Source organism: Rissa tridactyla, chromosome 1 (assembly GCF_028500815.1).
Source record: "Rissa tridactyla isolate bRisTri1 chromosome 1, bRisTri1.patW.cur.20221130, whole genome shotgun sequence".
Classification (NCBI taxonomy): Eukaryota; Metazoa; Chordata; class Aves; order Charadriiformes; family Laridae; genus Rissa; species Rissa tridactyla.
Window position 1 is genome coordinate 56,574,834 of NC_071466.1, and position 72,089 is coordinate 56,646,922.

Consider the following 72,089-nt stretch of genomic DNA (forward strand, 5'->3'; position numbering starts at 1 on the left):
AGTGAAGTGATAACAATGAGCCAAGTATTGTCTGCTGCAATTGTTTCTAATGAAACCAAAATTCATCTGAATCTCACAGCAATTCAAGCACTGCCTATGGTTAAAGCCAGTTATGTTTGCTATGTGCCTCCAATTTGACCTTTAAGCCTTACAAGGACCATACTTGTCCAAGCATTCCCAGATATGCCATTTTAAAGATGAAAAGTACTTGTCTCCCTTTGAGAAGCTTACCATGACTCTACTTTAGACACATGGGTTGTCCTGAGCACTGGTGGCCTTGGATTCAGCAATATGGGAGTAGCAGCCAATTTTTCCGTAATAGAGTGGTGACTTGAACTGACTCCAGACCTTTGTCTGTTCATCTGAATTCATAAATCTTCCATTTCCGGTTCCATGGTAACCCCCCTTCAATAACTGACATAAAAGGTGCTGCAAGTTGACTCATTAAATCTGGAGTTCAGAAGATTTTAAGGCATGGGTGGTAACATGAGTAAAATATGAGTAAAAGCCTTCTCAACAGAATTAGAGAAGGGTAGAAAGCAATATTGTTTTTTGTGCCAAAGATTTAATTTGCATATAGGAAAACATATATGAAAAAACTTGTATTTATATTTACTGATATATGAACTAATAATGATTTATTTATATGGAACTGAAATAAGACTACACAAAATGTTTTGTGGAACTATTGAGAGAAAGTTGACGTATAATCTTTGATGACACTTTTTCTGTCATATTATAGAATGACAAAGAGCTTTAAATATCATCCAAGAAAAACCTAACTATAGCGGATACTGCTGTTCTTGTAAAATCACACTTGCACACATAAAACCATACCTGAAAATGAAATGGAATTGTCTAAGCCAGTTAACAGTCCTTTGATATTACATAGCTTTTGACCTGTAATTATGTACTATTTCAGTTATTCAGTTTCCTGAAGTCCCTGACAGTAATGGCAAATTATGTTATTTCTCTAGATATTTTATCTTTCCTTTGGAATATAGGGGAGGACAAGTTTCTGTCAGAAAATTCTACAGGTCCCTAAGTAAATTATAGAAGAGGTATTATTTATTAAGTTCTAAAATGCCTCATCTTTTTAATTTTATACCTATTTTAAAATATAATTTTCACCCTTATACAACTTACTTGGACTTACCTTTTAGTTGGTTTACATTTTGTTGTTTAGAATTGGTATGTATATACTATATATTTAGTCTGATTACTTAAGAAAACCCAGACTGTGAAAATCTTGAAATACTGAGTGATGTTATTTGCCAGACAAAATGACAGAAACTACATAATCATTATAGTTACTACTTGTCATTTGTACTAAAGACATGCAAACTTCTCCATTGAGATTAATCTCTTCTAACCAGCTATGGTGGTTTGACTCCAGCCAGAAGCCAAGCTCCCACACAGCTGCTTCCTCACCCCACCTCAGCAGGATATTGTAGAAAATAGGAGGAGCAAAAGCTGAAAGCTTATCAGTTGAGATAAAGCAAGCATAATACATGAAGCAAAGTTGTTTGTGCAAGGAAAGCAAAAAGAGGAATTCATTCACTACTTCCCATCAGCAAGCAGATGTTTAGTTACTTACTGGAAAACAGTATCTCAGCACATACAATGGTTACTGGGAAGACAAATGCCATAACCACAAACATCTCCCTTCCTCCTTCTTTCTCTGAGCTTTTATTGCTGAGGATGACGTCATATGGTGTGGAATATCCCTTTGGTCAGTGTGGGTCAGCTGTCCTGGGTGTGTCCCCTCCCAGCTTCTCGTGTACCCCCAGCCTACTCACTGGGAAAAGGCATGTGGGAAAAAAGAGAAAACTTCCATGCTGTGCAGGCACTGTTCAGCAGTAGCAAAAACACTGGTTTGTTATCAACAGTGTTTTGGTCACAAATCCAACTAGTTTAGTCCAACATTTACATTAATACAGACATACTGTATTTGGATAACTTGTAATTCAAACCATGTTTATGGTTGATTGAGAAAATGCAAAGTGACCAAAATATGCCACAAAGCTTTTTTTTTTTTTAAAGTCAAATACCTTCCAGGAATTGAAAGGAACATTCTGATTTGCAAGACAATTTAATGAATTATGAAAATGAAGGATATGACTCTTTATTTTCTTCATGAACACACCACTTACTCTATTTTCCACAGACCTTAATCTGTTCATGAACTTTGCTGGTAACATTCATGCCTTGATAGTCACAGGTACCCTATGTGATACAGGAATCACAGCAAAAGCTACTGGTTGAGAAACAGGTCTCATAGTTTAGACAAAGCTGTTAGTGGTCAAGTTGTTGATCTGTTAAGGAATAGTGTCTATTGCAAAGCTGTTATTGTGCCAACACTAATCAGCTTAAACAAAAGGCGCGTGTCCAATATGTAATTTGAAATTATCTAAGAAATAGAAAATAAACAGTATAGAGTAGAAAATAAGAGCAATTAATAGCACAGCAGTTCATACATTAATGACTGGTTATTTGCAAGGCTGAAATGGGAAATTACTTTTAAAGAAACAAAACTCCTGATAGGGCTATAAACTGTATTTTTATGTATAATAGCATCAAGTTAAGAGAGGAATATGAGTTGTGATGAAAGACATTCAGGACTTAGGAAACTCCCCAAACATTGTTTTTTCAACCCTAGACTCTAGTGTCTAATAGAACATTGCAAAGTTGAAAGTAAAAGGTATTGAAAGACTAGGAATGATTCCTACAGCTAAGCCTATGTTAGGACTGCATTTATAATTATTTCACTTGTAATCTTTTGTTTCACATTGTTAGATAATTGTTGACCTTCCCTCTGGTTAAATTACCCTTTTTACTTTCTCATTAAGGCTGTCTGCATTGAACAAGCTGCATCTAGATGAAACTAACATAGAAAAGCATTGACTCCCAGCTATGATCAAAATCAAGTCCTGTTTTTGAGGAATATTAAAGGATGTGTCTCAGGATGAATTTAGATAATCCCAGATCTGGAATTTATTTCTTGCCAGGGTGAAAAGATGGTGACTATGCATCTCCTTTTTGTAAGGAATTTCCTTCATTTCCTTAGTTTGTCCCATAAATAAAGGGTAAAGTGAACCAATTTATGAGTCCTTTATGCAGTAACATAATTTAATTAATAAATTATGGTGTAGCATAAGTTGATTACATCGTTTTTGAGTAAAGAATTCAGGTTAATGAAACCTATTTTCTAATAAAAGCTAACTATAATTCCCCCAAAGAAAAGTCAAACAAACAAAGTTTGTGGGGTTTTATTTATTTTTTTTCCCCTTATGTGATCCAAAACAGCAAAATGTCATTAAAAAAGGGTTTTAAAATATTATACTAGGTAGACAAATATGTTGGATGTTCAGAGCTCAGGATGTGATACTCAAAACTATTTGCAATATTAGAACTTCAAAGTTTTCATGAAAACTCCTCACAATAACTTGCTTAGTTTTACACAGGAGGCAAGAATAGAAAAAAGAAATTTAGCCCAGTCTACTCATCCTCAGTACCTAAGCATCAAGCTACCCTTCAGTATCCCATCAATATGTACATGTAAATCAATGTTAGTTAGTTGCACCATTAGCAGATATTTTGAATTTGGTTCACTGAGTTGGGTTACTGAAGCATGGAGCTAGAAATATTTCATCAGCTTTACTCCCATATGCCACTGACTTCTTCAAAGTCTATAACCACGGCACACACCTTCTGGGTATGCCGATTTATCGATCTTTGCTAAAATTTTATCCATGTGTCTAGCGGCACTGCATACAAAAGTAAAAATGCTTCTTCTAGAAATGCCCATCCTAGCTTACTGTACCACAAAAACATATTGAATAATTACAACTGCAGCATTCCGTGAGTGTTATGACAATTAATTAATTAAAGTTTGTAGACTACTGTTCTTTCTTCAAAGTGGTTATTATTCTTATCTACTCTCAGTTAAGGACTCCCTAAGAAAAAGGCAATCTTTTCAGTTAAAACTAAAGGTAAGATCTTACTTGAAATTATAATAATATGTGAGCTTTAATTAGTAAATACCAATACAATTTGTACCGCATAGAACATTTAGGAAAGCAACCAAACTCCAAATGAAACTCAGAGTTTGGTCTCCACTAATATTCTTGTATTAGTATGCTAAGACTTCAAAAATATTATATCCATGTTTTACATGAATTTAACAATATAAACTATTTACACGAGGGAATGAATAAACATTTACTTATCTATGGTTCAGACAAGATAAAGGAGCAGAGCAATTAATGAACTGCTTTATCTTATTAGTTAATAATACACAGCATTTTGCAGAGGAAAAGGAATCCCATTGTCATAATAAAAGCCCTGTATTATGTGTGAAGATATAAACCAGATAAATAAAATTAAGATTGAAAGAAGAAAACAGTTTCTAGCAATTTCTGCAGTGAGATTCTAGAATAACCTTTAAATCAGGTAGTAACCAGTACTGTACTTCAGTAAACCTATGGAGATTGTTAAAATGATACAGCAGAGGACTGGGATTCTCTCTGAGTCCTGTGCTTGTATGGGTAATGCTCCTGTCTCAAATATATTTCCTGAAGTACCTGTGGGAATTGTCTAACCATCACACGTCTCAGGTTTTTTATAATAAAGGACAACTCTCCCTGTTCTAGTGGAGAAATGAATATTTGCTTGTTAGTTTTAGAGCTAGTGCAAAGCTGAGAAACAGACAAATCACTGTAATGTTTGAACCTCTCAGTGTTTCAATTACAATTTAAAAAAAAAGTTGGAAGTTTTTTGGTTTTTGGTTTATTGTTTTTTTTTTCTGGGAATAGGATTAGCTCTTTACTTTCCCCTTCAGAATAACCTGTCTAGCAAACTGAGGAGAGAAGAGGGAAAGACTCATAGTTTAGGTTTGTTCTTCCAGATGTACCTTTTCCAAGGGAAAAGAATTGATGTTTCAGGTTCAGTTCCTTTGACTAGGTATGCATATTTTTGGGACATAAATAAATAAATAAATATAAAGGGCCTTATGTCTTCTTTGTCAACTTGCTCTAATCCATTGAATCAAATCCCTGAACAGCTGCCATCCATTCCCATTATGATCTTTCTAGCTTTGTTTATTCAAAGAGTAGCAAAACAAGTGTCCTCTTGTAGTTACCCGTGGTCAATTGACTGGAGCACCTCTGCTATGAGGACAAGCTGAGAGAGTTGGTGTTGTTCAGCCTGGAGAAGAGATGGCTCTGAGGAGACCTTATAGCGACCTTCCAGTACCTAAAGGGGGCCTACAGGAGAGATGGGGAGGGACTCTTTATCAGGGTGTGTTATGATAGGACATGGGGTAATGCCCTCAGACAGAAAGAGGGTAGATTTAGATTGGATACCAGGAAGAAATTCTTTACGGTAAGGGTGGCGAGACACTGGAACAGGTTGCCCAGAGAAGCTGTGGATGCCCCATCCCTGGAAGTGTTCAAGGCCAGGCTGGATGAGGTTTTGAGCAGCCTGGTCTAGTGGGAGGTGTCCCTGCCCAGGGCAGGGGGGTTGGAACTAGATGAGCTTTAAGGTCCCTTCCAAACCGAACCGTTCTGTGATTCTGTGTGATTCTGTGAATTTCGGTTTGGCTGGATAGAGTCCAGAAAACTTTCATTAGAAATCTACGCAGATGCGAATAGCTGCTGTCACCTTTGAAGTTCTTTGCATTTGTCTGTTTGTCCATGATAATCTAATTCCTATTAAAGCTTTGAGTGAGAGAAAAGCTATCACCTCCATAACAGTTCCTGAGCATATATTAGAAAGTAGCTACTGGGACCATAGGTAAAGTGATGTTCTACTTGCCATGTATTCATTGTAGTAGTAGTAAAACTTTGATTATGTTTTGGTGAGAAAGAGATGAAACAATATTTCCCCAGTTATGTACATGTGCTGTTCTGTCAAATTGTAGTTGCTTAAAATGCTGGGAACACTTGTTTCAATATAAACCACAATCCCCACCTTTAACAGGGAGGAGTCCAGTACTGCTTCTTAAATGCTCAATATTAAGGCATTATTTAAAACATTCTTGGTAATATGATATGGTTTTACACTCAGTTGTGTTTGAAGGTAAGCAATTGACAGAACTTTAACTTGGAATATTAAGGAAATATTTTCTTGACAACCTTTACTGGAATTTCAGATCTACAAATATGGGTCACTTGACGTCAAATCTTTGGTTGTAATATGTTTCTCTCTTTTTGTCTGTCAAACCAAAACATAATTTTTGTGCTTTTGTTCATTTATGAAAGCAAGGAAAAAAAAAAAGAAAACAAACAGAAAAAGGAAAGTAAATGAACAGATTTCTAGCAGTCATATGGTTTCGGTTTAATTTTTCTTCTGATTTCAACACACAGAAAAACTGCTGTCACCAAGTGCCAAGCTGCCTGATCATGGGGCTGACTAGCTGTTACATTTTTTGTCTGTCATGGTAGGCATCTTCTTGCATCAACATCAGATGTCAGCAACAATGAGAGCCCTTGCTTTTTCTGGAATGATAAAGTTGGAAATGACCATCTGCTCAGCCTTCTGTTATCTGAATTCTTCCCTAGAAATAGTTTTCAGAATATATTAAGAACTGCAAAGAAAGAGATAATGCGTAAAATGTTGGTAATATAATTTTAACCCTTTCCTTCCACTTAATGAGGCATATTTTTGTTCGAGACACTGAAACAATGAAAACCAAAAGGAGATCTGTGTAGTTCACAATAATTTCATTAATAGCATTGTGTTAAACACTGCAATTCTTTACCTTATAATTAAATGTTTTCTGTATAATTTTAATGTTATTAGGATGGTATTTCCAATATTTAAGATTATTTTAATGTTCTGTTCACATAAAAAGTTTGGAAAGTGTGTATTCATCAGTAATTTGTGCCAGAATAAAGGATCTAGTACTAGAACAACTCCAAAATAGCAACAGAGCAAATATAGTCTATGTGGAGTTTAATTTGGAACAAAGAATAAGTATGTTGGGTTTTTTCATAAAAATTATTGTGGATAAAGTGTTTTCTTTTCTTTCCTAAAAAAAAAAAAAGGTCCACTCTACAGCTGCTCAATGCTGAGCTCATATACAGAGTTTTTTACTCACACTTTGTGATCTGTATGCCCAGTTACCTGATTCAGCAGCGACAACATAACACTGAAGTTATCTACAAGTATAGGTGCCACTGGGTCCAAACTGTGAGTGATGCCAAATATGAAGTTAACTTTGAAAGCCAGCAAATCCCTTCCTATTTTACTATAATTGCAATAAGTAAAATGGCAACTTTATTTGAATGTTCAGTATCTATACAGATAGAAATCTGATAGATATCTTATTTAAAGGGGTTCTCATCCAAGAAAAATGAAGTCTGTGGGAACAGTCTCATTGTCTTGAATGAATTGTGGATCAGGATTTCCCATTATTAGCCCCCTCACTGCTTGATAAGCATGGAATACCATAGGCCTTAGAGCTACTGCATTTTTCAATGTGGTCTTAGTGGAATGGTTCTAACACTGACAATTTTTTTGCCAGTTTTCTTATGAAAGCTTTTCTTACTTGGAAAAGGGGAAAAAAAAAAAAGTGTAATTACATTTTCCAGAGAACAGAATTAATTTGAAATGCAGTGTCACAACTTAACAATTCATCTTGTAACATTATGTTCGTGTGATGGAAGCTTTTAAAAAAGCATACAACAGCTCAATGTTATTTGAAGCATCTATTGTTCTCCTTTGTTTTTCAAACTGGAACAAGAAAACTGGAAAGGTTTCCATAGTTTTTTTCATTAACAAGACAGATGTGACTGGTAGTGTGCCAGCACAGTTTTATTCTCAGTTGATGACAGAGTATTAAAAGTGATAATCAAGAAAAAAAATTACTCAGTATTCAGTGTTTGGCTTTTTTATATTATTTTAATACAACTTTGCAAAGCAGACCATTTAAAGTTTACTAAAAAAATTACACAACAGGTGATATTGTTGATATTGTAAATTGTTGAAAGTAACAAGTACTTCCTTTCCTGACTAAAGTAATAAATTAGTTCAGTAACTTGAAAAATTAAGATTTTTGAGTAATTTTAATTCTATCATTAACATTTTTCTGAAAAACCCCACCCATAGAGTCTTCAATTATTTTCAATATCTGAAGCAGCATGAAACTTGAGCAGTGAAGTTCAGAAGGCTTTATTTCAGAAAAGAGCAGACTTCAGTTAAAAAAATGCATTATATTAATAATTATCTAAATAGCATAGAAGAAGTATAATTATAAATTAATTATTGATTTTATTTTTTTTTTACAGCTGTCTTCCTTCTTCCTAATTCTCTAGTACCAGATTCAACAAATGCCACCCAAACAAAAATTTCCCAGAATATTTTAAACCTAAACTCTTGGACACTCTTGCAAGTGTTTCCCTCCAGTAAAGCAAAGTAAGCATGGTATTCAGATTAGTAACTACTTACCCTAATCATTGGGCTACTCAGGGGGAGGAATAACCTTTTAACTTTTATTGGGGTTTTTTAAACCTTTATGAGAGGTCAAGCCCACTGTGACCTGATTGGAAGCAAAAACTCTATGTGGACCTTGAAGTTTAAATATATACTCTGGCACTTTATTGCGTGCTTGGGAGTCTGCAGTCTTACTGACAGTCATTGGAGAAAACATCTGTCTCTGCTGACCTCTGTGGACCATTACTCCACTGATCCCACAGTGATGCAACATAGATTATAGTAAGGTTAATCAAAAAATGACTTATTTTCCTTATGCAACTGCATAATTTTTTCTGCTTCTCTTTGGCTGGAATTCTCAGCTTTATAGTCAATAACCTCTCCAAAGTTTAGCTTATTTAATCCTTCCTGTGCTGCCATCCCCCTAGTTCTTTCTTCTCAAGTTGTAAAAAAAAAATTAAAATTAGATCTTCTCTATGAGTGTAACAGTTGTATTCCCATTGCTGTGTAGAGGTCTAAGTTGTTACGCTGGGAAGCAGCTGTAGTATTTACCTTGTTGGTATCTGAATAAATATGTTTTGCTTCAAGGAACTATGAAATTCTCCTTCCCCTTTGTGGTGGTTATTGGGTATTCTTCAGTGAGAAATGCATCATTTGCTGAACCTTACTTTTTACTTCAGGCTGCACATTAAAATATGCAAAAATATTAAACAGATGTTACATGTACAGCGTTTGTTTTCGGGTTTTTTTTGTTTGTTTGTTTGTTTGTTTTTTCTGGCTTTAGAGAGACCAGACATAACAGCAATAAAACACTCCTGAGTGTGATAGGTATAAGGTGACATATTCTCAACCTGTTTCTCTCAGATAAACTCAAGGGATGTTCATAGCATATGTAACTTGTTTTGTATTCAGTTATTGCCCACTTTGAGTTATTTAAAGAATAGTCAACTAAAATGTATAATCAAGATAAGTGCAATATGCTGTGAATTTTGGATCACCAGAATGCATTTTCTAGGATAAATCGTATTAACTTTTTTATCTGTTCTTTATATCATAACATTTAAAATGACTAGTTTTTGTCATTAACAAGTTCAAATACCCATAAATATTAGGTAAGTTACCATGGTTAAAGCCATGGATCAGCAAACCTAGTGGTATAGGAAAGCATGCATCTGTTCCTGAAAGAGCAGTACGATCAAGACAGGTCCATTGTTTGTTTCAGGAGGCATCGAGTACATCTAATTTAGAGATGCAAATGTCTCAATTTGTTATCAAAGCAGAGTGATTTCAGATAGCATACTTCTGGCTACCATGTTTCTTTTCTGTGGCTGGTTAAATGTGTAGCAATCAAATCAAACCATTCTTCCTTACCGTATCATCACCTTTAGCCATTTGATAAATATATCACTCTCAGATCCTCATAACCTACAGTTTTCTGATGATAAATTACATGCTAACGAAAGATTTCAAAACCAGCTGACACATACTGTGGAGAAAAGTAACACATAATTTCAGTATGTGAAGGAGAAAATAATCTGTCTTGTAGGAGCTAACTATCTGTACACATTTAGTACACTTTTAATTAAAGAGTAAGAATTTTTATCTCCTCAAATAAAACAATGACTGTGGTGGCATGTAACCATCATTTTATCGGCTTTAATTATCTCAGTGCCTCACGCATCATGACATATCATTCTTGAGCTGTGCATATCAACAGAAATACTATGGTTTTTTATACTGTTCTGTTACTCTCAACCACAACACCTGTTTCTGTTTTCTCAGTGATATGTATCTTTATATTCCTAAATGAATGAAACATTTATGAAGTTTCTTTCTGGCCACTGAGTTACTTGAAATTAATAGCTCCTACTTAATTTTCAGTGAAAGGCATTATCCTGGTGTCATGAATTGTATTAAAATCATGGAGGTGCCAACAAGCAAATGATCTATGCATTTTTGAAAATAATAGATTAATTTTCCATGCTATTTTAATGCCCTTCTTGTAAAAGGAAGTAAGGAGTTTGTATGCTTTTCAGGTTATTGTTGATCTGCACTGTCCTCTAAAGGGTGCAATTGTGATTCTCTGTGTATCCATTTAAATACTGATAGATGTCAAAACCAACTTTTTTGGTGTCTTCATTATTTTTCTTTCAATTCAAATTCCAAACTAGCTATCCCCAAATGCTGTAAAACGTATTGCTTTAAGTTGGTCCTAGATTTTACTTTGACTGAAATGAGATGGTCCATTTTATTTTTAGATTGCATAGCAATCATTTTACTTTGAAATATACTAATAAAAATGTTGTAGCATAATTCCCTTTAAAATGAAAAGGGGAAAATGTTAATTGGAAAAATAATGATAATGCTTAATATTCCTGTGATTTTCCTTTTTCTTTTTTTTTTTCCTTTTTTTTTCTTTTAAATACATTGGTAAAGAATTTTCTGTTTTGGTGGAATAATTTCAATTTCCAAAGTAAATATTTTGAGTCATGAAAACTCCCTCTATACAATTGTGGGCACATAAATTAAGCTAAACTAAATAAAACTCTAGCAATTTGAAGACTGCCCTGTCTGGCCTCCATATCCAGAGACCTTCAGTTTTCTTTTTGTCTTTGGGGACATCATATTTGATTGAATGGGCCCATAAAAGGAATTTAATTATCAATGATGATCATAGAGTATCAAAAATTGACCACATTTATATTTTTATAAGAACGTAGTTTGCTATCTCCAAAATGTGTTATAGTGAGTGTAAGAAATTGTCTTATTTGTGGGTCTATAGTTGCAGAATACAATGTTCTGCTCAGAAATAGTTGGACTGTGTTGGCGGTTAGCCCAGGATGTAGTGGCTAATTTACCCAGGGAACACTGGAAGGCCAGCTGGGGAGTGTTAAGATTAGCAGCCAATGAAAAATGTAGAACATCAGCTCTTTATAGTGCAGAAGGGAAACTCAATATGAACAGAAGAGAGGGAAGAAGAGAACCATTCTAGGCAAAAACTGCATGCTTCTCCAATCCTTACTCCTATTTTGTTGGTTTAGGTTGGCAAATGAAAAAAGAAAATATAAACCCTAATTTCTTTCTGGAAAAACATAAATTATACAAGCCCACCTGTCAAGTAAACCAATATGATGTAATACTTTGAATGTCAAGTCTCAGATCAGTAAATTTCAAAGGTAAGAGGGAATAGAAATGTATAGAATGTTGGACAGTAAAAATGACATCACCAGTATGTTTTCTGTACTCTGAATCCAAACTTGCCATATGCAAGCTTTTTAATGCAGGATTCTACAATGTCAAATGAGCTAAAGTTCAGTTCTGAAGAATACAGCTTTTTCTTGATGGTTACTGTGATATTTTTCTTAATAGATAATCCTTTAGGGTCCTTTAATTTAACAGTGTCAGGAAGGTGACTTACTTCTTTGTTTTCCGTTACTGATATTATGTCAGATGTATCACTGAGTCAGTGATCTTAGTGATACCTCATGCAGAAACGTCAGAATGAATTACATAATCAATACCACTCCAGGTAAGCATTCACCCACAGACAAGAATATTAGGTGTTTACTTTGTATGCAGACTTAAGTTGTTTAATGACTTGCTTTAAGGTTTAGTGGGAGGTCAGCGACTTAGGGGATAATTAATTAAAAAATAGCTGTGAGGGCACAGTTTTCCTATGCCTGTGGGAAGATTGAGGAAAAAAAAGGTGAGTATATGCAAGATTTTAATTATTTTTAAGTAGGTATATACCAGCATGATACATGTTTTGAGAAAAGTGATGTGTAGATTCTTACATTTATGAAACAAATCCAATTACTATTACATATTAAAACCAAGTTCAGACAATTTCACTACGGAATCACGGAATCACAGAATCACGGAATCTTCAGAGTTGGAAGGGACCTCTAGAGATCATCTAGTCCAACTCCCCTGCTAGAGCAGGATTGCCTAAAGCACATCCCTCAGGGCTGCATCCAGGCAGGTCTTGAAAATCTCCAGAGAAGGGGACTCCACAACCTCCCTGGGCAGCCTGTTCCAGTGCTCTGTCACCCTTACCATAAAGAAGTTTTTCCGTGTATTTGAATGGAACTTCCTATGTTCTAGCTTGTGCCCATTGCCCCTTGTCCTGTCACTGGGAACCATTGAAAAGAGTCTGGCTCCGTCCTCCTTCAACCCACCCTTTAGATACTTGTAAACATTAATCAGGTCCCCCCTCAACCTTCTCTTCTCCAGGCTAAAGAGTCCCAGCTCTTTCAGCCTTTCCTCATAAGGGATATGCTCCAGTCCCATAATCATCTTGGTTGCCCTTCGCTGGACTCGCTCCAGTAGTTCCCCGTCCCTCTTGAACTGGGGAGCCCAAAACTGGACACAGTACTCCAGTTGTGGCCTCACCATTGCAGAGTAGAGGGGGAGAATGACCTCCCTTGACCTACTGGCCACAGTCTTCCCTATGCAGCCCAGGATGCCATTGGCCTTCTTGGCGACAAGGGCACACTGCTGGCTCATGGATAATTTGCTGTCTACCAAAACCCCCAGGTCCTTCTCCTCAGAGCTGCTTCCCAGCATGTCTGCCCCTAACCTATACTGGTGCTTAGCATTCTTCCTTCCAGGTGCAGGACCTTGCACTTGCTTTTGTTGAACCTCATTTGGTTCTCTTCTCTGCCCAGCTCTCCAGCCTGTCCAGGTCACACTGGATGGCAGCACGGCCCTCTGGAGTGTCGGCCACCCCTCCCAGCTTGGTATCATCAGCGAACTTGCTGAGCGTACACTCTGTCCCCTCATCTAGGTCGTTAATGAATATATTGAACAAAATTGGACCGAGTATTGACCCCTGAGGGACACCACTCGTTACAGGCCTCCAACTGGACTCTGTGCCGCTGATCACAACCCTCTGAGTTCTGTCACTCAGCCAGCTCTCGATCCACCTCACTGTCACCTCGTCTAGCCCATACTTCCTCAGCTTCCTAATGAGGATGTTATGGGAGACAGTGTCAAAAGCCTTGCTAAAGTCAAGGTAGATGACATCTACGGCTCTCCCCTCATCCAGCCAACCCATTATAACATCATAGAAAGCTATCAGATTGGTCAGGCATGATTTGCCCTTGGTAAATCCATGCTGACCACTTCCAATAACTTCCTGTTCCTCTATGTGTTTGGAGACGACATCCAGAATGAGTCGCTCCATTACCTTCCCAGGGACAGAGGTGAGAGTAACTGGCCTGTAGTTCCCTGGGTCCTCCTTCTTGCCTTTTTTGAAGATTGGAGTGATGCCACCCTTCCTCCAGTCCTCAGGCACCTCTCCTGTTCCCCATGACCTTGCAAAGACAATGGAGAGTGGTCTAGCGATAACATCTGCCAGCTCTCTCAGCACTCGCGGGTGCATCCCGTCAGGGCCCGTGGATTTATGAATGTCCAGCTTGGCCAAGTGGTCTCTGACCCGGTCCTCCTCAACTAAGGGAAAATCTTCCTCTCTCCAGACCTTCCCCCTTGCCTCCAGGGTATGGGATTCGTGAGGGACGGCTTTATCAGTGAAGACCGAAGAAAAGAAGGCATTCAGTAACTCTGCCTTCTCTGTGTCTTCCACCACTAGGGCACCCGTCTCATTCATCAGTGGACCTATATTTTCCCTAGTCTTCCTTTTTCTGTTGATATACTGGAAAAATCTCTTCTTGTTGTCTTTAACTGCAGTGGCCAAGCTGAGTTCTGATTGAGCTTTGGCCCTTCTAATCTTTCCCCTGCATAGCTTTGTTATATCTTGATAATCCTCATAAGTTGCTAAGCCCCTTTTCCAGAGAATGTAAGCCTTCCTTTTTTTCCTGAGGTCCAGCCAAAGCTCTCTATTTAGCCAGGCTGGCCTTCTTCCCTGTTGGCTCGTTTTTCGAGACATGGGGATGGCCTTCTCCTGTGCTTCTAAGAGCACCTGCTTGAAGTATGATATTAATCTGATATTAATAATAACATGGCTTTGAATAAGCACAGAATGGTTGAGATTAGAAACAGTTTGAGAAGTCCTTAGCAAGCTTGAAATCTAACATAAGCCCAGAAGGTTACATGGTAGTTATCATATCTGTTTCATGACTGGATTAAGAAAATGTATTTATTATAGAATAAGAAGGTAGGCAGAGGTAAAGTTACAGGCAAAAAATTGATGCTTTTAAATTGTATGTCACTGTTTTGAATAGTATGCTACACAGTTTAAGAAACTGTATTCCTCAATCTTGCTCTTTCTGAAGAGTAACATGTAATAAGAACAGTGGAAAAGCATTCAGGAGGTGAGCACTCTTTGTTTTTTCATTTTGAGGTCTTTAGGATAATGTCAGAATATAGTCACAATTCATTATCTCTTTTGTCATTCCTTGGAAATTTAGGAAAATATAGTAAGAGAAGGTCAGCAACTACTTGAAGTGGTAATTCAAATGTCTTTTTTTTTAATCACATCTGTGTCTGTAGACTCTCTTTAGATACTACAACCTTTACAAAGTGACAATTTAGAAATGGTAATTTCATAATTATAGACATCAGTGTCCCACATGACAGTATAGTCACATTTTTCTAGTTTAAATTCAGAGCACCATACAAAATGACATGTTATTTTCCAAGAAAAAATAACTTTAGGTACATCATAGGACATTTTTATAGAACTATAGGTATATTCTACCATATTAGATGTCTTCCTTCTCTCCTTCAGCCTTCATTGAAATAACCTTACATACTATTTCCCTCCTGAGTACCATCTTACGGTTACAACTTGCACAGCTCAGAGACTGATAAGTTTTGTGAGTGTGGGAACAGTTTTGGATATTCATTATCCAGTCATCTAGTGAATGTTTCCATTTGCTTTTACATCAATTGTTTAAAATAAAGTTCTTTCTTCAGTAATCATCACTTTCGGAAACATTCTTCCTGAAATCCTTATGTTTGTGCTCCCCTACTCTATGTACTTTCAGTAGGTCATCAACAACCTCTAGCATGGCTGGCAGAATGGTTGGAAAATTAAGAAGATATGTACTATATTCTTCATCAGATTTAGCAATTTGTAACTAGTCTTTCAAGAAAAAACTTCATCATTTGCTTGGCTTTTTTAAATTTAAGATATCAACAGGTCTATTATTAGTCAATTTTATTATTTCCTAGAATTATTTCTTAGAACTATTTCTTAGAATTAGTCAATTGTATTATTTCTCTCAAATTCCAAAGGAAAACATTTCGCTGCTCAGCAGTAAGATAATACATCTCACAGAGTTGAAGCTTGAGACTGAATACTGTTCTGCCTGCTGAAGTATGAGATTTTTCTGCTGTCTCCTCAATTTACTGATATACTGGGATTTCTTTCTTAAAAAATTATAAAAGGCTGAGATATCTCCATATTTCCTCCATTAAAAATTGTATTGATAGCTAGATAATGAATTATTTGTATACTGTTTTTCACAGTTCACTTGGCCATATCCAAAAATCAATGGATTCATGGAATAAACAGAATTCTCATGTAACATTATATTTCCTTTAATGTCCATAATAATAACATCAATGCTTTCAGCGTGTATACTGATACAAATAAAATACCAGCTGTCAACCGTTTCAGAGATTAAAATGAAAAAATATGAAAAACTGCATTAAAAGGACATAAAAATTCATCACAGTCACTGACCATACATCTAGGTAAATATTTTGAGTTAGCCAACATTAACAGAAAATTCACCTTTTCTAAATAAAAGCAGTAGGACAGATGCAAAGAAAAATACTCTGTGAAGTCCAATTTTTATTTTAGTTTTCACCATAAGAAGTTCATCTTGAGAAAGGCTGCTCATGCAGAAGCATTATAATACAAAAAAGGATGCTGTTAAACCCTGTAAACAAACCTACCATTTTTCTATGCTGTAAGACATTATCAGTTTTGTTTCATTTGGCTTGCAGATTGAATGGGTCGGATCAGTTCAAAACAATGGAATTGATCCTGCATTTCTCCTTGTTGTTCCAATCAGAGATGTTGAAGATGTGATACCATATTTATGTGGGAGAAGAGATGGCATTTAAATACAAGTACCCCTTGCAAGAGCTGGGACAGCAGCACATGTATTTTGACAGAAGGCAAAATCCATTATTTCCATAACATAAGCAAGAACATGACATACAACACTTGACATCCCAGCTGCCTGCATCTTTCTCCTTTTCATTTTCCAGTAACCAAGTGGTCAGCAAGAGCAAAGTAAGGCCAGTATTCCTTCAGGGTAAAAAATAATTCTCTGCTCAGTTACTCAAAAGCAACACAGCTCTCTGTTTTCACTGGTCTTTCCCCCATTTCTGTTTCATATTTTAAATTCTCTGACAACTCAAGGTCTCTCCTTTACCTGATTATCTTCTTCTTTTATGTGTGCTTACTTTCTTCTTTTTTTTTCGTTATGAAGGAAAAGTACCAAATCTTAACTTTAACTTTTTTTTTTTTTTTTTACTGTTAGAACACAATTCACAAGAACACAAGTTTGACATAGAACTATTAGGTTCATTTTTGTAGGACTGCCTTTCTTCTCTTTTTTTTCATCTTCTTTCCTACTCCCATTTGTCTTCCTTTATTTCCCAGCTATTTCACCTTTTTCTCTGCCATTTATTCTAATATTTATATGTAAAACTGGCAGCTTAAAATGTTACGGATGGTCCATGATGGCATTGTGTTCTACTTGTTCACAGTATGTCTTTGGCCTTTCCCTTTTGGTGGCTGTAGCCTTTTAGAGCACAATAGAACCATAAATTTTAAAGAAATATAGAATAGATGTCATAATCTGATTTTAGCACTTGGTGTGGAGTCCATTCTGCTTCACATAAGTGGTACAGAGGACAGTGGAACTCCAGCTGGACAGCAGCACCAATCATGGCACACTAAATGATTAAATTGCAAATTATCAGCTGTTAAGACTTGTACTTTTTTATGCACTCAGATGATGAGGACACTGTTGTATAACCAGCTAAGATGACCATGCATCTTTTTTTAAAAGATTTGTCCCTGGGAGTAATTGTACATCTTGCGTTTTACGGGCACAAATCTTATTTAATTCATTTGTCACAGTAAGGGGAAACTTCAATCAATCAAACCTTCACACAGCAACACTAAGATTGTAATTGATTAAATCTTGCTTTTTTATAGCATTCAATCAAAAAGAGGGTTTTCTAATAAAAAACACATGGTAAAATTCTTCTTTTTTGGTGTCTTGGACAAGGCCTGATAGCACATCTTAAATAAAAAAAAAAAATAGAGTTTTAAGTTTAATATTGTGCCAGTTAAAATGTGATATGCTTCTATGCTTTACTGGAAATGCTGAGTGAGTACAGAAGGCAGAATACATCTTTGCTGTGCATTGTCAAGTAGATTCCTTTGTCATGGGCTAGAATTCTTTTATGAAGGCTACTCCATGGCTCTCAGGAAAGTGCCAGTCTCAGTAATTTATAAATAGAGGAGGACTCTAGTTCTTACAGAGATTAGCTGCTTGTGGCGTGTTCCCAGGTACTGAAGAGATTAAGGTGAGCTTCAGAGATGTGCGGGGAACAAAAAAAGAAAAGGGGGGTTCTTTTGAGCTTGGGCACAGGCCAGCATGACTTTCAGAAGAGCACTGAAGAAGACGACTCCTACAAAAAAAAACCTGTGCTGGTATTTCTTTCAGAACTGTTACAAGATGATGTTTTGATGGGTGAAGAACCTGAGACAGAGGTAAAAACCTGGAAATGACTGAGAGAATAATGTGAGTACTCACTCCTCTGGCACTTCTTCAAAACTGAATGTGAGCTGTCATTGCTGAAAGCTGCCTTGTTTTCCCAAGCCACCAGTTGTTTAAGATCTGATACTATGCTCTCAAGCAGTAGTAGTATGCATTTCTTTAGAACTTTTAATACTGGAAGATGTTAAAACTCTTTTAAAATCTTGGTAAAAATAGACTTTAGAAAGAAGGAAAGTAGAGACCAAGAAGGAGAGCTGAATTCTAAGAGAACTGCAGATAGAATCAACCTGTATGTTCATGCTTTTCACATCTAAAGCTTAACATTAAAATGAAAAAAAAATCATAAATTCTCACAATAGCTATCTGTCACAGTGTAGTTTGTACCACATGTAGTAGGCTGAATTAATATTAAGTTGCTCAAGTTATAGCCATAACTACCAGGAGCATAATAATTATAATGATATCATCAAATTGCATAAAATAATATATTACATTCTCCAAGAAGAACAAATATACTTCATGAAAAAAGTGGAGAAGGCATTCTCTGTCAATCAACAAAGATATCAATAGCTACAGTTACACCTGGTGTATTTTATGTGCATGAAGTTTCTCAGTTACGGATGTTATATTGTCACATAGAAGACAGCAAGAAAAAGGAGACTATTCTAAAAGTGTTTATAGCAGTATTTCTAAGAATGAAGCAAAACTTGTTATTTTTGTATTAGGAAATGTGAAGAAACAAAAAAAAGTGGCTTCTACAGAACAAAAAAAGACGTGTCTCATAGTAACATCTATAATCTTTTTAAATAGATAGTATATTTACAGCTAGTAAGTATTTAATTCTAATTTTTGTCTGTCGTTGAACTTATGCCTCCTGGTAGGCTTTTTTTTTTTTTTTCCCAGTTGCCAGACATTTTTAACTCTTTTCCTGAGGGGAGACGGAAGGAGGGCAAGAAGATTATTTGAAATTTATTTCTGTATGGTCGTTTATGCTTCAAATTGTGGAAATATAGCAATGTGTCTGATGTTTTCCACCTCCCTAATAAGCAGAAAATAAAAGTAGCATTTGCTATCAGCTCATTGTATAGCTCTAATATGGCATAATGTAAACTAAAAATGTAATTGTCTTGTCAACATTTAATCTTAAAACTGCGTAAAAAAAAAAAAAGTTTTCAACCACTTTCCTTCAAAAAAAGCCTTAGAATTATAGCAGCAATGTAATTCTGTAAACCTTTGATAGCTGAAAATTACATGATAAGATATAATCCTACTGAAGAGTAAATAAGTGGTGGCTACTTTTACATACCCAGTTAAATTTGTTAATTTTTTATTTTTGTGTTTTTTAAAGATAAAAAGGCATTACCATTAACACTAGCTTCCTCTGGAAGGTTTTATAAGTTACATTTACTATACTGGTACTAACTCCCTCATGTTAAAGAAACTACATCAAAGAAACCTTGGGTAAAAATTAAGCACTCTGATTAAGTGGCTTCGATCCCACCAAAGACTCCTTGTAGAGGTACCAAACTGAAGTGCATAAATTTATGTTGAATAAGTACCCCTAAAAGTGGCAATTCTTATCACCTAAGCTCCTTTTTAACAAGTGCTTTGAAATAAAAATCACATGTGCCTACAAAACCAAAGGAGAACAGAGGGAAGAAAAAAGCTATTAAGATACTGTGAACCCTAACAAACCATAACAGAATCATTTGGATATGTTAATTGGGTTGTAGCTACTTCATAAAAAATACCACCTGATAACAATTGGTAGTTTGTTATTATCACATAACTTTTTCCAGAAAAGTGAGAGGGCAAATTATGTATTTTATGTTTATATGATTATCACAACAATCTTTGTTGAGTAATTAAAATGTCATTGTAATCAAAACATATAATTTTTATTTGCATATACCAAAACTAGGTGTGAATTTTAACAAATGCAAATCCTGGAACCCAGTAAATTTCTTGATCTTCATGCTTTCATATTGTGAAATTTCTTGATGTATAACCTTATGGCTAAAAGAATCTTTATATTTGAAATGAAAGCAGACCTGACTATAGAGATTAAAACCACTCCATTTGCTGTTACAACAATGAGTTCAGCAAACAAAGTGTCTTAGTCTGTTTTAAGTCTTCTCTGTGACTAAAGGGAGATTCTTTATTTGTATAAAGATGAAAAGGATTTGGACCATGAAATTACAGAGTTACTATTAAATTCTCACCATGTATTTCAAGGTTTTAGTGTTAAAAGGTTTGTTGGACTTAGAATGTGCAAATGAGGGAGAAAACTGAGTAATGTATTCAGTTACAGAATCACAGAATTTAGGTTGGAATGGATCTTCAGAGGTCATCAAGTCCAAACTCCGGCTCAGAAATGGTTGAACTAGATCATGTTGCTCAGGGGCCTTTCTGGTTGAGTCTGGAACACCTCCGAGGATGAGTATTCCACAACTTCCCTAGAAAAACTGTGCTAGTGTTTAACCAACCTCACAGTGAATTCCCCCTTCCCTCCCCACCCCACCCCCTACCCCCATCATTATTTTGCATGTTTAGACTTGTGTCCATTGTCTTTTATCCTATCACTATGCCCTCTCAGGAAGAAGAGCCTGGCTCCGTTTCTCTATATACTCCCACTCGGAAACTGAAGAAAGCCATGAAGTGTTCCTTTGACTTTCTTATCTTAAGGCTCAACAAACTTGGGTCTCTCAGCCTCTTCTCATGTCATGTTCTTTAGCTTCATGACCCTCTTGGTGGTCCTCCACTGGTCTCACTTATGTCAGTGTTATTATATTAATGTCCTTCTTAAAGTGGGGAGCCCAAAAATGCATAGTCCTCCAGATGTGGTCTCACATATGCCAAAGAGAGAGGAAGAACCATTTAGCTGCACATGTTGGCTACACTAGTGCTAAAGCAAACAAACATGCCTGTGACCCTCTTTGCTGCAAGGGCACACTGTCAATTCTTGTTGAATTCTTGTCCATTAGAATCCCAAGGTTCTTTTCTGCAAAGCTGATTTCTAGTAAATTGGACCATTGCCAGTGCTGCTGCATAGGAATATTTAATTCCATACACAGAACTTTTTATGCACCTTTTTGGAAATTAATGGGTTTCCTCTTAGGCCATTTCTCTACCCTTTTGAAGACCCTTTGAATGGGTCTTCCAGTTTCTTGATGATTCCTTACAATTCAGTATTGTCCATCAGTTTTCTGACAGTCCACCCTATCGCATCCGCCAGGTCACTAAAAAAAAAATAGAAATTTAACTCTATTTCCCCAGTCTTAATAAGTCTTAATAGTCTCCAAAACATCCTGGATCTGAGACCTAGCAAGCAACAAGTCTGGTCAGTAGATGAATGATACCATCCTCCACAGGAGGGAGTCTTCAGTGTTTGTGACACAACTTTTCCTCTTACAGGGACAATTGCTTCTGGCTTAACTGGCTCTGATGCCCTTACTGAGTGTCTTGTTCCTTTTTACCTCTTCCCAGACGTACTTTACCTGTTCTGTAATTGCAGATTAGCAAACCAAATTTACAGTTTCCCCCATCTTGGGATGGAGAGATCCAGCCCTCTTCTAAGTGCAGTCTGTTTCTGTCCTTTGTTCCTTGCATCATGGGTCTCGGATTCTTCCCGCTGCAATGTCTGTGTGAAAAACCTTATCAGTCTCTTTTTCAGACCCCTTGTGGTATGCAGTCTGCTTAGCACTACTCATATATCCTTCACTTGGTAGCTCAGTGCCCACACCACAGTTCACATCCCACCAGTCATTCATCAGCCTCAGAGGTAGGGACCTTCCCTCCCTGCTGCCCAAGGCCTGGGTAGCGATGTCCCTCCGTATGGAGGCACTTGATATGTCAGGAGTTGCTTCAGCTTCTGTTGGAGATCGTGTGGCACATCAATACCATCATTGCACAGTTTCAAATACTTCTGTGCTGCTTTGAGCCTCTTTGTGCTCCACTGAGATAGCTGTTTTGACAATTGCTGCATCTCTGGTAGGTGTCTCTTTTTGCTGTACTCATTATCTTTAATATTACTAGTCACTGAATCCAAGCAGTTGGTGAAAAGAGTTCCAGTAACTTAAGAAGTCTTTTTCATTAATGGAAGGATAGATGGGGAGTGTAGGATGACAGGGGTAAACACACTAAGAGGTTCCAGGAGTCATGAGTTGGGGTAAAGACAGTAAGATGGCAGGAAGGAAATGCAATAGCAATCTTGTAAATCAAAGTCTGCCAAGACATGTAAACATTTTATTCTCTTGAACTTTAAGATTAGTTTGCAGTAACTGGAAATGAATTTTGCTTGCCACTTCATGTTCTTTTTCTTGTCCTTTCCCTTGGTCTCTTTCCATCTTTGGGTTTTTATTTTTTATTTTTTATTTTTTTTTCACAATAGAGGTCAGTGCAATTACGGCAGTTCTTTTTACTGATCAAAGCCAATATGCATTATTCACAGACTTACAAACCAGGCTTAATTTGCGAATCTAAGCAGACTTTTCTTCAGAAATACGCTGAGTCTGAACTTTGTAAGGAGTCAGAAGATTCTTTGAAGGTTTTGTTTCGTCTTGTTTTTTATTTTATTATTTTTCTGTTTTATGAGGAAGTTAATGATGTTAGGGACCAAATTTAAATTCAAATGCATTTATAATCATAAAAGATATACCTTTTTTTGTTTTCCTTGCTTGATTGCTCTCAGTTTGTCATATCTAGCATTAACTCTTCACCTTGCCTGTGTTGCTTTATACTGTGCAAAAAAATAACAAGCTTTCACTGTGTATATTTTGAACCGTAACAGTCGCTTTTGCTTTAGCAATAAGTGATAACTTTCAGCAATATATACATGCAATGTTTTTATACATATTTTCTCTTCTGTGAGAAGGGAAGATCGATTAAAAAATGGAAAGAGGAAAAAAGATGGATTTACCTAAAATTTAACGAATAGCATTGGTTTGGTTCCCATTATCAGGGTAGGCTCAGCCTGTCCAACTTCATGAATAGTCTGAGACCAGAATATTTTTACAAGACTCTCAATCACAGATTTAACCTGCATTTGAAAGAAAGGGTATGTATTAGATTGCAGGCCCTCTGCATTTTTTTTCACAGGCAGAAGGAAACAAAATCCAGGCTATGTGAATAATTATGAAGAGAAGGGGCAGCTTTATAACAGTGTTTCATTTTACCTCAGTCCCACATATAATCTTCCACATTGGTTTCTTCCACTCCTGTCCTGAAGGAGGAAAGACTATACTCAAAAATCTCATCTGCCTGACAATGTGAAAGGCTTTCTGAACAAACAAACATAGGAAAAACACAAAAGGAAGGAAGAATCATTGGGTGGCAACAGCCTGACAGAATAACAAGTAACACATTGTCTGAGGAATTAAGTTAAATTGGAAGTGATGCGGGGACAAAAATCCTTGTTTAGTGGTAAAGAAGGACTGATTTACCTGCAAACATGCTTTACTTCTGCATTGCTCTACCCACATTTCCTCTCACGCTCTTGACAAAGTGTCCTTCTGATGGAACTTTATAGATTGAACCAGGTGGAGCTCCCATTTCCCTGTAAGAGTTTCCTTGTGTAGAAATGTGGAATTAGAGACCCTAGAGGTTATCAGAGTGGTTCTTAGAAAAATATTAGTTTTTCAACTTGAATCATATATGTCAAAACTTGCTAATAATCAGAGCACAAGCTAAATGGAAACATGTGGGTAGGACTTATCTGATCAAATGTAGAGGTTCTTTAGTTTGATTCTCAATAATAAGGCAATACTATTGAACAAGTCACCTCATCCTAAATTATATTTCTAAAATAAAGCAAATGAATCACACTAAGTGCTAACTTTGTGGTATTGATCCTAAAAAGAATCTAGACAACTTATCTACAAACCTATATTCTGTACAAGTGCTAAGTAATATGACATGGATCCATACTGTGATGATTTTAAAGTGTTTTCAAAACACAAATCGAACTTTGAAGTAATATATCATCAACTCCTTGTTTTGCACCATCATCTTTCCACAGAATGGATATCATAAAAAAAAATGTAAAAAATACAGAAGTTAATATTGCGTTGATTATCCCGAGTGAATGCTTTCAGGTGGCTCAGAGTTTAGATGTTATATGTACTAATATGTACTGCAAACAATTTTTTCTGACTAATTCCTTTCTACCATTCTGGGGAAATAATTTTTAAATGAAATACATTTTTCCTGCCAATTCAGAAGGTTAGCCAGCAACATAGTTATCTGATTAATTATTGTTTTCTTTGTGAAAGAAGTCACCTTTGAGGATGAATTTGCTAAAAGATGAAAAGCTGTATATTTGACATACACTCTTGTTGCCTGCTGGTGGAGTGCCAAGGAATCTATTTTGGTCTTGTCTCACCAGCCCACTTTAATCACTATAAAAATCATTCAAAGGATCAGACAATGTGTAGCTGACATAGGGCAAGTGCCTTGAAACAGATATAGACAGTTCCAGCTAAAACTACAAATAATTTGGTTTTATCTTTCATGTGTTGCTGATAAATGACAAAGTAGTATTTATGATTATCAGGCATTCAAGTAAATCAGAAAAAAAACTTTTTTTTTTTTTAATGTCAAACCACTAAATATAAAACACTTGATAGCTCTTATAGGAAACAATACCTCTTGAAGTACTTACCATAAAGTGTTTCCTTACAGTCACAGGAGGTAGATCTTAATTAACCTTTACAGTAACCTTGCCTTGTAGTTAATTAAACCTGTACAAACCACACTAGCTTAATTCCGAATTCTAAACTTACACTGATAAAAATGGTGAAGATAAACTCCTTTTAGAGCTTTCAGCTGACCTTGTAATTTAACACTGTATAGCTTTTATTAAGAATACAAACTTTTAAAGAAAAATGCCTTCATACAACAGATTTTTCTAAGTGTATTATTTCTAGAGCAATTTGATGGCAGTTACCTCTTCCCTACTGTGACAGGTACCCTGAAAACAATTAGGTATCATACAGATATGTGTACAGTCATATATGCACACATATACATGTCTGGGGTACAGATATAGGAATAATCTTTAGATAGTTTCATAGATGGGAATACAAATTATAATGTCCGCCTATACCATTATGATTAGAGGTGAAATGCAACACTTAAATCTTTATACTAAAAAAGCAAAGCATGCAAAAAAAATGTGTTTGAGACTATGTGAACAGGAGCATGTATTTACCTAGAAGCAGTGAGATCTCAGGACCACGCCAGCAGATCCACCTGCAATTCAGAAGCTAAAGTATGCTGAGTTACAATTGACTGCTAAGTGTTTGCATTTTCTTTCCCATCATGATCTAACTGCGGCACCCTCAGGGAATATGGAACTCATTTAGCCTTCCTATGTCCATAAATGCTTATGTTCCTCTACTTGTTCTCCCTCTGCTCCATTCATCAAAAATCTCAAAAATCTAATTTGTTGTAAGCAAATGTAGCATTTTTAGGAGGAGATTTGTGGAGGTGAGAATGATGTTCAGTCTTGAATAGCTCTTCATCACTACCAGGAAAAAGTCAGCAAGTCATATGAAAGGACAGTAACAAGAGCACTGTAACAGCTAAATTCTAATTTATTTTATTTAAATTAAACATTTAAAATGTACACTACCATTTATTTGTAATTCAACAACAAAAATGCAGGTTAATTTATTTATTTTAATGTTATCATGGCTATCTTCCTACTCCAAAGTTTAAAGCAGAATATCTTACAAGAGATATTCATTGTTTCACGACATAAATCCTCAGCAGTTTCTACGTCCTCAGATAAGGCTGATCTGGCTTGGTCTCCTAAATAGAAATATTCAGACCTCAGTGAGAATTTAAGTAAAAACTGAATGACAAAGTAAGTATAAAACCTATATTTCATTCAATAAGGAGATAATAAAAAAAAATGACCAGTTACACTTACAGAAGAGGAATTTTAGTCATACAGAATTAAACTTGGATACAGTTAGGATATGATTATGTTAGGCTTTGTTTCCATGGAAAATGGGTCACTTTATCTTTGGGTGAAAGTGCTTTCAATGAAAGTATTAACATGATCAAAGAAAACTGGTAAAATACATAAATCAATATTTTTTCATTTAAATTTAATTTTAGTCAGTTTCAATTTATTTTTATATTGTCTTAATTTATATTTTATATTTGCATTTATATTTATATTTATTTATAGTCTTAATTTACATTTTCTTAATCATAGATCTGTTAGATGCCTATACTAATTTTTCCCATTTTGATCCGGGTGTTTTATATCATTGCATGGTATTAGGTAATCTTATTTTTTTTGCTGTTGATCAAATACACCACCACTCACCCCCCCAAAAAAAAGAAAGAACTTTTCCCTATCTAATGTGTCATGAGTCTTTGAACAGTAGTCACACAAGAACTCACATGTTGTGAATTTTTGCATATATTACTGATACTCTGAGCTAAAGTCAGCACCAGTGACAAATTGCTTCCCTGACAATATTCTGCAGGTTGCTCATAATGGTAATTGTATAAAGAAACAAAACATCCTGTACTAGTGGTAGCTAAATAAAAGCCTCAGTGTATTTTATAAACATGTATCATCCACAAGAAAAGCTTGGACTGCCACAGATTAGTCATTACTAGTCTAGTCTAGTGTGGAATGGATTATTTACAATCCACAATATAAAAGCAAGCTCTTCTAAAATACTTTTTCAGCCTTACCGGTGAGGACTCAGTTTCATGAGTTCTCATAGGAAAATTCATGTCTTTCCCTTGCACAGTGTAAAAGGTTCAGCTAAAGTTTGCCTCAAATCAATCAATCAATATTAGGATTATTCAATTCTCAATCAATATTAGGAAATAGTAGGTGTTTACTATATAATGATATTTTTATTCAGACTTTAATAGAAAAATGCACTAAAAAATTATCATCAAGTCTGAAAATTTTTCTTTATCTCCTGTAACATCTGCATGGGAGTATACGGTAGGAAAAAAACAAAGAGGCGTATCATCAGATTCTGATCTAGTAGAATGGGATTCTACATGCATAAATATCAGTCATATAGACTACAGTTGCATGCAGCTGTCTTGCATTTCTCTACTACTGTGCTGTAAAATAATTGTGTAGTCTCCCAGGCTGTATTTACATCTACCTGCTGGACACACGGCAGTGAACTGGAGGGATCGGATCCTCAGGTAGCCCACGTTGGTCACCTGGAAATACACAGAGTTTCCAATCATGGAAGGCAGGACAAAGAACAAGGAACGGGAGAAGGGAACCTTCATCTTGAAAAAAAGCACTTGGTGTTATTAAAGGCTCATGCTAAGGTCACAGCTTGAAATTGCTATGCCAAGACCTCTCAGTAACTTTGGTATCAAGATGATTTAGTGCTATGCTGACAAAATAAAGAACAACTATAAACAAACTACATCAAGAAAGGAAGGTAGACAAGTGGAATGGGGAGAAAAGGTTTCCATCTGAAAACATTCTGAAACTGCGTGACCACAGGGCTTAATCTGAGCTGTTCACAAAGATGTAGAGTAGGAAATGACTCATTCCTCCCCAAACTTCTCAATGAGAAAGACAGTATTACTCGATCTTTCTTTCCTGCTTTGAACAGAAGGAGTATGCATCTGCCTCTTTCCATCTCCAGCTCATAACAAGAGGAAGGATGGTATAGACAGCTTCTATATTTGTTATGCATTAATTTGCTTCAATAGAACAAGATGAATTTTTAGAGTAATCTGAATAATGTTATAAAGAAAATTAATTTGGCTGTTCAAGAATGGTCTGTAACACACACATTATTTTAAAATATAATATTTTTAAATATTTTAAAATATTAATGAAAAAGAAGTGCTCATAGAGATCCTGCTTTCAAAATATATTTTTAGCTAGTTTAAAAGTGGGGCTTTTTTTGGAGGCTAGATTGTTTCATTTACAGATAGGAAATATTATGTATTAACAGAAATATTCCAATGTGATCAATGAAATCTTTACAGGGAAAAAAAAAACTGTTTAATAGTGTTTAGGGAAAAAAAAAAACAGAAAATGAGAAATTATATCTTGAAAATCTAGTAAAAGGACATATTTTCTCATCCTAAAGTGGAATGGATATAATGTTGCACTAAGATCCACCATAGGAATTCCACGTTTTCCATCTGTCAATACTGAATATCATTACATGCAAGAAAATACAAAGCATAAGCTACTGACATTTTTTCTGTGTGATAATTCTTAAATCTTTACTGTGTGGTAGCATGGGAAATTTTGATGTAGCATGAAAGATAAAGTAATAGTTGCCAAAAGTTTAAACTGTAGAAGTCAGCAGCACCTCAAACATCTTTGATAATTGACCCAGTAAATATAGTCTTGCCTTGAGGTCTAAACATATGTCAGGTTTTGCCGCATGTTGTCCAGAAAGAATGTTTTATTGACCAGTTAGAGTTAGGAAAGCCACCAATGAGATCACAAGGGAGGTATGAAGCATTGTGTGGACAATAGTAAGTATAATGTCCAATTCTGCTAAGCTGCTGAACAGTAGTGAAAAAAAAAAAAAAGGCAAAAATAAATAAATAAAAGATAAACAGAAAAGAAAATAAATCAGGGCAAGAGAATAAATCAGGGCAAGAGGAAATAGCGTTGCTCCAACAATCAGCCATCACAACAAAGCAAGACAAGCCTCTTGGAAACAAATCAAAGCTGATGTGGAAAAATGAACCACAAACACATAGAATAAAACATTCATAAGTTTGTTTGAACACACTAAGGAGCCTTCTGAGGTTTATAATTCACTGTAGAATTAAAACTAGGGACAAGCTTTTAGATGTACTAAGACATTTCATTTGCTAACTGCCAGAATTTAAGCACCATACTAATATTCAATTTATCTGCCCTCTTTTCCTGCCTGAGTTGCCTTTAGCAAATTAGAGGCAGCACCTCTCCCGCTTTAGACACCTGACATCAGTAGATGATTATCAGAGCAGTTAACAGAAATATTGCCTAGGTTTCTCTTGCAGTCTTTTCCTAAAAAAGAAAGGAAACTGTCAAGCATTTAAAGAGTAATCAAGACATAGTAATAGGACGTCCTGGACACTGAAACCATACACCTGACTAAGGGCCACACATTGGGCATCTCCACCCTAAAGATCTTTCTCAAAAGGAGGGAACACAGCACAGCAAAGCTGAGTCTTTTCAAAATTATTACTTTTTATCTTTTGGAATAACAGCTACAACAGCTACAGATTGCAGGTCCACATAGTTCCCATCTTTCAGCCGGTATCCTGGCTGTGGAAAAGGAACAGCCCACTCTTGGTTTTGGTGCCTCTATGCCACAGTGCAGGTAGCAAAACAAAATGAATAGGCCCAGATGGCTTATATAAATCACAAATGCTGTTTTATAGCTTAGTGATTAGGATTTATATTGAGCGTGTTCCACTCCTGCAGCTCCTACAGTGGAGTTGCAGGCACCCAAGCGCTGGCAGCAGGGAGGGCTGCAGGGGCAGCCTCTCTGAGGAGAGGCCGGGGCTGCCCTGAGCCAGATACAGCCGGTTCCAGCCGGCTCCAACCGACCCACCCCAGGACATGGCTGAGCCCCACAGCCAAGATGGTGGCACTTCGGGGAAAACATGTTTAAGAAAGAGCATTGGAGAGAGAGAAAGGAGGAGCAGGAAAAAGTGAGAAACAGCAGAGGGAACACCAAGGTCAGAAAAGGAAGAGGAGGAGGTCCCCCATGTAGCTGAAGCAGATACCCCTGCAGCCCGTGGTGGATGACATGATGGAGCAGTGGGAAGGTGTAAGAGGAAAGGAGAGGCAGAGAGAAAACACTATGTACGGACCGCTGCCCACCCCACCGCCCCCTTTTGTGTCACTCGTTGCCTCACTGAAGAGACTGAGGGTGACCTGCTGTGATAGCAAGGGTGGGGGGAGAGGAGCCAGAAGTGAAGGAGTGAAGCCGCATCTGGGAAAGGGGGAGGAAAGGTGTTGGTTTAGTGCTTGTCTTTCAATTCCCATTGATGTTTAATGGGCAATAAATTAAGTTAGTTTTGCCCAAGTTGAGTTTGTTTTGCCCAAGATGATAACTAGAAAGCAATCTCCTTGTCTTTATCTCAACCCATGTACTTTGCCATTCCAATTCTTCCTATTTTCTACCCCATCCTGCTGAGGGATGGGAGTGAGCAGGCAGCTGAGTGGGAGCTAAGCTTTTCATCAAGGCTAACCCACCACAAGCTGGTAAACGCAAAACACCATTGTTGACTTTTCAGGGTGTTTTGTGCAGGATTTATGCTTTAAGTCTACTAGTGAGCGCTACTTTTCTTTTCAAAGGTAGCAATAATGGAAAGACTTCCCAGGGGGACAATAACACAGGTGACATGGTATTTAAACACTGTGGTTCCAATTCCAAAGTACCATATTCCTTTCTCCACTGACATTGGAGCATTCAGAAAAACATGAAATGTAACAAAAAGAGATTTTTCTTATAGTATATATTAAACATTAAGCTAATTAGTAACTTGTTAATATAGAACACAATTCTTAGATATAATTCCACCAGAGCCCTGTGTTGGAAGACCATGACTGGAGGGGAAGATAAACTCCGAGCCGACCCTGAACTTTTTTGAGACCTGCTGCTCCAGCTGGATGCACACAAATCTATGAGGCCTGATGGGATTTATCCCACAGTCAGTGCTGAAAGAGCTGGCCGATATCATCGTGGGACTTGTCTCCGTTATTTTTCAATGGTCTTGGGAGCCTGGAGAGGTCCCAGTGGACTGGAGGCTGGCAAAAGTTGTCCCAATTTTCAAGAAGTGTAAGAAGGAAGACCCTGATAAGTACAAGCCTGTCAGTCTCACTTCATTGCCTCGTAAAAATATGGAGGAGTTTATTCTGGGAGTTACTGAAAAACACTTGAGAGACAATGCAGTCATTGGTCATAGCCAGCACTAACTTAACTGCGGTCAGGCTCAAAGAGTTATAGTAAACGGGGTTACATCAGGCTGGCAGCCAGTCACCACTGGGGTTCCCCCAGGGCACAATTTTAGGGCCAGTGATCTTTAATGTTTTTATAAATAATCAGGACACAGGAATTGAATGTATATTAAGTTTGCCAACAATACTAAATTAGGAGGCGCTGTGGACTCCCTCAAGGGTAGAGAGACCTTACAGAGACATCTGGATAGACTAGAGAGCCGGGGAATCACCACCTGTATGAAACTTAACAAGAGCAAGTGCTGGATTCTTCACCTGGGATGGCATAATATTGTTTATATATACAAATTGGGGGCCAAGACTGTAGAGCAACTCCATGGAAAGAGATCTAGGGGTTTGGGTAGATGTCAGCCGTGTGCCCTGGCAGCCAAAAAGGCCAACTGTGTCCTGGGGTGCATCAAGCGCAGCATAGCTAGCCAATAGAGGGAGGTGATTGTCCTTCCAGTACTGTGTGCAGTTTTGGGTACCTCAATATAAGGACATCAAACTATTAGAGTGTGCCCAGAGAAACACGAAAAAGATGGTGAAAAGTCTAGCAAGCAAGACTTAGGAGGAGTGTCTGAGGTCACCTGGTTTGTTCAGCTTGGAGAAGAGAAAGCTGAGGAGTGACCTCATTGCAGTCGGCAACTTCTTCAAGGGGGGGCAGCAAAGGGGGAGGTGCTGATATCATCTCTCTGGTGACCAGCAAAAGGACACAAGGAAATGGAAAGAAGCTGCATCAGGGGAAGATCAGATTGGATATTAGGTAAAGGTTCTTCACTGAGGGGGTGTTTGGTCACTGGGACAGGCTCCCCAGGGAAGTGGTCATTGCACCAAGCCTGTCAGAGTTCAAGGAGCATCTGGATGATGCTCTTAGTCATATAGTGTGGTTCTAGGTAGTCCTGTGAGGAGCAGGGAGTTGGACTCAATGATCCTTATGGGTCCCTTCAGACTTCAGGTATTCTATGATGCTATAACTGTTTTAATCTGTAATGCCTAAAATTTCAAGGCCTGCAGCCACTACACAGGTATTGTTCAGGTATTGTTCCTGCTCATTTAGAAAGGAGTTTGGCCTATGTCTGGGTGAGGACATGGAGAAGTTCACTAACAGTATCTGATATGTATGCTTTTTTGCAAGGCAGAAAAAAATAAATACATGCTCGAATATATATATATATATTAATATTATCCTCTGCCTTACTAACAGATATTGTCTCTTAGTTTATCCAGCTCTTTAAACGGACTGTGGCAAAGAGATGTCAGCTTTAACTTTGTTACTTTTCCTCACTTTCAAATTACTTTCTTCAATTTAACACTTACCATTTTTAATATATTTAGTTGAAAATAAATATTTACAAAACAAATTAGGTGATTTCAGACATGGACAAACCATTTGTTTCTTTATGGAGCTAATGCTGGTGTGCAGTGACAGCAAATACATTATTCTTCCCCCTATGCAAAAAAATTAGTAAACATCTCATTTTTATTCACCATCTATAAGCCTGTCAGTCAATTTTTTTTTTTAATATTTAAGAATTCATCAAAACAGATTTGTTTCACATTTGGAATTTAGTAACTAATAGGAATGTCATGTATTGATTAATATCCTATACGCAAAAATAAATCAGTGATTATTTTGAGCAACGTAGTCCTTTATAGCAGTGTGCTGTCAGAGCAAAAAACTTACCGTTACTTGTTTAAGGGGCATATTGTTGTAAATTATATTAATCTTAGCTATTTTATTTCATACTTGGAGCAAAAGTATGAAAAGCTAGTGACTACAATAAACATTTGTGGCATGCATTAATAGATGAGTCTCTCAATAAGTATAAAATGTAAATTTAAGAGGAATTGCTAAAACATGCCAGAGGTTTCTAAAGTAGATACTGTCTCCTGGGGGGGAAATATTCTAAATGTCCTTGCATATATCATATTCTAATGAATATTCAGTATATCTCAGTGGCATAAAGAGTGAATAAAGTGTCTCAGTTATGTTGTAAAGAGAAAATGGAATAATCCAGGCAGATTTGCTTCCTAAGACTTGATTTTATATTGACTTTTTATTTAGCCACCAAAGCTAAATTTCAAAAAGGATATCTTATATTAAAGATATCTTATATGTAAACACATGTATCTATATATATTATGGTTTTAGAAAAGCTATCTAATTATGCAAGCAAAATGTAACATTTAGCATTCCCAAGAGGAATTATGAAAAAACCAGACAAAAATTAAACCGTGAAAGGCATAAAAGTTTCATTTGCATACAGATTACAATACATGGCATCTTCAGGAAAAGAATGGAAAAGAAGCCAGGTAAGCTATCATGGAATCATAGAATCATGGAATGGTAGGGGTTGGAAGGGACCTCTGGAGATCATCTAGTCCAATCCCACTGCCAAAGCAGGTTCACCTAGAGCAGGTTGGACAGGAATGCATCCAGGTGGGTTTTGAATATCTCCAGAGAAGGAGACTCCACCACCTCTCTGGGCAGCCTGTTCCAGTGCTCTGTCTCCCTTATCATAGGGCTCATTAAAGTAAAGAAGTTTTTCCACATGTTCAGATGGAATTGCCCGGTTTTGTCCATTGCCCCTAGTCCTGTCTCCTGGCACCACTGAAAAGACTCTGGTTCCACCTTCTTGACACACACCCTTTAAATGTTTGTTAGCATTGACAAGATCCCCCTCAATCTTCTCTTCTCCAGGCTAAACAGACCTACGTCTCTCAGCCTTCGCTCATAAGAGAGGTGCTCCAGCCCCTTGATTATCTTAGTAGCCCGCCACTGGACCCTTTCCAGCCTTCCTTGAACTGAGGAGCCCAGAACTGGACACAGTACTCCAGATATGGCATCACCAGGGCAGAGTAGAGGGGGAAAATGACCTCCCTTGACCTGCTGGTCACACTTTTTAATGCACCCCAGGATGTCATTTGCCTTCATGGCCACAAAGCCATACTGCTAGTTTATGGTCAACTTATTGGCCACCAAGACTCCCAGGTCCCTCTCTGCAGAGTTGGAGCTACTCACTACACTAGTGTAGAGCTTTGCCTAAGATCATATTAAGATAAATCTAAGGTGACTTTACAGCTCTTGGGTTCAAGTTTGCTCTCAGTTGTCCAGATAAAAATACTGGTACAGAATCTTGATATCTTCTGAATTTTCATGTCAGCATATCTGACGTGATATATCTAGGACCCTGTAAATAACTTCATGACAAGAAAATTGTTCACTTCTCCATTTGCAGACATTATGTCTCCTAAAACAGAAACAGTCTTTCCAAAGGTAATCATAGAATCATAGAATTGTTAGGGTTGGAAGGGACCTTAAAGATCATCTAGTTCCAACCTCCCTGCCATGGGCAGGGACACCTCCCACTAGATCTGGTTGCTCAGAGCCCCAGCCAGCCTGGCCTTAAAAAATTCCAGGGATGGGGCTTCCACCACCTCTCTGGGCAACCTGTTCCAGTGTCTCACCACCCTCATGGTGAAGAACTTCTTCCTAACATCCAGTCTGAATCATCCCATCTCTAGTTTTAATCCATTCCCTCTGGTCCTACCATTACCCGACATCCTAAAAAGTCCCTCACCAGCTTTCTTGTAGGCCCCCTTAAGATTCTGGTAGGCCACTAGAAGGTCTCCTCGGAGCCTTCTTTTCTCCAGGATGAACAACCCCAACTCTCTCAGTCTGTCCTCATAGGAGAGGTGCTCCAGCCATCTGATCATCCTCGTTGCCCTTCTCTGGGCACGTTCCAGCATGTCCATATCTTTCTTGTAGTAGGGGCTCCAGAACTGGACGCAGTACTCCAGGTGGGGTCTCACTAGAGCAGAGTAGAGGGAGAGAATCTCCTCCCTCCACCTGCTGGCCATGCTTCTCCTGATGCAGCCCAGGACACGATTGGCTTTCTGGGCTGCTAGTGCACACTGACGGCTCACGTTGAGCCTCTCATCTACCGGCACCCCCAAGTCCTTTTCTTCAGGGCTGCTCTCAAGCCAGTCACTGCCCAGCCTATATCGGTGCTTGGGATTGCCCCGACCCAGATGGAGGACCTTGCACTTGGTCTTGTTGAACTTCATGAGGTTGGCATGGGCCCACCTCTCCAGCCTGTCAAGGTCCCTCTGGATGGCATCCCTTCCCTCCGGCATGTCAGCCACCCCACAAAACTTGGGGTCGTCAGCAAACTTGCTGATGGTGCACTCTATGCCACTGTCCATGTCACTGACGAAGATGTTAAACAAGAGCGGTCCCGGTACTGATCCTTGAGGGACTCCACTTGTCACTGGCCTCCACTTGGACATGGACCCATTGACAGGCACTCTTTGGGTGCGGCCGTCAAGCCAGTTCTTTATCCGCTGAATTGTCAGTCCATCAAAGCCATATTTTATCAGCTTGGAGACCAGGATGTCATGCGGGACAGTGTCAAAGGCTTTGCTCAGGTCCAGGTAAATGACGCCAGTTGCTCTCCCCTTGTCTATTGATGTTGTGACCTTCTCATAGAAGGCCACCAGGTTTTTCAGGCACGATTTGCCCTTGGTGAAGCCACGTTGATTGTACCCAATCACGTTTTCATTATTCTTTTGCCTCAGTAGTGCCTCCAGGAAAATCTGCTCCATAATCTTACCAGGCACGGAGGTGAGACTGACTGGTCTATAGTTCCTGGGTTCCTCCTTCTTTCCCTTGTTGAAAATGGGGTTTATGTTTCCCCTTTTCCAGTCAGTGGGGACCTCACCAGACTGCCATGACTTTTGGAATATAAGAGAGAGTGGTTTAGCAACCTCATCCGCCAGTTCCTTCAGTACCCATGGGTGTATCTCATTGGGTCCCATGGACTTGTTCACTTTCGGGTTCATCAGATGGTCACGAACCTGATCTTTGCTTACAATGGGCAGTTCTGTCCAACCCCTGCCATTGTCTTCTGTGACTCCGGGAGTGTGGCTGGAGCACTTGCCAGTGAAGACTGAGGAAAAGAAGTCATTGAGAACCTCAGCCTTCTCTGTATCACTTGTCACCAACTCCCCCATTTCCTTTCTGAGGGGGCCCACAACTTCCCGAGTCGTCTTCTTTCCATTAATATACCTATGGAATTTTTTTCTATTTCCCTTGATCTCCTTGGCTAGATTTAACTCTGTACTGAGCTTTAGCTTTTCTAACCATGTCTCTTGCTGCTCGGACAGCTTCCTTATATGCTCCCCATTCTAGTTGTCCTTTCTTCCACTCCTTGTAAGGTTTCATTTTGTGTGACAGTGTGTCCAGGAGCTCCTTATTCATTCAGGCAGGTCTCCTATCATTCTTTCCTTCCTTCCTCTTTGTCAGTATAGTTTGCTCCTGGACACAGAGAAGGTGATCCTTGAATGCTGACCAGCTGTCCTGGGCCCCCCTTCCCTCTAGAGCTTTGTCCCACGGCACTTTGGCCAGCAGATCCCTGAAGCAATCAGTCTGTGTGCCTAAAGTCCAGCGTCGTAAGCTTGGAATACAGCCTCCTAGTTGCCCTGAGGATCTTAAATTCTATCGCTTCGCAGTCACTGCAGCCAAGGTTATCCCTGAGCCTCACGTTGGTCACCAGCCCTTCCCTGTTGGTGAGAATGAGGTCCAGCATAGCACCTTTTCTTGTTGGTTCCTCTACCGTTTGGAGGAGGAAGTTGTCATCAGTGCATTCCAGGAACATCCTGGATTGCTGGTGCCTTGCTGTGTTGTCCCTCCAGCAGATGTCAGGGTGCAGACATCCCCGATGAGGACCAGGGCCTGTGAACATGAAGCCACTTCTATCTGCCTATGGAGGGCCTCATCTGCTTGGCTCTGCTGGTCAGGTGGCCTGTAGCAGACCCCTACTGTAATATCACCTTCCCCTGTCTTCCCTTTAATCTTAACCCATGCACTCTCAACCAGCTCATTGTCCTTCCCCATATGGAGGTCTATCGATTCTAGCTGGTCACTGATGTAGAGGGAAACACCTCCTCCCCACCTACCTTGCCTGTCCTTCCTAAAGAGCTTGTATCCATCTATCCCTACATTCCAGTCATGGGAATCATCCCACCAAGTTTCAGTAATGGCCACTATGTCATGGCTTTCCAGCAGCACAGTGGCCCTTAACTCATCTTGTTTATTGCCCAAGCTGCATGCATTCACGTAGAGTCACTTCAGCTGGGCTGGCTGTGTCACCCTCTTGTGCAAATCCCCCTTGATTCCCTTGGGGTCTCCCAGTGCATTGTCCCCGGCTTGCCTCAGGGCAACAAGTTGAGACCCCTTACTAGGACTCCATCCCTCTGCCCCTGATGTGCTGCCCCACTGTTTGTCACAGGCAAGCATGAAATTATTGACCCCTTCCCCCTTCAAATCTAGTTTAAAGCCCTATCAATGAGCCCTTCCAACTCCTACCCCAGAATCCTTTTCCCCTTCTGGGATAAGTGCATCCTATTAGCTGCTCACAGCTCTGGTGCCTCATATACCAAGCCATGCACGTAAAACCCAAAGCCCTGTCTACGACACCAGTCCCGGAGCCATGAATTGACCTGTTGACTCCTCCTATATATTCCCTCGTCCATCGCTGATGTCAGAGGGATGGAGGAGAACACAACTTGAGCTCCTGATCCCTTTACCAGTTGCCCTAAGGCCCTGAAATCTCTTTTAAATGATTATGAGCGTCTCATTTCTATCTCATCAGTTCCCACCTGAAAGACCAGAAGCGGGTAATAACCTGAAGGACTCACAAGGCTGGGTAGTTTACCTACAATCTGCTTTACCCGGGCGCCAGGGAGACAGCAGACCTCCCTATGGAGCGGGTTCGGTCTGCATATCGGGCCCTCTGCTCCCCTCAGCAGGGAGTCACCTACAACAACGACCCTTCGGTTTTTCTTTTCAGGGTCAGTTTTGATGGCTGGCCTGAGGCAAGTTGGCCTTGGTGGCTCTTCTGGCCTTTGAGAGCCCTCGTCCTTGCTCACAACCAGTTCCTCCTGCAGAGCCCCATACCTGTTCTGCAAAGGCACTATAGGTGGTGTGCTTCTTAAAGTAACACACCACCTATAGTGCGGTGCCAATGAACAAGTGGAACAGTAGGGACTCCTAGGTCCTGTTTTTCCTACTTCTGTATTTAAGTTGAACTTTCCAAAGAAAGCTGTCTCTGTCCACAAGATCTACCATAACGTATGTGTACAGTCCAGACAAGATGTGAAAGTTCCTTGAAAGTCTTTTGCTTTCTTAAGCATGTTAGGGCAAAACACAGCCTTTTAGATGACTTGTCTTAAGTGTAGTATATTCTTTCTTCATTTATGATGTTTTTAACCTTGAAAGGGACAGAAATTATACAATATGACTCTGGCGACTAACCAAAAAAGCAAACCCAAACATGCATTTAACAAAATCAACGCTAACAGTCCTCAGCAATTAAAAATGGGCTTACACTGAATGGTTAACTTCATTCTCAGAGACTAATTTGGCCAGTTGTAACATAGATAACCTTTGTAATACTGCCACTAGGCTCATTTTCGAAAACTATATGCAAGGAAAATATATGAAACCGAAGTGAGTGAGTACTGCATTCCTAATCTTATCAGGCTCTCAAATTATTTCTTCTTCTCTTTCACACTATCTTTTCTTTACACATCTGTTTTGTTCTGTGAACTTTGCTTCACCATTTTCCTTGATCAAATGTAGCAATGAGAAACTGCTTTCTTCTGCCATTAAAAAAGGAGTAATACATGGATACTGATAGGAAGAAAGTTCTAATGAATTGCTGCTGAGTGTTCCTGTCCTTGTCTTTGCAGAGGGTTACAAAATTGTCATGTCAGCCTGCCAGAAGCTCTTCACAGATACTTCTTCAGTGTCCATTATGATTGTATATCACTATCTTTAAGGTTATTATTTTCTCAGTAGAAAGGAAATAACACAGTTTCCCTTGCAGACATTAGGAAATTAAGACATGGTGGCTTGCAGGGAGAAGTTTAGAGTTGGAATTAATCTCTCCTCGAGGGCAAATTAACACTAATTCTGGTAATTCTTGCAACTAAAAAAATAGAATTATAGTATTTAATTTTAAAATCTGAATACTTTTTGTAGAAATACAGTCTGGGTAGATCTCCCAGCAGTGCTGTGTGATGGCACTGAACATCGTCTGCTCCATAACCTTCCCTGTCACTGACAGGGAGACTGACAGGCATGTAATTCCCCAGATCCTCTTTCTGTCCCTTCTTGTAGACGGGCATCACATTTGCTAACCTCCAGTTAACTGGGACCTCCCTGGTCAGCCAGGATTTCTGATAAATGATGGAAAGTGGCTTGGTGAGTGCTTCCGCCAGCTCCCTCAGTACCCTTGGGTGAAACCCATCTGGTGCCACCAACTTGTGTATGTCTAAGTGGTGTAGCAGGTTGCTCACCATTTCTCCCTGGATTACAGGTGCTTTGTTCTGCTCCCTGACCCTGTCTTCCAGCTCAGGGGGCTGGGTACCCCAGGAACAGCTGCTCTTGCTATTGAAGACTGAGGCAAAGAAGGCATTAAGTACCTCAGCCTTTTCCTCATTCTTTGTGACTATGTTTCCCCCCACATCCAATAAAGGTTGGAGATTCTCCTTAGCCCTCTTTTCATCATTCACGTATTTATAGAAACATTTTTTATTGTCTTTTACAGCAGTAGCCAAATTATGTTCTAGTTGAGCTTTGACCCTTCTAATTTTTCACTGCATAACCTCATGACCTCCTTGTAGTCCTCCTGCCCATTCTTCCAAAGGTCATATACTCTCCTTTTTTTCTTGAGTTCTGGCCAAAGCTCTCTGTTCAGCCCCACTGGCTCATCTTTCAGCATATGGGTACATCCTGCTCCTGCACCTTAAAGATTTTATTCTTGAAGAATGTCCGTCCTTCCTGGACTCCTTTGACATTCAGGGCTGCCTCTCAAGGGACTCTGTCAACAAGGCCCTGAAATGGATAAGAAATTAAATGGGAAAAGAAAATAAAAGGGAGCATAAAAGAGGGGAAGAAAAAAAGGGAACAGGAAAGGGAGAAGGAAAGTAAATGGAGAAGAAAAGAAGGAAAGTAAATGGAGAAGAAAGGAAGGAAAGAGAAGAGGACATCTGTAATGGGGCTCTGGCTTCTGTTACAGCACAGGGGATGGGTCACAATGGGGCTGTCACCAGGGGCACCAGCAAGCAGTGGTGCTACAGTGCAGCCTGGGCAAATGATGAGTGCAGGTGCACTTGCAGCAGGGAGGCTGAGCTGGACAAGGGCCAGGGCAGAAACGCCAGCTCCTGGAGGGGTTCTCACCCTGGAGTGAGGCTCCAGCTGATCAGGGGAGCATCTTGGACAGGGCACAGTGCCATCTATTTCCCTTGCCCCCTCTCTTACCTGCCGCCAGGTTCCTGCGGCTCTCACCCCCACTTACCCTGTGGCCAGCTCCCTCCTGCCCAGCCCCACTGAGACACCTTCTCTTCTGTCTCCTGCAGATCACCGCTGTCATTATCTTCCTCATCCTAACTGTGCTGGGCATTGTCCAAAACTCACTGCAGTTGGGTGATGAGCTAGTTGTGGCCACACATGCTCATGCAGCATTGCACAGAGCAGCTGAGCTGGAAGGTGACTCAGCTGCTGCAGGATATATAGCAGGCCCAGGAGCATAATGGGGTGGCTGGGAAAGTCCTGCTCCTTGCTGCCTTCCATCAGTAGTGATTCTGGGCCTCTCCTCTTGGGACAGGAGCCCTGGTCCTGCTCCTGTGGCTCTTCTGGAGGACCAGAAAAAGGAGTCGTAAGCCAGAAAGCAGCTGCAAGCAGGGCAGACATCGAAGTCAAGAGAAGGAGAAGGAAGAGGTAGAAGAAGATGATGACTCTGGTGACACATGTGATCTGGGTATATTTTGGCCGATTGCATCCAGTGGCCAGTGCTGTACATGGCTGACACATACAAGTTGGTGGAGGGTCTGGTAGACGAGCTTTTAGTGCCTGCCAAAGATTTTCTGGGAGTAACTTACAGCCATAGCTGCAGCTAGCCATTGGGACGAGCTGTGTCTATGAAGGTTAGAGTGCCCAGGAGGACAACATCCTTTACCTCCTGCTCGTTCTGCAGCCTCCCCCTGTGCATGCCTTCTGCTTGGAGCTGGGCATTGCAGAGGAGATGCTGAACAACTCCTGCCTCCATGTACAACTACAGTTCATGTGCATGAGGGAGCAGCTGGTGAAGGACATACTATGCTTCCTCCACCACCACAAGGATGAGCTGAAAAGTCAAGACCCCAGCCTCCTCAGCATCCTTTACACCAACTCTTACTTAAACATCCAGTAAACTGCCTGCTGTTTCCAGATGTTGCTGAAGGACACCTGGAAGGTTATGCCTCAGTCACATCGCTGCCAGCTGACAGGGCTGCCTACTACATGCTCTTCCGAGCTCAGGCTAACAAACACCTCCCAGGAAACCCTGTTCATTGAGATGATTTTTGTGGTGCAGCTGGATGACTCAGACTGCTTCCTGAGCCTTGAGTAGGCAGAGGCCAGCTTTACCACCAGCACGGCATGGCAGGAGAGCTGTGATGTGTCTGAAATGCTCTTCACCAGGCGTGCACAGCACAACATCTTCAACCCCAGAAGTGAGAACTTCCTACAACAGAAAAGGATATATGAATACCTAAAAAGCAAATCTTGTGCATAGTAGCTGAAATAAAAAAAAAAAAAAATCCTGATTTTTTAAAAAAAAGAACAACTATCTGCAGTCATTCAGTTTTGAAAAAGAAACTTACTCTGTACTTCCACTGCAATACATTAACTGAATCTAAAAATTAGTTAAATATTTTTAATTAATTTTCCTACTAATAGATACTTTGAGTAAGTCTGTATGCCATTTTCCTGTAAATATCCAGTTTCCTGTTAATATTCTAAGTCTCTCTGGAATTTCTTTAGAATATGTTGACTCTAATATGAATGCTGACAGAATCTCATCTTTAGACATTCATATCTTATGTGAGGCGAAGGTATCACTGAAGAAAAAACTTCTAATTATCCATTAAGTTTTTATAATATTAGGTAGTAGAAACTTTCTTAGTTAAGCTGCCTTTCTTAACACACTGGCTTTAGTAATTTACACAGCAACTAACTGAAAAATTATCATATTTAAAGGTCAGCTTCTTTTAAGAAAACAATTTCACTCTTAAATTTTCTAAACTTCAGAGATAACACTTAGTTTAAATAGTTTTTCAAGACCTGTATGTTTTTGGTTTTATTATTGTTGTAGAGGAACGGAAGTGCCTATTATATGGTAAACCGTGAAAAAAAACCTTTAAAATATCCTGGATTTTCAATGGCATAGTCTAGAACTGCAGAAAAAATATTAAGGTATATGTCAGTCATACTTGTGACTAGACAACCACGGGATTCTCTTAAATCTCCACAGGGACGGGCACAGCATCTTGCTTATGAATTATGCATTTTTACCTATTCACTTTTATTTGAAACATTAAAATGTATACTGACAATGTCATATATGTCAAATCCATATGCAAAAACATATTTATACTTTCTAATTATAATTCAGAAAAAAAACCCACAACTTTTTGGTACTTATTAAGGGAACAAAAACTTTTTTTTTTCTACTGAGACTGTTCTCTTGAGTTGATGGTTTAATTCCCATTGGATGTGTTCTGATTCTTCAGATAACTGGTGAAAGGCTCTCACTCTCCCTATCTTTCTGCTGTGATGTTATTTCACTGAAACACTTTGTAAAGCTGAATTGAATTTAGATGACTCTTCACTTAGGTCCTGATCCAAAACCCATCAAAGTCAATGACTTTCTTTGGGAATCAAGTTCCAAAGATAGTTTTTAAATACTTTTGAGGTAATGATAACCTGAATATATATCTCAAAGAATTTCTATGTTCTGGGACTGTTTCTGAGTTCAAACTTAACGTAGTATGAAGGCTGAGAAATCTCCAGGTTTCAGCAAGGTTCACAGGCTATGCTTACTTAGAAGTTGGGAACCACAGGCTATAGGAAGCTTTGGGAGTAAAATAGCTAGAGGTTCTTACAGCGATTCATATTCTCGTGTTTCAAGTTGTTTTATGATTATTCTTTACAACGACTTATGCATTTCATGATAATGAGGGAGAGACACTGCACAACATGAGACAAGACCCTGGGGGACTGTTAAAAGACCTGAAGGGTTAGGGAGGATTGCCTATATTTCTTTGTGGATCTCATGTGTAGTATCTTACTTAAACCAACTGTATAAGGACTGAGTCCCATTTAATTCTGAGATGGGATTGATTATCTTCAGTGAAGGTAAGAAGCAATTTACTGATCCTGGACTTCAGGCAAGTGGACTTCAGCTTATTCAAAGAACTGGGATCCCGGGGGAGGAAGCTCTGAAGGCACTAGTGGTCTATCCTGGGAACTGCTCTTTTCAACATCTTTATCAATGAGTCAGAGGAGCGAATAGAGGGCTTGTGCATAAAGTTTGCAGATGACACTTAATAGGGGGACCAGATGATGTGCTGGAGCAGCACTGGTGCCTACAGGGAGGTCACCAAGAAGATAGAGCCAGGATCTTCACAGTGGCACATGGTGGCAAGGCTAGTGATAATGAGCATAAATTGAAACAAGAGTTTACACCAGTTATAAAGAGAAACGCTTATGCCATGAGGACAGTCAAGCAAGGAAACAGGTTGCCCTGAGATATTGTGCAGACTCCATCCTTGGAGGTTTTCAAGACCTGACTGTATCAAGCTCCAGCCAACCTTATCTGCTTGGAGCAGGAGGATGGACAAAAACCTCCCCAGGTCTTTTCCAGCATGAATCATCTTGTGATTTTATGATTATTTCCTTTCTCTTTTAAGTTACTAGAATCAAATTTTAGTTTTGACATGATGAACTTCCGGAAATTATTCAGGAGCAATTTTCTCTGGAATACTTAGGAACTTAGACCTCAATTCAGATAGTCTATGTCAGGAACTGAGACTGTAGTATGATTCAATGCTCCCTTCAGAAGTATCCAGGGAATATCTAAGGAGCAAAAAAAAAACAAACACTAGTAAGTGTTTTAAAATTATGACATACGGTGGGTTTGCCTTCTACTTTTATTTCAGCTTTCATGTTTTATGATGGAAAAAAGAGGAAGCAACTTCTTTTACATATAGAAATTGCATCTCTGAATCATTTGCCTTAGAAGTTCAAGACAAGACCTGAGGCTCAGCTTACAGGTTTGATCCTTCACTTCTCACATCCTAGAGGAGTGCTTTAACTAGAAGGGTGGAGACAAAATGATGATTCTATTGTTTTCCACTCCTTCAATTTCCTAGCTTCTGGGCGAGGTATGCATTTTCTCTGTAGGGGTCACTGGCATCTACAAATGAATAAAGAATACTGGAGTGAGAAACTAAGATTCAGGATTCCCTTTACATGAGTTCCTTTTATCACGTTGTAGTCAGATGATACCCTGCTGTTTATCTTCTTTGTCTCTTTATGTCCTAATATCTAAGTGTTACATGAATTATTGGAGATGTGGCTGAAATCCCATTCATGAGGAGGGGTTTTCTACTTCCTAGGCTTTTGTATCAAACTGTCATGTTTTAAGATCAGTTTGACACTGGGGAGACAATATGGACTTGGATACCAAATCATTTCAATCACAGAGTACTGGTACTCATATACGCTGGTACTCACAATCTGCCTATCCATGAGGTTCTTGGGAATTCATGATTTTTGCAGTGACTGACACGTTTGCAGCTATCACAATGATTGGCACATTATTTATGCTAACTTACTGCTAACTATGCTTACTACTGTAAGGGAAACCGGTTTGTTACAACTGGTTGCTCCTTGAGACCATGCCTCAGGGATAATTCTACCCCTGCAGCTCTTCCCTCCCAGCATTTCAGCAACCACATGATCACTCCTTCCCCTCTTCACAGTTTGTGCACCCTCCCAGGTTGAGCAGTGCCAGCAGGGTGCAGGAGCAAGGGCTGAGGTATTATTGCAGCCACTCAGGCTCCACAAATGCAGATAGGCTCCCTCATCCCACTCCTTCTTACCAAGAAAATCAATGCCAGACTTAAAAGAACAGGAACAAGGTACAAGAAAATGAAAACAAAATGATAAATATAGAACAAAAAACCTCCTCTGAATATGATCAGATTTGATGAACTGTCAGATTATTACTATAAATATATTTCAATAATAAATATTTAATTAACATTGGTTATATTATATTGAGCAATATATATATTCTGTACTTACAGAAATACTCAAGAGAGTCTTTCCTTTAAACTAGAAAATTTATTATTTTCAATCACTGAAAAAAGAAAGGACTATTTCCTCAGTTATTGAGCTGCAATCATCTTAAGGGAGAAATCAATTAAGAATGTCTATTACAATTATAATGCCACCGTTAACATTAATCATCAACTAAGTGTGGTTGTAACTTATTTCTAAAAGTACTAATCAACTGTCCAGAAAAGGTCATATAAAAAGTTATCTGTCCTGATCAAGTAATGAGATCATGTAAAATTAATTCCATGCAATAAATATGTAGAAAATGTCATTAATTGAGTATATCCTAGCAACACAAAGGTTTAAAAATCCTTTACACCTTACAGTCCCAATGGTATTTTTTTTATTTCACTCCTGGAAGTATATCTTTTATTTACTTTTCACTAGCTTATTTTCAGAATAATGCTTAACCTACTTAATAAAAGCCATATAGTGACATGGGTAACACATTCCTTCAAAATAATCTGCTTCAAATTAATTAGATTAGTAATGAAGTACAGTAAACCTGGATCAGATGTCTGACTGCCAAAGACCCTAAAGAAGTAATTTTATTTTTCTAAACCTCAATTGCCTATTTCAAATATGTTACTAATGATTTTAGTCATATATGAAAACCAAACTAAATGCTATCAATAAATAAAAATATGCATAATTTAGTGTATATAGGACTGAGATATTACTATCATAATCCAGAATAAAATTAACAAATCAGACAACTTCCTTCCTTAGTCAGAAACTAGGCTAATTGCTTTGTTGGTGAAAAATGATGTTGCATGTATTAGCAAATTAAATGTGCTCTCTGGTATTCCTTATTCTTTGATTGTGTTTCACTTGCAGAGCTGTTCTGAAATTTAATCATGATAATACTTTAGCTGCTGGTAAACTTTTGGGTGACAGCAGGTCACCTAGAATGAACCGGAAATTTCCAATTCAGTAATTGCATGGTTAAATCAAAATTAAAAGAGAAACAAGGAAGGACTGCTGGAATACGTAAACTGAAACTTAAAAAAAATTCCTTTCAAAATAAATTTATTTACATCCTGGAGTAAATTAGCATATTCTTATGCATATAATATTTTGGCTTAGCTAATGTATTTTAATTTTGTTGTATAGGATTAATATCTATCTTATTTTCACCCTGGATATTGTTTTACTCTGGATGCTGTTTTGGAACCTATGGAAAGTGCATACAGCCCATTGAACCAATTAGAGAACTGCCGCAGCTGGTTAGGAGAATTTCACTGTTTCACATTTGAGACTTAATCTAGGATGCTAATGGTTACAGAGAAACAAATTTGATTTATAATTCCAAACTAAATCTCTCTTTGTAGTAGTTAAGAGCAATACAAGTGCAAATCGTTCTCATTCTAACTTATATAAATCATATACAGAATAAAGAAAATAATAAATATATAAAAATGAAGTACTCCGAATATACTTTTGGATTCACAAAGGTGAATTTAATGTAAGTGAAAGATGTGACTTGTTTTAGAAAAGTGAAGCTTCCAAAGGACTGGTAGAATGGCCACCTTTCCTTCTTCCCTGAGTGTATACAACATCATTCAAGTTACACCATTCTTGTGATGCATTCAGAAGACTAATAAATGGTAAATCAGGAAATATTTGCAAAAGCAAAACTAACCTCCTCTGAAATCTCAACCATTATACTAGAATGAATGGCATAGTAGCTCTGTTTTTTTTGTTGTATCTATACATAGTAGAGTTTTAAGGAAAGAAAGAACTTATTTAAGCTGAATTTTCTGTGGTCCTGAAAATACTCAGTGAATTTACAGGTGGAGATATATATATACTTATCAATAATTTCACATGGCATTCAGTTTTTAGGTATGAAATTCTGAAGCAGACATGCACTGTTCGGCCTATCAATTCTACCATAATATTAAAGACTTTTACAAAACAAACAAGCAAAGCAGAGTTTACAAATAGCTCTAATATTATTTTAAAATAAGGTTTCCAATTAAAAGTCCAAAAGCTTCCCACTAGAGAAAACTTTCACAAGTTTGGGAGCTCCCTACATCCAGAACAACAGCAGCATTTGCTCTGGACTACATGACTGGTTTTGGCTATTTGTAGTGAAAGCAATTATTGCATAGGATGAAGCCAGGTGATTTCTCTTAAATTCAGGCCATCATCTGCCCTTTATATATAGAGATAAAAGGAGAGTAGTCAGTGATGAATTGCATATTTGACTTTAGTGTCTTCCCCTTTAATACCATCTCTTCCTTGTTACTTCATCTCAGACTATAATTTTGGTATACGGAAAACAGGCTAATCTAACCCTTGTCCTACAAGAACGAAAAGACTGCTGATAAAACAAAATAGTAGAGAAGTTTAATGATACATTGTCACCTTTTTCTCCATAGCTTCTGTCATTTTTTTTCCTTCTTTTTCTTCAAATTACAAAAACATTTCTTTGTAATGAAATATTTCTTTGCTAACTTTCTTTTTTTAATTTTAATTTTGTATGACTTCACATGATATGATTTTATCCCAGTGAATAAAACCATAAAAACATTAAACAAAGATCAATTTCAACCAGAAATATATACTTGATCAAAAATTAAGTCAAGTAGATGAGACTGAATGAAATACAACATGCATTTAACAAAGATAGATCATGCCCAATTTACCTGATAATTCTTGGACAGGATAATTGATTTTTTACAGTAGGAAAATGCACTTGATCTAATCTTCCTAGACATCAATAAAGACCTCGGTACAGTGCCACTTTACTAGGAAAACTAGAGAAGGTAGAGATTTGTCAAGCGAAAAAGGAATTGTTCAAAAGGAAAAATACAGTTGATAATGGTGAAAGGGGACCACCAGTTTATTTGTGCAGGAAGAAGTTCCTCAGTAGTTTTTAATAGTTAATACTCTTCATCAACGATTTCTACTAAAATAGGAGTGGGAAAGTTAATAAAATTTGCTACAGAAAATAAGGATTTAATAATACTTTGCATGATTGGAATACGATGTATATGATGTTAAGAACCTAATTTATGAAGAGGGATTGCATTTCTTATCCAAAAATGTAGGTCATACACTTTGGCATCGTAAGAAGTCCAGCACAGAAGAGGTGCAATATGTGGCCACTTCAATTAGGAAAGACAGTTAAAAGAACATAGCTGTGCGTATAAATCATTCAGAGGATGCCTGTAGTTAAGAATATGACAAGGTTGAGAAAACAGCAAAGATAACCTTAAAATATATCAGTAAGAAATGTACACTGAACATAGTTTTGGCTCTCTATCTAGTAAACCCTACTGGTCCATTCATAAATGAATAGAAAATTGTTATGTTATTGGAAATCACTGAGCACTTTCATTCCAAGAAAATCTGTAAAAAGTAAGTTCCCTCCAAGAAGCACTGAGCTCTTACCAAGATCCATATATGTGCATAATGTGCAATAACATTTATTATTTGCATCACCTGACAGATAAAATGTGCATCACTGAACACTTTTGATCAAGAAGCGTTTATGAAATGTCACCATGTTCCAAGGCTTTATGAAAGTAGCTATATCATATCTAAGGCCTCACTGAGATTTGCAATCAAGTAGTATTAACAGCATTTGATTTTTTTTTTAATTTAATGATAGAATTTAACACTATTGCTTTTTAATCGATTGTTGCATTTTCCGTAATTGTTTGTTACAATAATCACAATATTTTTTAGAGGAACTTTAAGGAACTGTTTCCCTATAGAGACTTATTTTACCTCCTTCAGTTGAAAAGTCCTCCATTTAGCATAACTATAGTTCCCTTACAGATGAAATTTCTCCTTTGATTAAATGAATAATAATGATATAGTAGGACACAAAATACTTCATAATCATTATTAATTCGAACATCATGGAAAGTGCACTGTTCAGAACCACCATCTACTTCTATTCTTCAATCTTTCAACTCTGATTTCTTTTTCCTCTATAGCTTTTTCTGTTCTTGATAACTCCTAATTATATTAAGCACTTTTATTTCCTCCATTATAGACCTTATTAAAACATTATTCTTTTATAGAATATTATTAGATTACTGAATATATTTTATATTCTAAATATAAATATATTTTGTATATCTCAATATATTTACATATATAAATATATTATATTTTTATGCCTCTCTATATCCTCTTCCCTTGTGACTGCGGAAGGTTCTTCTTTACCCAAGGCATCGCCATCTGTGACTTCTCCCATCTTCTTTGTAGTGTGAAAATCTTCAGAAGTTTGTTGATGTGTCTGTTTTGACCCATTAAAATTCATCATGTAGAGTAATTGCTTCTGTAGCTAAATTCCAAGCTTCCTTCCTAAGGCGTCCCTTTCAATTTTCTCTTTAGTCTACATCTTCCCAGATTATTTTAAGCTGTAATGCTACTAGCTTTACTTGGAGCTAGAAAATCAGAGATTCTCAATCTGTGCTGAAATGCGGACTTTTGGTATTATTTAATATAAAATTGATTGGTTTTTTTTTAATTTTTGTATTCATATATGAATAAGTGAGATTTTATCGTAGGTAATATACATTTATGAGAGACAGGACAACAGCAAAATCTGTCCTGTATTGTTTGTACATAAAATTGTAGGAGGTGTCATTTCAGACTGCTTATTGTGTCACAACTTGGACCTGAAGCCAGTTTAATGTGGAGCCAGGAGCCTATTTGTGTTTGAGTTCCTTGAGTTCCCAGTAATGTTTCTGAGCTGAGACTTCTTGTGAACCAGTTTGTCTGGATTCTTTGATTTTCAATGATTTCTTAGATATTTAATGACTGTTTCAATGGAAAACCAAACCATGGTTGTTCTAAGCTGAAAAACAAATGCTGGTTTAAGTGTCAGGTCTGGAGTGGGCTCCCTGCCTTCTTAGAGTTGACCTCTCTGGGCTCAAGGCCAGTGGTGGGACGCAGCACAGTGGTGCAACCTTGGCTCACACTGCTGTGTGAGAAAAAGCAGGAGAAAGATTCATTGGGGAGGCCCTGCTTCACTCCATCTGTGGCTTTCTCCCTCATCATGGAGCTATGTCACAGCCCTACCCGTGCCCAACCATGTCCCTGCTGACCCATCCCCGATCCCCTCTTGCTGACTTGACGTCTGATGTAAGCAGCCATAAAGGTGATCTGGTTAGAAGGGGAAAATTACTGAGCAGAAGAAAAACACTGCTGAAAAATACTGACAGACTATCGCTCGGAGCGGTGGGCCCTTGTTGACGATGACCCTGCCCTACCAGCATGGCTGGAAACCCCTGCTCCTAGTGCCCCTTTCCTTAAAGGACAGTCTGGTCTTGCTGCCCCTAGACCATTTAGTTTGGTTGTATTTGTTTAGGAATTATTCTCATGTTAAATTAACACTGCAGTGGGATGGATGAAATAATGCAGATGCATGCAAATCAATCCACTATCCTGGTGAAAAAAAAAAAGGAAAAAAAAAAAAAAAGACTTTCCTGTAAGAATATTCTTTTATTTTTTTTATATTTTATTATTTTGCATGTGGTGTGATGATAACTACAATTAAATAAATGAATTCACAGTGTGTTACTTCAAAGTAGTTAATGAACAGTTAATAAAAAAATAATTTCATTAAATTACTTTTCAAGATCAACAACTATTAAATGAATAACATTGAGTCAGCTGCAGCTAATTGTAGTTAAGTTCTAGGAGAGGTACAGGACTCTTCTTATATATCAGCTGAAGCCACTGATTTTTCTCTTAAGTTTTGTTTCATTAGTTTTTAAATTTACATTTCATTGATCATTTCTTGTAGAAGAAGAATTTTTTATATACTGAAATTGAAATGATAGATAATAACCTCTCCTCTACCAATTAAGTGCAAACAATCTGATCTATGCTTTTGTCATACTGCAATTTAATTGCTCGGCCAGAGGTTTCTGCTAGCTGGCAGGTTTAATAGTGTATGTCCTGCCAGCTCTCATTTGTCAGCACACTGTGCCTGTATTTTTCAGCTCTGCGAAGTGAAAGTTGGGGTTTTTTATGCTGCCAAAAAATAATGTTACAACTTCCTATTGTCTGTCACTGACTTCCTGACTTTCCAAAGCAAAATAACTTCCTTGTAAAGTCTGATGCAACAAACTGTTTTTGAAAAATTATAAAATGCACTGCAGGAGTTAAACACTAGAAGAGCAAAATACTGAACAGAATAAAGAGAGAGAGCCTTCCCTTTCTTCTTTATACTTATTTCCCTTTTAATCATTGGTAGCTACAGATGTATTGAAAAACTTTTTTGTGACATGTGACCACCCTGCAAACATAACGATTCTGTCTTAAGGCCGCAGGGGAACAGTGCCTGCTTCAGATAAGGCCAAGGTTCAAGTGCTGTGTATTGCAAGTGGCCTGCTCTATGGAGGGAGGCCTTTGTGCTGTAGATGCAAGTTTCTCTGGATCACATAGCTACTTTAAAGACTGGCTAATAAAACTGAGAATTAATTAGGACAAGATTTAAAATTTATCTTTATTTAGATATTTAATTTTTCATAAGTTTTCTGGTGTCATGATGAGCCTCTGATGTTGTCTGTCTGGTTCAAATTGCTGTTCCTTTGTATCGCTGGCTGATGTTACAAATCACCTGGGGCTGCCACGTTTCTGGGCAATGGAAGTTACTGCCAGCAGAGAGCACAGTTATGTTTGCCATGTATTCTTTATTCTTTCATGTCAAAATTAAAATATTTTCCCCAGGGCCAATTTCATATCAGTTTTCGTGAAGAGAATAGTTATATTTAGTTTAATGTTCTTTAAAAATATGTGCACTGAAATTGCAGCTTATGAACCAATCTTCAAATTCCAGTAAGTGTATGAGATGAATAGGTCTTTTTGAGGCCAAACCCATTTATCACATCACTGGTTTAATACAAAAGTCTTTAGTCAGCTGGCTGATCACTTAGTCTGCAAGAGGAAGTGCTGATAGAAGCAGCCTCTGGTATCAGAAGGAGGAGCTTAAACATGGTCATGAAGCCAAGACATTTATATCACTATGCATGTCAGATACCTAGGGAGGGAAAAAGGTGTCATAATGTGTTTCTATAAATAGTATGGAGACTGGAATTATAGACACTACACTCCAATGCCCTGCTGACAGAAATTATATGGGAAGCTGGGACAGAGGGTAACTTTTATATAAGATAGATTAACCAAGGGAGGTAAGAATGAATTTTCATAAACTTAATGTTTCTCCCAAGACATGAAGGAGAGCTGGAAAATAACCAGTCTGCAGGAAGGAGAAATAGAAGTCAGGGAGAGCTAATGAATGAAAGAGAATGTCACTTGTATTTTGAAAAACAGAAATAAATGTACTATTTGAAATATTCAAGGAAAAGAAAGAGTAAAAAAGATGGTCTTTGATGAGTCTTTAAGTGATTAGATCTCATACAGGTTGCATACATAATACTCTATGATGCCAAATTTACAGGTTTTACTTTCCTGGGTGTTCAGACAATGATGACAGAAGGTGTTTGCTAGGTTTCAGTAATATTATACTGTTACTCAAAATATGTTAATTTTCCTGCAATAATACTTTGGCTGTTAGATTTCCTCTTTTAATTTTGGAAGATAATTAAAATATGATAACGTATTTTATGATAGCCAATGATAGTTTATAAAAATTGACAATATGACGATGCATCCCTTCAGAGCATGACACCATTCTTTATATACTTGCTTGCTGCATACAGAATTAATTTTTGCTTTGTTCTCTTTTCACATCAACAGTGACAAGTACTTTAGGAACCAAAAAATAAGAGTGGACTAGATTTTTTAGGGATAATAATCATCAATCTCGAATTTTGTTGCGCTTGAAGGCAAAACATACTCTACCCAATTTTTGTGCATCGTATGCACAAATTGGTATGTAATCTTTTCTTAAGGTTGAGTCTAAAATATATTCTTTTGTCAAGTGATGTGTTTTTTAAATTAAGGTAAAGAGGAGAGTGTGTTTAAAAAGCCTGTTGCTCTAGTCAGAAAAAACCGAAAGACTTCAGTATAGATTTGAGTGAAAACATCAAATTAAAAGAAATAATAAATATTAAAAGAGGGCACCTTATTGTTAGAAAAATCTGTTGAAATACTAGAGGATGGGAATCACAGGATGAACCAGATGTATACTCTAAAGGACTAAGAGTGAGCAAACAATTTAAAAACCATAATCAAGTGTAAAAAAAAAAAAAAAAAAAAAAAAAAGACATAATGCCAGCAGGTTGGAAGTAAATATAAGTTAAATGATGCAAAGCAATAGTTAATATACGCATTTAAGATGGCAGATCAAATCAACCTCACATCTGTGCCTGGTAAGATCATGGAACAGATCCTCCTGAAAGACATATCAAAACACATGGAAGGCAGGGAGGTAATTAGAGACACCCAACACGGCTTCACCAAGGGTAAATTGCACCTGAGTAATCTAGTGGCCTTCTACTGTGGAGTGAACGTTATCAGTAGACAAACTATGGATGTTATCTACCTTGACTTCTGTAAGGCCTTTGATATGGTCCTTACCTTTGATATTGGTCCTTATGGACTAATACTATTTAATACATTCATTAATGACATAGGCAGTGGAACCGGGTACACTCTCAGCAATTTTGGGGATGACACCAACCTGAATGGTGCAGTTGATTCGCTAGAGAGAAGGGATGCCATCCAGTGGGACCTTGACAGGCTTAAGGAGTCGGCCCATGTGAATCTCGTGAAGTGCAACAAGGCCAAGTGCAAGAACGTGCACCCAGGTCAGGGCAATCCCCAGTATCAATACAGACTGGGGGATGAATGGACTGAGAGCAGCCTGGCATAAAAGGACATGGTGGTACTGGTGGATGAAAAAATTGAACATGAGCCAGCAATGTGCTCTTACAGCCCAGAAAGCCAATTGTATCCTGATCTACATAAAAAGAAGTGTGGCCAGCAGGTTGAAAGTGGTGATTCTCCCCTTCTACTCTGCTGGCATGTGACCCCACATGGAGTACTTCATCCAGTTCTCAGGTTGCCTGTACAAGAAAGACAAGTTCCTGTGGGACCACCCAAGAGTGGGTCCAGGGAAGGTCTATGAAAATTACAAGAAGGCTGGAACACGTCTCCTATGAGGAAAGGCTGAGAGACTAGGGGTTGTTCAGCCTGAAGAAGGCAAGGCTCCAGGGAAACTTCATTGTGGCCTTTCAATACTTGAAGTGGGCTTGTAAGCAAGACAGGGACAGACATTTTACCAAAGCCTTCAGTGACAGGGCAGGCAGCAACAGTTTTAAACTGAAAGACGGTAGATGTAGCTTGAACGTAAGGAAGAAATTTTTTACAGTGAGGGTGGTGAGCCAGGGGAACAGGTTGTCCAGAGGAGATGTGGATGCCCCATCCTTGGAAGTGTTCAAAATCAGGCTGGACAGTACTTTGAGCAACAAGTTCTAGTGAAAGATGTCCCTGCACATGGCAGGTGAGGTTGGACTAAAAAGGGATCTTTAAAGGTCCCTTCCAACCCAACCCATTCTATGATTCCATAATTTTGTATAGAGTATCTATAGATATTTTCTTGTTACCTTTTATACACATTGTTAATTGAAACTTAGTTTTCATCTGCACACGCTTCCCTTAGTCCTTCACACTCATCTTTATTCTGTGTCTTTGTTTCCATTTTTGCACTGTTCCTTTTTCATTTTCAAATCATAAAAGGGCACCGGATATTTCCACAGTGGCCTCATAGTATGCCTTGTTTTTCACATGTTGATACTGTCACTGAAATTTAATCAAATCTCTTTCAGCAACTGCCAGATTTCCTACGTTTCTTTATCTTCCCAAGAGATACATAGCCCCTGAATATTCTATTCATGTGTTTGTTTGGTTTTAATCTTTTATGCTTATTATTCTCTCTATGCCTATTACACTTCCAATAATGACAATTTTCGCGTAAATTTCTGTCTATTTTTACAGTCTTTAAGCAATTTTTCAGTTAATGAAATGAGCAACCTCAGTTCTCTAAAACACCGTGTTTTCCCCAGCACATACTGGAACCTGATCACCTGTTGATGTGAGCAGTCATAAAGGCAACCTGGTTATAAGGTGAAAATTACTGAACAGAAGAAAATGGCTGCTACTGAGAGAGAAGATTCCTGCCAGCCTGGGAACTGTGAGCCAAAAGCACCCTTAAGAAGTGCAGTTGGCATCTTTGAAGTACAGCTGAGTACCTAGAAACTGGAGACATCTTGCAATATCATTGATAAGTGCAAAAACAAGAAACTGTAATGGCAATTCATCACCTAAAAGGTGAAAAATAGTCTTTAAAAAGGGTGAAACATCCTCAGAAAGTAAGTATCGGTAACAGTTGTTGGCTGTTCTAACTGTAAGAACAGGAAAACAGTGGGAAAAAAAATGATCTAAAAACAGAGAAAACATCATTGTCTATCAGATGTTCCAGGTAAAAACCAGAAATTAACAACATCTGTTGGCTGCTTGAAATGGTGGTGGGCTATGCCTTTTTATGTTTCTATCATATAAAAGAGAATTTTTATCCAAAAGGAGTTTCTCTTCCTGAAGGCTTCCCATGCTTCATTGGACCCTCACTGGAGACGCCCAGCTAATTCCAAAGTCCATGACGCAGATCATCTTTGAAGTGAGACTCTTTCTGTTATTTTATTGGCTCTCCTCTGGGCTCACTTCTGGGATTGGTTTGATTTGTCCTCCCACTTCTGGGATGATTGGGTCCCCTTCTGGGATTAGTTTGTCTTCCCCTCTGGGATAGTTTGGCCCCCTTCTGGAATCTACTTAATGCATTAAAATATATGTATTAAAAAAAAAAAGTAATCTATCATAAGTATATCTGCTGCTAAAATATTGATGTTTGCTTCATTAGTGATAAGTTTTTAATAAGCTGTAATATTTTATATGTATACTTCATTGTTGCTATTATTATTGCTATAATTGATCTCTGCTACGTGATTGACTGATGCTATTGATTTTTAACAGCTTTTTAAATATATATTTGCTTTAGTAATCATAAGTATACTTGTTAGTGGTGATTTGTCTAGTATTTGTGGTAATGCATAATAAAGTAGAGAAATTTACCAGATAAAGCCTCCATGTCCTTTTGTATTACAGAATCCCACAAAACCATGGTCGCGATCCCTATACACCCAAAGGACAGGTAGCCCTTTAGGTTGTGACACCTGTCAATGCACTGTTGTGGTTTTTTTCATCACTATAGGAATAAAAATCACCCATTACCACCACGTTCTGTCCTTTGCAATGTTCCTTAGGAAGTGGCTTAGAAAAAGTTATATCTGTATTGTCACACTGATCAGTCTTTAGAGGACCTCTACAATAATATCACATCAGCTTTTCTGTTATTCTTTTCACCCTGAAGCATTCTATAACGTGATTTTTTACTTATTCCTTATTTTACAGTAATTTCATATTTTTCTTTGGCAATGTTCCAGTCCTGTGATTTGTCCCAAAAGTACTCTGTAACACCAAGTCACAGCTTTGATCACACACTGGCTCCTAATTCATCCTGTTGATTCCTTTGAAGTCAATTTCTGGGCATCTTAAACATGTGGAAAACTTTCCAGTGAATCCTTTTAGGTATTTTTTATAATCTAATTACATTTTCTGATATTCCTTTCAAATTCCAGTCTGAAGTCTGAAGAGTTTATTACTGTTGCATTCAACTTGAAATATAATTATTCGTTCACTTTTTTAACTGATTCCAAATTCTTATGCCTGTTATATTTCACGTGTATAAAATTGCCTATGGAGCCAATTATTTAAAATCCATTGAGGCCAGTATTTAATACTGATGGTTTAGTATTTCAATAAGGTTGTTATATAAATGGTCTTCTGATTGGAAAACATGGTATTTGTCTTCTTCTTCTTCTCCCTCTTCTTCTTCTTCTTTCTTCTTCTTCTTCTTATTATTATTATTCTTTCTTCTTCTTCTTGATGAAATAATAAAGCTCTTTCCAAAACCAGTACATTTTCCTACAGTCCTATCAACACACTACTCACAGGCACTGCAGAGATACTCAAAGTAACAAGTAGAATATATTTTCTAACTGTAGAGGAAAAGACTATCAGAATTTTGAGACCAGAATGCAGTCAGGTTTGGGTTTTCTCAGTGGTGGGGGTTTTTTGGCTATGCAGGAATGAAGCCTAAATGGAGAAACCATACTGCTAGCCTTCATCGATGTAATCTGCTGGAGAACTAATTTCCTTCCCTCAACCTGTCCTGGATCAGTAATGAGAGCAGAAGAGAAATAATCTCTACTGAAAAGCAGCTTCTTTCCCAATGCAGTCTTTAAAACTGGGAGGCTTTGGTTTTTGTTTTTCTTTTTCTTTTTCTTTTTCTTTTTTCTTTTTAACTTTTAGGGACAGTGTCACTATGCTGTACTTCTCACAGGACCCTGTCCATACAGTACTGCTGACACATTTGCATATATAGCTATTTACAAGCATAAATAGCAAGCATCAGTTCAACATGCAACACTTTCTAACATTTCTAGCAGCTGAATAAAACTTTTGCAAGCAGAAAAAATAGTCAGTGAAAGCAATTCTTTCACTATCCTGTATAGTTCCTAGCAAATTACTACTTTTTCATTCCATCAGAAACAGATGAGTAAAAAAGGTATGATTAAATCCCCCCCCTAAAATTTGACCGAACCCTAACTCTTTCTATATAGGTACTAAGCAGACTACACTAGACTAGAGTAATTTTCTATTGTACTATACTGATAACAAAATGTTTTTTCTTTAATTCTTAAGGTGTCCTGTACCTATTGCACATACTTCAGACAGGACCTGGAACAAGTTTTGAAAACTCTACTTGTGAAAGCAGTAGCTTCTCCTAGGACTTGGCTTGTAGAGTAAGTTTTAATTTTGAATAAATAAAGCCACATGAGTTAAGACTTTATAAAACACATCCCAAAAGCTATTTCTTGAGCCAACATCTATGTCCTTTTAATATATTTTAAAAACATGTAAAACTATTATTTTGCAAAGATTTCTCAAACTGAGGAAGGCATAACTAAATTCTGATCAAAAACTCAAATACATTTGAACAACAAAGAAAATCCCATACTCAATTATTTCAACTGAAGGCAGCAAAATATTAAAAAGCTTTATGTTACTCCAGCAGGATATTTTTTCAAAATGAAGGACTTTACAAAGTGAATTTTACATGTAAAATATCAATCAACTGTTTTCACATGTAGGAATAAAACTTTAATTTCCACTACTCTGTTTAGCATTTTTATCTTTACAGTTTTCAATATGAATAAAAAAAGATTTTTTTTCTGTAGCACAGTCAGAATTCAATTCTGAAAGCAAGAGGCGTGTCTTCAAATACAATACTGAAATGCCCAAGGCACAATGCTCTGAGCGCCCCCACAGAAAACCCTCTTGAGTGAGACAACTCTGAGTTCGAGCGCTTTGGAGGAAAGGTGGTGGCCCTCATACTAAATAGACTACCCTCACTATGTGGATATGAAAAGACTGAAGCAGAGCTGTACACCAAAGTTAATTCAGCTGAGAGGTGTATCTTCCTTACCACCTTTCATGTTATTCAGTGATCAGTAACTGAGATTTGGAACTGACCATGTAAGCATTTTTTCAAGTGAAAACAGTTAGTAAACTAGAAAAAACATTTTTTTCTCTAGGTCTTAGTTGTAAAATTGGAAACTAACACCTGAGGGTCAAAAAGGATTACCTTCCTAAATATTTCAGAACTGTAACTGACTGTAAATGTTTCTAGACTGTTAAAGCCAAACATATGACCTTGAATAGGGTTTTAGTCACTTTTGATTAAAATTATAGAACATGCGCATATGCTATTGTTATGTTTAGACTTCAGCTTTCTAAAAAAGTTCCTAAACTAAACTAATCATAACGGCTTCCTCTGTGGTCAAAAGAAACAGATATATCCATCCAGAGGATGAATTTAAGGACACATCCTACCTTTGCTAAGCCTACTGTATGGTTGGGCTGCCACATATGCTAAAAACTTTCAGAGACTAGAGAGAAAACAAACAGAAGTAAACTTGGCTCTTTGTTATGAATTATGCTTTTCTTATAATCAATAAATAATATTTGTAAATATCAGAGGGAACAGGAACCGACACCTTGTTCTTCAGTGGTATGTCCACTACCGCTTTTAGAACCAGCAGTCCTGTATTGGTGATTTTGACCTGTGTCATCTCAAGCAACAATACTGAGAGGTCTCCTGAAGAGATACACAGTGCCAATATTCAATAGAGAGGTATATCTCATTGTGTTTGGACTTTCATACATTTCAAACCTCTGAAAAACTCACTCTGAAGTGTGACAAAAATGTTTAATTACCAATAATGCCAAAATAAACCTTTTAAGTCTAATCATTGCGAATTAATATTGTGTGTTCATACCTGTCTTTTTTTTTAATGAAGAAGTCATGGGTTTATACCTGTATTCTCATACAAAGCTAGTAATTTACTTAAAAAGGAAATATAACCTAGTGTAATCACAAGGTTTTAGGATTTGAACCTCATAAAAAAGTGGTGATTTAAAAAATCTTGTGATTGATGTAAACATGAATATAAATACATTGCAACTCTGAAAGTCCTTCTCTAGTTTAAGTCTGAACGTGGAAATAATATTTTACCTTGAGTTCCCAAACAGTCATTAATGGATCCTACTAATTAGCCCTAAAATGAAGGCAATAAATGCTAAATGTATAGTTCTTATTGTACTCTGACTAATGGTTTCTCTTCTTAGATCTTTGCCTACACTGCAAGAATTAGAACAATAGCCAACTTGATTTAGAGAAAAGTTATTCCAGTTTTCATTAAGTGAGTAGACCAGAAAACCACAAACCTCCTCAAACCATAATGACAATGTATCTCTATGTCAAACAATGTTGAGCAAACTTTGGGTTTTCTGTATGTTGCCGTTCTTTGCTATCTAGTCCTGCTCTGCAGACAGAAATTGTAAGAAACATTCTGTAAAATATAATAGATGGAGCTTTAACTAATCATGTATGTGTTTGTTTGTAAAGCCATTTTACTAAAAAAAAAATAATAATTGAAAGTAGCAGAAAAGCTCAAGTGTCACAATTAAAAATTGTATCTGTACTAGAATGTCTACATGTGGGAGTTCTTGTTTCTCTATAAATTCCATGCTGAGTTTCCCTTAGGTAGATATATGGACATATTAGAATCATAGCAGTACATAATTTTTAATTTTGTTGTGAAATGTTACTTTTTAAAATTAAATCTGATGTTTTTATAAAATACCATAAAACAAGCATCTTTGGTAATGACAAAAAGAACAGATAACTATTTTGTAATTTATATTAAAAAGTGAGAACCATGACTCTCATAACATTAAAAAGTTATACATTTACTGAAGAATCACAAGCACGTTCAAACAATAATGTTATTGCTTATTTAAAACCATGCTATTTATTTTGTTTTAGTTGTATCATAAATCATGCTTTGTTGTATCCTCAAGTATTACGCTGACCAGAAAGTTCTCATATTGGCTGCTATATGTTGAAATTGCTTTCCTATCCACAAGCAACAACAGACTTAATCACCTATCTCTTTTTAAAATGGAAACAGAGATTCAGGACATTAAGTTTAGCTTTGGGGAAACTCTGGTCACAGAAAAGTGAGGTATACCAGCAAGATCTTATGGAGAAAAAAACATACACACATTCCTGTATGAGACCTTTCACTGAAGGAGAAAATGGAAGAACAAAGACCTCAGTATTAAGATGCATGATAGAAACTGAGGCATGAAGTATGAACTAGGAATTGAATGATAGATTCTTGTTTTATTGGCACAAAAGTTCTTGAAAAATAAAATGCAATGGCAGAAAATTTATTCTATAATGTGTTTAAACTCTACATGATTTTGAAGATTTGGATGTAATCTGCTTTGGTTTTCACCCATATAGTCATTTCACTACAAAGTGCTGCTATCATGATTATACTTCTTTGATCTATAGAAGTAGCATGTTTTTACACAAGAGTCATTTTCATCCTTTACAATTATTTCCAGAGAAAAACAGTATAATGTTCTGTTTCCAGTTTAATAATATAACTTAATTTATTTTAGTGGCACTTACATGGATTTACATCAGTGTAACTAAAGGGACAATCTCATCCAAAGTATGAAAACTGTTCCCTTTTAATCCCAAACAACTACAGAGGACTGTCATCTCAAGCTTGTAAGTCATTTCTCTCTTCATAAGAAGTTCATGCTGCCTCATTTCCATGGCAACATCCATTTCAACAGTGACGAGTTCTGTATTTGTATTTTCTTCTCTAGGTATTTTCAACAAATGTTTGAGACCTGCCAAATGCGTGCCAAGAGATAAAGGTTTTACCTCAGACCTTCATGGATACAAAACTGCTACTCTGATATTTACCTACATGAAAGATTGTTTCACCACAGCTGATTGAGTTCTGTGTCTTTTCACTGGATTAAATTCTTTTCGACGCTTCAAATAATTATAAAGTAACTTCTTAATACCATTCTTCTTTTTTTCCCTTATATTAATTTAAGTAGCCTCAATCTATTGTGCCATTTTTGGAAGCTGATAAGTTCTTCTTACATGTAAATGCTCTACAAATTTGTGTAGTTTCTCTCAAGAGTGGTGCTACATGCCTCAAGAACATGTTACTACTGTGAAAATCAGGATTGAGTGTTTTATATATTTGCTTCTTGGTTCGCGGAACCTGGTGTAGTTAAGACTACAGACTGAAATCCTTATCTCATAAGAAATCAGTAGCAAAAATGTCATGAGCTCAACTAACATCAAGATTCTACCCTCAAAAGTCACAGTAATTTACAGAGAACTATATATTCCAGTTTCAGAAATTCCTTTTTCAATCCCAACATAGCCTTAGCAATGAACAATCTTCCAAAATGTATAAAATTTGATTTATTCCAACATTATTCTTCATTTTCTTCAATCTGTACAAGAAAAATCAAGTCATTATCATATAGTGTGTAAAGCTCTGACACACGTATCCCTTAGCTAGCAATATCCGAAGTAGTGACACTTAACTCTTCATATTGTTTCAAAGAAATAGGCATTTTTAGAACATGGATTGTCTGACTCATTTAAATGTTTACCCTGGAGGGCAAAAGGGTTAATTGTGCTCTTTAAGAGGTTCTGTCTCTCCATTACCTCTAAAGTAGTCTGACAGACTCTCTCTACAAAGTGAGACCAATGAGTCATTTGTTGACATGATACCCATCAAAAATCCTGGCAAGACAGCAATGTTGTTACTTGGCTTCAGTCGAACAAATTAAGCAAGGGACCCAGTAATTAATAGTCCTGTCACAGCTTACATCTTCCTTTAGAAAAAGAAAGCCTTTGAAATGACTTGGCATGAACAGGAGTTGTCACGCTACCTTCCTTTTTCCAGCTCACCCATTTGTTTCACTATGCTTAAAAGGTTTTGTTAAAGGGAGAAAATGAATTGGGCTTATTTGTGAGTTATGGGCAATAATCAGAGGAAGTGAACAGGAAGTTGTTGAAAAAAATGAAAAGAAACTTGGTTAGAGGTTCTTGTCTGGCTCTGTTGCAAAGGATAAATCCCTTGTGAGATTAGTGGCGCAGAAGCTGTAATTTGTTGAGTTGACATCAAGGCTTTCAATCCTGCAAGTCACTGACTCATCATAAGAGCTTGCTTGCTAAGATGGCGTCAAGAATCAGACTGTGGGAAGTTTCTGGTAGAGCATTTATAACTCATTTGGAAAACGTCCAGCTGCATACCTTTTTATATCCCCTATTTCCTTGCTGTCAAAGTATAGTGAGACTTGCTGGCTCAGACTTCTAGTTTACTGGGCTGATGTAAAACAGCTACCTATTACTGACTGCTTGGTTGGTTGGTTTGTTGGTTTTTTCTCCCTCAAATTCAGAAAGAAATATGAAACTGTATATTATCATCAGAGTAAGGACATATTAGTTGAGGACGGGGAGTGAGAGTGGCGGGGTAGGCATCTGTTAGCCAGCCAAGGTTGGTCAACTCACCACACAGATTTAGAAGGCCAGCAAATTGTGTCAGTGGAGCCATGAGAAATGAAAGTTTTCCAGCATTATTGTTGCAGTATCAGTGCCGCATTGATAGTGTTTCATTAATAGAAAAAGGGGAAGAAGTCACTTCTCCAGCTCATTTCATCACCTTAGATTGTTTGAGGCTGAGACACAGAGAAGCAGGATTTTATATTTATTTTTTTTTATCAGAATTTCATGATTCCTTACATGATGAGCTATAATGCTTGATTGTGCAAATAATGGGAAACTTTGAATTATATGTAGCTTCTGAGTTCTGCATATATCTGATATAGGCAGATAAGTCTGTATGAATTCATGTTTGTGAGGAAGTACCTATTCTTAAGAGTGTTTAGGTTGTAATCCAAATTATATCCCAAAAGACATACAGGTATCGTGCTGTTTCTGATACACTTTACGTAGTTTAGAAACATTTTAAGTGTTTAGATACATTAGCAGAGAAATAAAGTAAAAGAATTTGTAGTGTATGTGTAGTGACAGTGCTTTGGTGTAAGCCAGTTTTCAGGTTGGCCAGAAACATTATGACTTAAGTACTTCCATAAATTGAAATTTGTAAATTGATAAACTTTGCTATTGCAAACTTAGGTATACAAAGAGTTTAGAGGCCTTTAAGGTCAGACTTGCCAATGAACAGGGAATTTCAATGAATTTAGGAACCCCAAACCTTCCAAATATAGGCTATGTCTTACATAGCAGAAGTACTATATCAGCAAATCATCCATAGTCCAGACTATTTTAAAAATCATTAATTAGTGAATCAGTGGTTGTGAAGTGTTCTTATGTTTCTACAAAAAAAATTATAAAAAAAAAAAGATTGTTGAGAGAAAAATAAAAGAGGAAAATATTGCAGTTTTAACAAGGCAACATGCAAACATACAATTGTTGTCAAGGAAACAACATCATCTTGTTGCTATAGTGATATTATACAGGACACATGTTAACATGCATAAAAGTAAAAAATAAAAATCCTTTACAGACAGAATTCTTATGACAGTATAAAATACAGAGTGCAATACCAAACAGAAGGGTTTGAATAAAAAACTCCAGAGCCCTTCACACTTCAACTATTTCTATGATAGAAGTACTTTATGCCTGCTTTGCTTTATAAGTGCTTGGAAAATAAAACTCTGCAAAAATAGGTTTTAACCTAAAATTATGATTTTCTTCTGTGTTTTTTTTTAATCTAAAAATAATGCCTTAGCTTTAAAATTCATTTACCACCACTCTTATCATCCCACCCTAAAAAAAGGTCAGCTTTTCCAATCTCTTCTAGCAATATAAATCTTTACAGCCTCCTTTATTGACTGGCTTCCATGCTCATAATCTTTGTTTGCCAGTAAAACAAGATGACTGTGTTTTTCTGAAAGACTCACACTGTGAGCAGGTGTTGATCCTGCTGGGGAAAGAATTAAATATCATTTATGACAGTCAGGCACATGAGCTGTTATTACCTTAATTTGTTGTAAAGAAGGCGATAGTCACTTGGCTGGCAGAGAAACCAGACAACTCGTTTGATAGCCCTCAAGGAGAAACTCTTCAGATTAGCCAAACATCAGAACATGATTTCCCTGAAATTAATGTTGTAAAAGAGTTCATTAACTAGGGTGAGATATGCTGAATTATTCTACGTAAAGAATCTCTTGGCAACACCTAATAGGACATAATAGATGTAGTCTGTGTATGGAAAGAAGAATATAGGTATATCAATCTAGTTACGCACGGCAGTTTTACGCATCTTCAGGTTAAAGCAGTCCTAACAGCGTTAAGTGGCCTTATGATTTTCTTTCTTTGATTCAAGGACCCATATTTTACTCAGCATCCAATCTTTGGAGGCAGACTGATTCTTAGCAGAGAGGTCTCAGGTTTGCTATGTTCTACAACTGACATCGTCCTTTAGTATTCGATACACCTTCTGTATTGGCTTCTGCATTGTGTGGAGTTTTGACTGAAAGGAAGTTGACTGCTCTCCGAAATGTTTAACAGAAGATCTAATACACAGTGACGCTATTTTAATGTTAGCTCAATTTTTTTAGCTGCTACCAGAATTTGTTTGTTGGATACTTTGAACCTTCCAGTTAAGTCAGTCTTAACAGGAATATTACATACTGTAGATAAATATTGGATTAGCTAAAAAAATACTGCCAATTTAAAGAAGTAACACACCTTTATTCTTTTGAATGTTAACTACAGCATTTATGGGACTTGTGAAACTGCAACTGTGGTTGCAAACTTGAAGCATGAGGTTAATCTCAGGTATGAAATAGAGTCTGCTTCTGCAGTAATACCTACATTACTCACACAGTAGCAAAATGTATCATACTAAAAAAAAGGAAAGGTTTACAAGAGACAATATAAAAATTGCCAACTCGTTTAATGTAAAAGGCTTGACCCTGTTGTTGGCAAAAGTTTTTGGAAGTCAAATGGCATTTTGTTTAGGTATGGTCTGCAGCAGAAAGTCATAAGAAAGCTATATATTATCCCAAAACACAAACCTGGGTGTAGTTTTTCACTCAAGCAGGAAAATACGTTGTGTTCTATAAAGGGAAATTAGAATTCCTCTACTACAAAAATAAATGTCTGAATTTTTAAAAAGGTGTGCAGTGCAATCTATCTTCTTGATATAATTTTTTGTATTTCCTAAGACTCTGTGTTTCTTGAGCATCTCCCAAAATTAGTCATGACCATAACACAATAGTTGTCTGTTTCTCCTCCCTTTTGCAGTGGCGACAAAATCTGGTCAGACATTTTCAGATGTGTTCTTGTGGTTGTTCTCATTCAATGCTCTTCATGCATGATTAAAACACACAGAGAAAAGAATTTCTGTGCTAATCCCTCAATAGATATGTTTCTATCTTAACATATTCTCTGTATCTGAAAGTTGATGTTCATTTTCTGACAGGGCCATTTCTAAACACACCCAGAATGCTGTTGACCTAGAAATTACCAGCTTCGAGTGTCCAACATTGAACTCCTCAGGTGTTTTTCAATTATTTTATCCCCTTAGAATAACCAGTCATCTGAAAGCAATAGTTGACTTTTTTATTCCTTTCTTTATTCTTGCTAATTTATATCTTTCAGACACCTCTCTTAGATACATAATTAAAATCCTGCAAATAGATGTCAACTAATGAAGAAAAAAAAAACAAAACAAACAAAACTGTTTGATTTTGTGATGGCAAGGAGGGGAAAAAAAACACCAAAAAAACCTGTGATACCATTTTGATTTGGTACTCAGAGTAATTGTCAGATAAAAAAGATAGCACCTAAAGAATTTCATTATACTATCCTTTGTATAAATCAATTATATTAATTAATTAAGCCTGAATCAATTTCTGATTTGATGTCCCAGCATTAACATATGCGTAGTTAACCTATCATACAATTCATTCAAACAACTAAGTAATATTTATGTTTAATTTAACTTTAATTATCTTGTAGGTGTCTTACATAAGAGGGATAGGAATGCAAGGATATTTCCATAAGAATATATAATCTTACAGAAGTATATACTGATTCTGGTTGGGATAGAGCTAGTTTTCTTCATAGTAGCTTGTATGGTGCTTTGTTGTGGATTTGTGATTTATACAATGTTGTTAACACAGGAATGTTTTAGCTATTGTTGAACAGTGCTTACACACTGCTACAGTTTCCTCTTTTTCCCATGCTGCTCTGCCAGTGAGTAGGCTGGGGGTTCACAGGAGTTTGGGAGAGAACACACCCAGGACAGCTGACCCCAACTGATCAAAGGGGTATCCCATACCATGCAACATCATGCTCAGCAATAAAAACTGGGGGAAGAAAGAGGAAGGAGGGATGTTTGGAGGGATGTCATTTATTTTCCCAAGTAACCATTATGCATGATGGAGGAGCCCTGCTTTCCTGGAGGTGGCTGAACAACTGCCTGCCAATGGGAAGTTGTGAATGAGTTTCTTATTTTGCTTTGTTTGCATGCAAGGCTTTTGCTTTCCCTATTGAACTGTCTTTATCTCAAGCCACAAGTTTTGTCATTTTTGTCCTTCCAATTCTCTCCCACATCCCACTGGGATGGGGCTTACCTGCCTACTCAGGTTACCTGTGTCAGGAGCACCCCCCACCCTACCTCCCCCTCTGGGACTAAGGGCATGGAACCAGGGTTGTGGTGGCTTCTTTGGTGAAAAGCTTGTGAAGTGATAGTCAGGTACACAAACAACCCCCAGCCACATACGCGAGATACCTGAGCCCTAGAGACCACCTCAGCCAATAAGCCCACCTTGGATTCACCTTGACCAATGAAAGCTATGTGACCACAACCAATAGATGACCACAGTTCAGATCCAAACAGGCTATAAAATGGGGTCCTCAATGGACACCCCCTTTTGAGTGGTTGTCCTTGGAGCAGTGGGTCTGCCATCGTAAGCACTCCCTTTGGGTCAAGACATCAGGTCAGAGTAACTTCCCCAGGCATTAAGTGTCCCCACCTTTTAGGTGAGTATTTTGTTGCACATTTTGTATCATCATTCTAAACTTAGAGTCAATACACACAGGGTAGTAATAGTTCCCAACTGACATCCTGAGCATGTAAAAACTTCTGTCTGCAGAATTGTTTGTAGTATAAGATCCCTGATAATTTTTAACATTTTACCTTTTTTTGTGCCACCATTAAAATCTGATTTCTTTAACATCTTTTGAACTTCCATAACATTAACCACAGCAACACATAATATGAAGTTCCTATCCTGTTTTGTTGTATTTTGGTTTTTGTTTGTTTTGGGATTTTTTTTTGGTGTTCTTTTTCCCCTCCTTGCCATCACAAAGATGTGTGTAGCCATCACAACGATCAAAAAATATAGCCCAGGTTTCATTAGAAGTCACATCAAACAGGCATTTGTTTTACCCTTAGTACAATACTAGGGAAATAGCAAGTATTCTAGCAATGCCAAAAAGTTTTCAGTGATGATGGTTTATGGTAGACCAGTTTTTACATTCCACTTCATTTAATTGTTTATATACTTTTTTTAAAAAATATAGACTGTGATCTTCCTTGATTAAGAATATTTTTTCACATTTCACACTTCTATAAAAAAAAAATTTTTTGACAGAAGCTCATGATATTAATGCAAAAATAAAAATAAGAATGGAGGAACATATAGGCCAGATGTAATTTTTCTGTATTTTGTTAGGTTTTGCATAATAATGAGGTAAGAATGGACCCAAAGACCCTATGATTAGGTCATGTCCTATCTGGGAAAAATGCGGATATTTTCCTTTGTAATTTGACCTTCTGTCAATCCCTTGTGAGGAAAAGATTGTAAAAGTGGAAAGTGAATGGGTTTCTAATAGCAAACCTGATGTTATCTGTAGACCTGTATGATCTGATGTGCTTTGAGCATTTTATAAATCCATGAACAGTTTCTGTGCAGTTCCTGAGGCATAGGCTGACAGCAAATAATGTATATAGAAAGCTGATCAGTCTGACCTTTCCTTTGGTAATATTCTTGAGGTGAATATATAGTAAGATGCTGATCCCTTAAATATAGCATTATGTGCTAAACGATACATTTAAGCAGTTACAATGAGAAGATTGTACTTGTAGAAGACTTGTACATCTTACAATGAGAAAACTATGACTTGACTGTAGTAGTTTTAAAATCTCAATCTTACCTTCGTATAAAGTAGAATTCTGCTGTGTCTTTGAAATATGGATTTCCTACTGAAATAATGAAAAAGGATATTTCAGTATGGTAATATTTGTCCTGCTGAGAAAAATAATCTTTATCTCAGCTAAAAAAGATTGATTTGGGATTTTTCATGTAAAAAATGCTCCTTGTAGTATGTTAATATTCAGAATAGCTCTTTTAGCATAATTACAAATTGTCTTATAGTTTTCTTAATTTAGCCAATAATTACAAGTTGCTTCCCTATTAAAATTGCTCTAACTACTTGTTTATAAAATGTGGAAACTAACAAATGGAACACAAAATAGATAGCAAAATGTATCAATGACGCACTGAATATAATATGACTATATGACTAATGTATAAAGAAGCACAGACTATAGATCTTAAAGTAAATGTGTTAGTTATACATAACTGTAATAGGAAAATCTATTTATTTTCTCATATCTAATTTTCTCTGACTCTAAGATACAGAGTTTTAAGGCACTTAATTCCAAACTTATGTCAACATATACATACATACAGATAAAATACTGACTTTATATGCATACAATGAATTAAAATATTTTCATCCATATTGCCTTTGTTATCTGCAGGACAAGCAAATGAACAAACAAACCCTTTTTTTGCTAGTTCTGAAAGTTACACAGAGATTAACAGGAGAAGTTTATAAAAGAGCTCCTCTTTAGCAAGACATTCCATTGCTACAAACATTATTTAGGCTACCACTTCTCTCCCAATAAATCCCCTGTTCTTGATCGCTTTTGGACTTAAATGTCTCAGCCTGCACTTATAGCCCAAGCATTTTTACTTTTGAAGGAACTGAGGTGAATGTTGTATGTATGAAAATGTTGGAATTTTCAGTTTAAAACTATTATTTGGTCAAATAAGATATCAGTGCTTGTATATGTTCGTGTATGTGTGTGTGTCTGTGTGTACATATCTATATATATAGGTGTACTTATATATAGGATCAGGAAATGGAACCTAAATATTCTTACTCATTTGCAACTTATTTCCTCCTACCCTCCTGAGAATCTTGGAAAATTTCTCCTTAGTGGAATAATTTAAGATGAAAATATGCTATACCCATTATTCCTGCTTTCATGTTTAATTGCAAAGTGTTGTGTGTTTAGGACACTTTCCAGCACGTAAATTCTATAAGGCAATGCAGAATATTGAACAGGTATCAATTTCCATGCCCTGACAAGCCTATAACCAGTGTGTTGCCTTTAAAAGTATACACCAAGGAAAGGGAATTTTACTCCATGCTTTGCAATAATTTAGTGGTTGCCATAGCTTCCGTATGAATTCTCACCATTTTAGAAAGCCAAACAGAGCTGCTAGTGGCACACTGGAATTTACTGTGACTTCACTATGTGCCTGTAGAATTTACTATCACTTGTCTAGCTAGTGCCTTTTTCTGTCCATGAAAGTTGTACATGGAAATTTAAAAGTTCTGAAAATATCTTTTTGCCTCAAGCAACTTCTGTTAATGCACTGATTTCTAATAATTGATTTATCCTCAAAATCTTTGACTGATTTAGTATTTTTGTGATTGATTAAAGCCAAGACAGTAAATTTAATACCTCTAAACTTTGTAAAAGATCCTTTGAATACTAATATTACATTCAAATTTAGTGTTGCTGCCTTTTCAGGAACCACAGGGTAGGATATTGCAGCCAGTTATGAAAAATAACATTTTAATAATTTTCTGTAAGTATAAAAAAACATTTCCCCAAATGCACAAGGTTCACAATAAAAACTGACAAACTTAAGGAATTAACTGGTTTAGGTACAAAATAAATGTGTAGTTTTTCTGCAAGTAAATTAAAAATAAATAAAATGATATCCTATATATATCTTTGTAGTCCAGCCACAGAAACATAGATGCTTGGGGAGTTTCAACTGGATCGTTTTGAAAGTTGAAGCAAAACTATTGCTGTTGTATCTTTTCTGAAATTTTTAAGTTTTTAGGGATTTCAGTATTTCAGGAAATGGAGATGATTTTATATTTACAAATATATAGGAGACATACACATACATGACATATACACACAATTCATCAGAAGCATACACAATTGTCATAAATAGCATCTGTACAATTCACAGCTTTTAAGACTGTGAAAGAGAGGGCAAGGTTTTCATGACACTGATATAACTACAGTGATAGAAGAAATTCAATACCTTTACCGGCGAGATAAGACAGATGAATGGCACTGACAGAAATGTATGAAGTACTATTGCTTGAATCTGTCTACTACAGCCCTCTCAGTGATAATGGGGTACTGTAAATGGGTCTCCTGAGTTTTTGTCCTATCTGATTTCACAGTGGTTAATATAATGAATATCTGAGGTACTTAATAACAAGAATACCCACCTCAGATTTTTTATTAAGGAGACCCATTTTATGCTTTTGTCTATTAAACTTGATATTAGGCACTTTTTTTTGTATATATAAAACCAGAAATCAGCACTGTAAGAAAAAAAACCAAACCTTATATTCAAGTATAGTTTTCCATGTTTCATAACACTGTTGTGATCAAAATTTGTATGGGAAAAGTCCAGAACAAACATAGTTTCTCTCAAAATGCAGCTAGTTAATTATTAGGTAGCAAAGTATAGTGCTATATAGTAATGGTTCCAAATCCTGCATTCACTACTACATATGAATAATATCTAGGGTCTTTACCATCAGGATATTTTAGGAAATAGAATAACTCAGTGAGGAGCTAGAGAGGCTTATGGTTGGAAGACTTGCTGAAAATAATACCTCCTTTTGAAAAAGCAGTCCCATGGGAACTAGCTTTTCTGCTCCTTAACCATAAAATTAACATCCCATCACATCTTTTGTCAGTGTTATAGGCTTGTAGCAGTACTGCTGCCTCCCATTTCCAGATGGAGTATGTCTGTGAACAGTTACTACTGCCTGGCCTGAAATACATATAATGAAAGTTTAAGAGCGATGGCTGGTGTTGCTGTTGACTATATGGAGCTAAATGTGGAATGTGCATTATGTTAAATATTATGTATATTAAGCTTTAATACATTCAGT

The 72,089-nt window shown here is 37.3% G+C and overlaps 1 pseudogene; it reads left to right on the forward strand.

Moving 5' to 3' along the window:
* Positions 1 to 30,795: 30,795 nt before the first annotated feature.
* On the forward strand, positions 30,796 to 41,555 carry LOC128904815 (uncharacterized; annotated as a pseudogene).
* The last annotated feature ends 30,534 nt before the right edge of the window (positions 41,556 to 72,089 follow it).